Source organism: Nerophis lumbriciformis, linkage group LG34 (assembly GCF_033978685.3).
Source record: "Nerophis lumbriciformis linkage group LG34, RoL_Nlum_v2.1, whole genome shotgun sequence".
Classification (NCBI taxonomy): domain Eukaryota; kingdom Metazoa; phylum Chordata; class Actinopteri; order Syngnathiformes; family Syngnathidae; genus Nerophis; species Nerophis lumbriciformis.
In genome coordinates, this window is record NC_084581.2 from 4449657 (window position 1) to 4521745 (window position 72089).

The following is a 72089-nucleotide window of genomic DNA, read 5'->3' on the forward strand; positions in this document are numbered from 1 at the left end:
TGGGTACAGGCTGGCCTAGGGGCGTGGTGATTGGCTCATGTGTTACCTAGGAGGTGTTTCCGTCTATAGCGGCATGTTGTTACAGTTTCGCTGCGCTTGTTGAGGGATGACAGGTCTGGACGGTAAATAATAAACAGTTTCTCTTTCAAGCATAGGTTGCATCTTTTATTACCACTATTGTAAGGTGTGCTGGATGCAAGAATTTGCCATGTTATTGAATATTCAACATTATTGTCTTTGAGGTCCCAAATGTGTTTGCTGAGTTCTGTGGTATTTCGCAGGTTTTTGTTCCTGAAAGAAGCCTTGTGATTGTTCCATCTGGTTTTGAATTCTCCCTCGGTTAATCCTACATATGTGTCGGATGTGTTAATGTCCTTGCGTATTACCTTAGATTGGTAGACAACTGATGTTTGTAAGCACCCCCCGTTGAGAGGGCAATCAGGTTTCTTTCGACAGTTACATCCTCTGTTGGTTTTGGAGTCGCTCTGTCTGGGGGTCGACGGCTCATTTGCAATTGTTTTGTTGTGGTTTGAGATGATTTGTCGTATATTGTTCATGCAGCTGTAGCTCAATTTAATGTTGTTCTTGTTGAATACTTTTCTTAGGATGTTGTCTTTGGGAAAGTGTTTGTCAATCAGATTGAGGAATTTGTGTCCAATGTTCGTTGAGACGTTTTTGCTGTATGGGGGGTTGTACCAGATGATGTCGTTTCGTTTTCTGTTCTTTTTTGGCTGGTTTCCTGGCGTGGGTTCATAGGTGAGGGTGAAATTATATCGCTTTCATCAAGGGCTTTTTGGTACGGGGGGGTTGCTTGGTCAAATTCAGCTTTGCTAGATGACAGCATCGATAGCCTTTTATTGATTCCGGTAGGTATTCTTTTCGTGGTGGTGGGTGGGTGGTTGCTGTCATGGTGCACGTATTGGAGTGTTGTGTTGGGTTTCGTGAATGGTTGGTAGCTGTTATTTCTCAGGTTGAAAGTGACGTCAAGGAAGTTGACGGTTTGCTTGTTGGCTTCAATCGTGATCCGTAGGCCGTTCTCTTTGAAAATTTGGCATATGCGCTTCTTGGTATATATATATATATCTCCAGCACCCCAGCAACCCAGAGGACAAGCGGTAGAAAATAGATGGATGGATATAGGTATGTATATATAGTTATTACAAACAATTAATTGGAGGCAGCCACCACAGTTGACATACTTCACAAAAAATAAAATGTGTCTGGAATTGTTGCTAATGCTAATGATGATTTTGCAAAATGAGGGTAAAAGTTTTTTTGGGTTGTTTTGTGTATTTTTTTTACGTCTATTGCTGTCTAGACAGCCTGCTGATCACTATACAACATGAATGTATACAGCTGCAGTTTACAGTGAATAAAATACAGCCAAAATTATATTTTCACTAAATAAAAGCATATTTGAAAAAGTGTCACGCGGGTCAAATTCGGCCGTGAATGCCTTTCAAAACTTACTCACTGACATATTTGCAGCAGATTTTTAAAACAGCAGAGCACTTTTGTCCTGTAGACAATCATTGACCAAAGTTTTTACTAGGATTGTATGTCCCAAACACGGAGATTACAGTAAAATATGTTCAAACATTTCAAGCACCACATTCAGACCTATACCTTTGGTGACTTTAACCATACAAATATATTAAAATAAATTGGTCACCAGCAGAGGGCGTTTAAAATGGCGCAAAATTATATACCAAGTTATTTATTTATTAAGGCGCTGCAGGTAATGATTCGTATTGAAGATGATTACTTGGTAAGAAATTGAGGCTGGTAAATCAAAGTTAAAATTGGACTTCAAATTAGACGTCACATTACACGTTATGAACAACCACTTACGAGTTTGGTTTATAAACTGACGCAGTATTACATACATTATATGTCATATATAACATATTTATTACCAATTGTTTAGTAATTTTACAACAAGTAAATTCTTGACAGTGCTTGACCCTGTCTGTTTTTGAACGCACCCCGCTCGCTGACTCCACTGGCTCCTCCCACAGAGTCGTCCCAGATTTGTTTGGCAACAACATCGTCAGAGTGTTTGTCTTGGCACAAACACAAACTCTCTGCTTTAAAGCTCAGGGCAAACTGGACACACATTCTCTTTCTTTCGCAAACACACCGAAAAAGACAGCATGTTGACAGGATGCCAGACCATCCTCTGCCTGGCCTTGGCCGCCGTAACGGGCTCGTCGCTGGGGCTTGGTGAGGACATGGACCGGCCTCTCTTCGGTCCTCCCGGCTCTCCTATCCGACTGATGGAGTCCGACCCCGGCTTGAAAAAGGCTCTGCGGTTTGCCGAGGAGCGCTACAATTTGGGATCCAACGCCATGCACCTCCGTAAAGTCAGCAAGCTCATCGCTGCCACCAAACAGGTGTAGTTAATAAATTCTTAATTAAGCAGCTATTACCATCAGTCGCTGGAGGATTTAAAACTGCGTCAAGTTAGCATGTGTTAGCATAACAGCAACCAGAAGTAATGAATTCAATAAAGTTAAAGTGCCAATGATTGTCACACACGCACTAGGTATGGCGAAATTAATCCTGTATTGACCTGAATTCAAACCTGAACGCACACAGTCTCAATTTTCAATACAATACAAGAAAAATAACGATATACTGTTAGGCTTATGCGGCTATGGGGCAGCGCCGACATCCGGGCAACTGAGCTACATACGGGTTCTTCGAGCCATAGCAACCTGACTGGCGTTGAAAACAAACCGTCGCCATTGCTGTTTAACCTGTAGACCTGCGCTGATTAAACCCGTCATTCTGCCTCGAAAATGCCCCAACACTGTGTTGTTTTTGGTTGTGCAAACCACAACTGGAAACAGGGAAAACAAAGGTCTTATTTTGTTCTGCCAAAGCGTGCTAAAAGCCCACAGAGAAGAGACAAATGGCTCGCAGCTTTACACCGGGAAAACGAGGACGGTTCTCACTGGATTCCCCCAAAATCCCGGGTCGTGTGTTCGGATCACTTCGTTTCTGGTAAATATAAGGAACAAAAATCCACCTTCTTAACCACAATTTGGCTATACCGTCCATGCTAATGTTGAACCCGTTGAATTTTTACTGAATAACGTTCGACAGCTGAAGTTGTTGTTGTTGCACAACAATAACATATGGTATAAAGGCTATTTCCAGTAATTCAGCAAATAATAAATCATAATACTGAACACTAAATTGGCCCTAGTGTGTGAATGTTGTCTGTCTATCTGTGTTGGCCCTGCGATGAGGTGGCGACTTGTCCAGGGTGTACCCCGCCTTCCGCCCGATTGTAGCTGAGATAGGCTCCAGCGCCCCCCGCGACCCCAAAAGGGAATAAGCGGTAGAAAATGGATGGATGGATGGAATACTGAACTGAATTTGAATGAGCTCTCTACAGATATAATAAATATACAGATACTGGTAGCCACCGTGTCATCCTTATTATCATTTATCAACATACCTTGGGTGATTTAACAATTTTTATGTGATTTATTTGTTATATAACAACCGAAGCTAACAACCGACCTGGTGCGCTTGTGAGGTAGACATAAAGATTTCCAAATTCCATGTCCGGCCATTGTGTAGGATTATCAGTCCACGCATCTGCTGGAAGGCGGTAAGGGCAGTCGTTTAATCCAACTACAGAACATTTTAACTCGTATCTTAACCTAGCCTCACTGGAAATACTATTTACATAATCATACGCCATTTAGAACAGTTTAAAATGCCGTGAAACCTCGTTAAATGCCTTTTCTGTCAATGCTGTGTTCGCTGTTTGCTGGTTTGTTTTCAACGAATTCAATATGGCGACCGCGTTGCTAGGGGATTGGAGGGCGGAAGTGACGTAGGTCCGCCCTCGCCCATACGCCCTCGCGTGTTTGTGGTTTTACCTTTAAGCGCATATAACTTGTTGATAGTCATAGTGTGGACAATGTCCAACGATCGCAAATGTTGATATCTATACAATACAAAGTACACAGTACTCCCTTAGTTTAAGTGGTTCCAGGCATAGCCGTGGCAAATTTAATTATGAGAAGAGGCAATAGAATATATTTATAGCTAGAGCTTATAAACATTCTAAAAGACGTTTTTTAATTTATTACAACAGCCCCCTAAACACGAAATAACATTGATCCACAAAGTCAGCTTGACACTGAGCCAATCAGTGGCCACAATACTGAATAGCGCGCTCTGAATGGTTTGTTATCATCGAGTGGCCAATACTACTGTAATAGTGATAGTTCATTTAGCCATGTTTCTGCTTGAAAATGCTTAATTTAGGCCAAAAAATACATAGATTGTGATTTAAAAAACACAATTTAGTAAAACCACAAACTTGAAGTGGCGAGGGATGATCTTACTGCCAAAACCAATACTCTTTAGTTAAAGGAGCTATATGTAATAATGTGGCCAGAAATGGTACTGCAATTATGGTCAAAATTCTGTAGTCCCCTCCCTCTCTCCCTGACTGAGGTTGCCAGATACGCAGCCGAATCCAGCTCGATCGACTGGGCTACTCCAAGGTACTTTAAACTTCCACTGCCTCTTACTAGGAGTTGAGGTGCTGGTACCATAATAGCTGAATAGACAAGCGTTTTGTCAATAACACATCTCTAACCAACGCATTTAACACAGAAATAAGGCTATTTTCAGGAAGAAGTACATCATGCCTGCGTACAATATCACAACAAATGACAATCATATGGTATTGTCAGTACTATCAGAAAACAAAGACTAAAACAAACTACAACCAACGCTAGCAATGGTTATATTATATTATATATTAGTGAAAATAAGTAGAGCATGCTTAGCAGCCTAATGTACGCCCAAAACTAAATAGACACTTTACCAAGGTATGCCTTTAGGCTACACAAATGAGGAATTATTTTATAATGTGATTTGGCTGTCTTTATACGTTTCACATTGCCATGATGACAGCCGTTCTAATGTTGGAACCTATTTCCTCAGCGTATTAGCATATTGAGAACGAAATAGGCACTGACAATACCCACATACACATAGGGCAAAATATATTTTCGACAAATAAAACCTGTCAGTTCGAATACACATCGACATACAGGCTAACAGGCATATGTTTCCCCCGCTAGTCTAAAGGTCGATGTGTCATTGACCGGGCTAGCATGCTAAGCATTACACTAGGAGCCGAGCCCCATCACACTAAGCATTCATTGCACAAACATACTAGCTTTGTTAGACAAGATCATAGACTGTATTGGAAATATAGTTTACTTACGAAATGTCCATTTCCATTTATTACAAGTAATAAGAAAACCTAAGTGTCCGACTTACCTATCAAGGAAGAAATGAGCAAGTATGGCGTCAGATGAAAAAATCTTCTCCGCCTTCAATCGTCTTCATCTTTCGAAGACATCCCCGGTACAAATCCTCATTTTGTTCCTGGCTTTGTCATAAATAAGTTGAGAATCTTAACATCGCCGTTTTGATTTGCTAAGTCTGACATGTTTAGTAACTTTACCAGTGGCAGTAGCTCGATAAAGGTGGCGGTGCGTAACTGGCAAACTGGATGTAACACACTCACAGACTTTCTATTTAGTCAGACAGTAGCCGGCGGGACATCGAAATGAAAACAATAACAAGATTTCGGGGCTGTAAATCTAATTTTGAAATGAGTATATCCTGGCTGAACTACTGTTATCAGTTATAGAGGTATTCGAAAAGAACATGATTTATTAATGCCTTTTAACATATCAGGGCCATTTAATGATGACCTGACATTAAATTATTACTTATGGCTCCTTTAAATATTTTCAAGATCATTGAATGATCTAATTTGTTGATTATGATGAATACAGTCAGAATAAAACACAGAACAAACATTTTAGGTAAACAAAAAAAACAAAAGTTTTGTTCAGAAAAATAATTTATAAACAATTTAACAATATATGAATACAATATTACAGAACAATGCCCGAATGCAGCAGAGATAGGCTCCAGCACCCCCGCGACCCCGAACGGGACAAGCGTTAGAAAATGGATGGATGGATGCAACAATTTGAACATATCGTACAATTATTATCTTCATTATAGTGCATTCAATTGATTTATCAAAATAAAGCAAATAGAGCAAAGTATGAACATGAACAACTCCTGTATCGGCCTTTAGCATTTAGCTTGCTGTGATTAGGGATGTTCTAAACCAAAATTGATTTTGTATACCAGTCTGATATCAACAAAAAAAATATCAGATCAGCTTCCAATACAAGTATTCCTGCAGCAAGTTTACTTGTGCAGAGCTGGACAGCCAGTTAACATCTAGATGTCTTCCAAAAAGGACACAAGGTTGGTCTTTTCTTGAATTTACTTGTCATTTACACAAGCTAAACATGGTAGGCAAAAACAATTACCACTCCACTTTAATCTAATCATCGACAGCATAACTCCATTCCAGATAGGTATAAAAAAAACACTAATCTATTTATAAATAGATTAGTGTTTTTTATATCTACCATTGATCTCTGTGTGACTAATTTCACTTCATCAAACCTCTTCTAAAATTCCACACAACAAAATAATTAAGGTACGTATGATTCATACTGACATTGTATCATTATTGGTTTAGGCCAATACGAAAGACTCCAATATCAGTATGTTTCGGAAGTGAAAAGGTTGTATCGGGAGACCACTCGCTGTGATCACTTGACAGTGTCACGTGGTGCTGCACAAAGCGTACTATTCAACATGAACAAGAACAATATAAACACACTAAAAACTTGTCGGGCTTTCATACATATTAGCGTGTATGAGTACTATGCATGCATGAATAAGATTAAATACGGTATGTGTGGTTGTGTTTTCCAGCTGGTTAAGGGTATCCGGTACAGCATAACAGTGGAGCTGAGTAACACACAGTGTAAGAAATCAGCTATGCTCCGGACTTGTGACTTCTATCCTGAACTCCATAAACTGAAGGTAAGCTGTGTGTTTTGTGTCAAGTATAAAGAAATAGTGCAACTTGAAATAACGAGTGCTTGTCCTATATTGAAAGGTCAACTGTTTTTCTTTTTATCGTTCCCCTTTTCATCGCTACAATCACCTGTAAATGTTTGCGTCAGTGCAGCCAAATCAGAAATAATCACTTTGAGTGGATAGTATCATCCTCAAAATGAATAATCAATGCTGTATGCTTCTGCTAGACGGAGGTTTGTGTCTTTGAAATTTGGGACATACCCTGGCAGGGAACTTCAACTCTGGTCAAACAGAAGTGCCAACCAAAAGGTAAAAACACAATTTTATACAATAAAGGCTGTTTATATTGCAATTCCCATTAATTTATGAACAATGTGCAAAAAGCTAGCTGTAGTTTTATGCTTTGAATGATCTTTCTCTTTGGCTTTGTAATAAAGTCAACAGTAGTAATACTGTTATTAGTATTACGTAGTAGAAAAAGAAAAAACATTTCCATAAAACTTTGTAAGGGGCAGTTCAGTTTTGGTGAGCATCTTAAAAAATCTTTTTTTTTTACCATTGGAGTCACTGCAACCGAAGTCACTATAGAATGTTTTACTTATTGCACTAATTGTTATCCCTGGAGAGGAAATTCACTTCACAATGTTGCATATTGTGCAACACATTGATGTTAGCGGAACAGAAACTAGCCGAGTCATACCAAAGACTATTACAAATGGGACCTATTGCCTTTCAGCATCAAGGGTTGGAATTGGGGGTTAAATCACCAAAATGATTCACGAGCGCGGCCACCGCTGCTGCTCACTGTTCCCCTCGCCTCCCAGAGGGTGAACACTGGGATGGGTCAAATGCAGAGGATAATTTCACCATACCTAGTTTGTGTGTGACTATCATTAGGACTTTAACTTTTAACACTGTACAGTACACTGACATTTGTTTATTTGCTCCTATTATCTTATCAGCTGAACCAGAAGAAACAGCCGAAGCCACTTCCCCTCAGCGGCCCCTGGAGGAGGTAAAATAAAAACAAAAGAGTCATGCTTGAATGAGTCACGAGTAAAAAAGAAAAATACATTATTGATTTTACTTTATCAAGCATCTCTTTGTTAAGTAAACAGTCCCTATAAGGTATGCATTGTTGGGTCTGCTATTTATTTGTCAGGAGTCTGTAGAGCTGCTGGGCCTTTTCAAAGACTTTATGGTAAAATACAATAAAGTCTACAGTACACAGGAGGGTGAGTATCTTTACGCTGTACATTCCACATTGTATTCTTACACTATTGCAATGTGGTGGAGCTTAAAAAGAAACAAATGTATAAACTGCTGCATTCGCCAAATCTATTATATAATGGTGGGTGTTATGTAACCAAGCAGATCTAGGAATGTAACGTGATAAAAGTACAGTTCCGCCCTTACAGTCCTTACTTAAAGTTAGGCATTTTGAAATGTATATTTTGAGGTTGAATGAGAATGACTATTTTAAAACCAAACACATAAAGGAAAGTAAATTAGTATACACATGAAGTGCAAATACATGCTAGAAGCGTTTTAAATGTACAGCCTGGTATGAACTGAAATAAGCAATGATGCTTGATGCTAAAATACAATAAACAATCCCATTGACAAGCTCATGAAAATTAGTATAGCAATCGCGATCATTTAAAAATTGTTACAAAATGTGATTTTAACAGACCAGATAAATAAAACAGCATTTTTGTACCTACTTAAGATAGGCATATATTCCCCAAACTCTGAAAATGAAGATAGGATTGCTAATTTTGTACTGCTAAGCTAGTCTTCTGCTTTGCACTGTGTGCTGACTAGCTACTGAAGCTTGTTGGGTCAAACCTCTAACTCTCAAACAATAACATAACCAAACTGCAAGGAGAGGGCATCATGTCAATTAAAGAATATTTTATCTAATCTGCACAGTAATTTACAATAATGAATCAATATATACTGTGTGTCCCACAAATTAAATTTTAACCGATACAGTACCAATTTCCTGTATCTGGGAATTGATGCCATCGGTATACATTTTTCATACTTTTATCGTGTTCTTGTTGGCATATAAGATTATACACTATTTATTCATCTATTCTTTATTATTATTATTATTATTATTATTATTATTATTATTTAGACACTTTTTTGGCTCAGTGACGTGAAGTGAAGTGAATTATATTTTTATAGCCCTTTTCTATAGTGATTCATAGCTTTACATAGTGAAACCCATTATCTAAGTTACATTTAAACCAGTGTGGGTGTAACTGGAAGCAGGTGGATAAATTATCTTGCTCAAGGACACAACGGCAGTGACAAGGATGACTGAAGTGGGAATCGAACCTGGAACCCTCAAGTTGCTGGCACGGCCGCTTTCTCAACCGAGCCATGCCGCCCCAGCATAACTTCATACCTGTTCATCCGATTCACACCGGTCCAACTTCAAACTAATTAAAATTAACAAATTTGCAGGTACCAAAAAACTCCAGGAATTCCCAGAATTTCTGGTTTTTCATAGCTCTATTTTCACCTCTTGCTGGAAAGTTTTCACAGTCCATATTTTTAAACCAATCCCAACCATTCCACCATCAAAACATTTCATATAATCAGGACAACAAAAACAGCGATTTAATTTTTCCTAAAAATTCTCGGTTTTCCCGAAATTCCAGGATTTCCGAAATACCCATTCCCAATTCAAACTGTTTGTACGTCAACGTTTTTCAACAGATTCCAAAAATTCCAACACGGAGCCATTCATATAATCTAGGACAATTGTGCTAGAATCAATATTTTCAAAAATTCCCAGTTTTCCCGAAATGATCATGCTAATGTTAGCATGCTAACATTTTACATTAGCATTCCAGCTAATTTCTTCCTTTTTAACCTTATATTCATAGATTCTGTTATTTGGTGCCATCTTCAAGGTTTGCTCGCACTTTACCTATTAGCATGGTAATGTTAGCGTGCTAGCATTTTATTTAATTGTATACATTTTAAGATAATAATCATGGATTTTGTTATTTGGTGCTATCTTAGGAGTATGCTAGCTGTTCCCCTGTTATCATGCCAATGTTGGCATGCTAACATTTTTTTTGCAGGCATTTAAGTTAACTTTGTCCTTTTTAATCAAATAAACATGTATATTGTTACTTGTCGCTATCTTAGAAGTATGCTAATTCGTCTGCTGTTAGCATGCTAACTTTGTATACCAACATTTCAGCTATTTTTGTATATTTAGAAGTAATAATCATGAAATAGCGTGGCGAAGTTGGTAGAGTGGCCGTGCCAGCAATCGGAGGGTTGCTGGTTACTGGGGTTCAATCCCCACCTTCTACCATCCTAGTCACGTCCGTTGTGTCCTTGGGCAAGACACTTAACCCTTGCTCCTGATGGGTGCTGGTTAGCGCCTTGCATGGCAGCTCCCGCCATCAGTGTGTGAATGTGTGTGTGAATGGGTGAATGTGGAAATACTGTCAAAGCGCTTTGAGTACCTTGAAGGTAGAAAAGCGCTATACAAGTATAACCCATTTATCATTATCATTTAAATATGTTACTTTGCATCCTCTTTAAAGTATGCTATCTCATCTAGCTATACCAACAGTTAGCATTTCAAGATGATTCATACTACATTTCAGTACAACTTCTGCTCTTCACCTTTCAAACCATTTTTAACTTTTAAATATTTTAACCTTCAAACCATTTCTGCAGTCCACTAGCATATCAGTTCAGCTAAAGCTTGTCAACATTCAAACCATTTCAACATTCCAACCATTCCTTCAATTAATCAATTCCACCATTTAAACCATTTCAATATTTCAAACCATTTCTACATTTCTACGTTCACTCCATCATCAGCATTTCAGTTCAGCTTCAACATTGCAGCATTCACACGGAATTTGTCTAGCTTCATCTAGTTTAATAATCAAATTCTAATTGATAAAATGTATCTGTTAATTAATAAAATCTTAACACTGATCTGACCACAGTGATCGGTTTTGTAATCCCACATTCCAAAAACATGTTGTTCATAGGAGAGCGTCAATACTTGTTAGCATATATGTGTCATGTGGCTGGCGACCAGAGGGTGTACCCCACTTCAAAAGTATGTAGAAAACTTATAATGATTAGTATTAATTTGTGTCCGTAGAAGCTGACCGCCGTCTGCAGATCTTCCATGAGAACCTGAAGATTGCAGAGAAGCTCCAGTCTTTGGATCAAGGCTCTGCAGAGTATGGTATCACTAAATTCAGCGACCTCACTGGTGTGTATGCAGATGTTGGCGTGTTCTGCCACGTTCTTGGAGCATCTCTTGGTTTAACGGGTTTCTTTCTCTTTGCCTTCAGAGGATGAGTTTCGCTCGACATACCTGAACCCGCTGCTCAGTCAGTGGACGCTTCAGCGACCAATGAAACTGGCTGCTTCGCCACAAGGCCCCGCCCCTGCCAGTTGGGATTGGAGGGATCATGGAGCGGTCAGCCCGGTAAAAAACCAGGTAACGGAACGGAGGAGGAGGTTTCCCTAAAAGTATGTGAATAATAAGCTATATTTACTTTCAGTTGACCTCCTTGTGTGTGTGTGTGTGTGTGTGTCTTTTAGGGTATGTGTGGATCTTGTTGGGCATTTTCTGTTACGGGTAACATCGAAGGCCAGTGGTTTCTGAAAAATGGAGCATTGCTGTCATTGTCGGAACAAGGTAATGTTCTGTTACCCCCTAAAAAAAAACTACATAGTTAAATACATGATTTGAAAAGTTAATAATTTGTGCCTCACAGAACTGGTTGACTGTGACGGGCTGGACCAGGCGTGCAGAGGCGGGTTGCCGTCAAATGCCTATGAAGCGATTGAGAACCTTGGTATGTAGACAGGGGTTTGTGCAACCATTTTAAAAAGTACAGTGAATAGTTTCATTGTTAGTTGTGTCGAAATCCACTTATGTTGTGCCACGACAAGGGTTGTACGGTATACACCGGTATACCGTTCTAATAAAGTACCGTGATACTAATTAATTGAAATCGGTGGCGATTAGTATTACCACCTTTGCTTCAAACTTAGGTAAACATTTAAATAATAAGCATTTAGATCTGCACAAGGAAAGAGTGACAGGTAACAATGTAGTTGTTACACCTGTCCTGCTGTTCGGCTCCCAGGCAGACCGTAGTCGAGGAGCACAGGGCAGACGTTCCCTTCAGGGTCAATGTCTTGTCGGGGGTAACACACAAAATAATTCCCGTGGTTCCTTACTGATACCTCTGTATAAACACTGAGCTCTGTGCTTGAACGTTATGTAACATGTGGGCATTTTTTAACGTTGTTTCTCCTGCGCGTTTGCTTCAGGCGGTCTGGAGTCAGAGAGCGACTACTCCTACAGCGGCCATAAGCAGACATGCGACTTCGCCAGCAAGAAGGTTGCTGCCTACATCAACAGCTCCATGGAGCTGTCCAAAGATGAAAGTGGTAAGGCCATGACTACAACGTGGAGCCAAAATAACTCAAGCAAACACAAGCAATACACATCAATGTGGAAACCACACTTAAAACAAGCAAACAACAAAAGGGCATTTTAGGGATGGGAATCGAAAACCGGTTCTGTTCCCAGTGTATTAGTTCCTTGGAATAGCTTGCCATTTTTTCAAACAAACCCGCGGGCGTGCACGACGTCATTACGTAACGTGCGTAGTGACGTCAGACAGCAACATGGCTCCCACACTGGCAGAAACTTTCTAAAGTCTTTTTACAAGAGATTGCAACAGCGCTTCTTGTGATAATTGCAAGGCTGCTATTTCATCAAGAGGAGACATACAAGCTATATGCTGAAATATTTGAACATAAAGCATGCAATAATTATAAATGAATGTTGCATCAGTCATCTGGCGTGAATACAACAGGTACTAACAAAACACCGACTTTAAAGTTACAGATATTTGTAAAATTAAAATGAATGTCTTCTCTGAAGCCAACTCACCACCAGGTTTTATCCGAGTGTCCAAAACATGAGACCGTAAATCCGATGACACAAGCACAAAATCAATTATCAAACTGAACACATGATTTATTTTGTTAAATTCTACAGAAGAATATTTATTTCTTATTTTCAAGGAAGGTATTTTTTTCTATGTATGTATGTATGTGCCTCTTAAGACTTCAATGTAGGCTTGTAAGGTCACGTTACCTGCAAACTAAACAAAATTGATACTAATCCACCTTTTTGCTCTCTTTTTTTCAAAATAAGAATTGATAAAAGAACCGATAAAAAACTAATCGTTTAGCAGAATCGAAAGTTGAATCGGAACCGGAAGAATCTCATCAATGCCCATCTCTAGTACATTTACAGTGTAGCGGGTCATACAGATTGACTTTGATTAGATTAGATTTGATTAGATATAACTTAATTAATTCCTTGGGCGTGTGCCCTCAGGAAATTGAATATCCCAGTAGCAGCAACACTGAATACCCTACACATGACAGTAACAGCAATAGCAGCACAACATGTAAACATAGAATAAAATTAAAAAGTCAAAATAAAATGCTTTTATAAATTCAAAATCTGATAATACACATATTGAACTATTTGAAATGTGCAATGCTCATCTCGGGCAACTTTTCTAGATTTGTGTACAAGGTTTATAAGATGAAGATGACTCATTTGAGTAACAGGTCTGAAAGTAACAGGAGTGAGTTTTTAATCATAAAATTATCAAATACTGTACATTAAATATAACCATATCACATTAATGCTTTTAGCATGTTGAGACTGAGTACATTACAAAGATTCTACAAAAATATTATATTCTAAAACTATTAACAAAAACTAATTTAGTAAACACGACTGTGCTGATATTTTTAGTTGAAATATGGAAGGATGGGAATGATGCAATTTCCTGTTTTTAAAAATATTTAAAATTTTTCAGAGGTGTTTATGTGTTCAAGTAACAGGGCTGAGTGAAAACCTAGACACACAACTAAAGTGTAAATTTTAACAATTTTCTTAGTTAAATAAACTCAAAATATAAATTTGATAAGGACTAATACAAATTGGGGACGGTGTGGCGCAGTTGGGAGAGTGGCTGTGCCAGCAACCTGAGGGTTCCTGGTTCAATCCCCACCTTCAACCAACCTCGTCACGTCCGTTGTGTCCTTGAGCAAGAAACTTCACCCTTGCTCCTGATGGGTCGTGGTTAGGGCCTTGCATGGCAGCTCCCGCCATCAGTGTGTGAATGTGTGTGTGAATCTGTGAATGTGGAAATAGTGTCTAAGCGCTTTGAGTACCTTCAAGGTAGAAAAGCGCTATACAAGTATAACCCATTTACCATTTACGAATATGTAAATAAAAAAACACATTGTTCAGAGAGGTTTGTGATAGCGTAACGAGACTGAGTGAAAACCCAAGAACATGACTTAAAAAGGTGCCGTCATATTATGAGTTTTTTCTACTTTTAAAACACTTTATTTTAGTCTCCATAACATGTCAAGGTGGTCCTTTGGTCAAAAGTTTCCATCCATCCATCCATCTTCTTCCGCTTATCCGAGGTCGGGTCGCGGGGGCAGCAGCCTAAGCAGGGAAGCCCAGACTTCCCTCTCCCCAGCCACTTCGTCCAGCTCTTCCCGTGGGACCCCAAGGCGTTCCCAGGCCAGCCGGGAGACATAGTCTTCCCAACGTGTCCTGGGTCTTCCCCGCGGCCTCCTACCGGTCGGACGTGCCCTAAACACCTCCCTAGGGAGGCGTTCGGGTGGCATCCTGACCAGATGCCCGAACCACCTCATCTGGCTCCTCTCGATGTGGAGGAGCAGCGGCTTTACTTTGAGCTCCTCCCGGATGGCAGAGCTTCTCACCCTATCTCTAAGGGAGAGCCCCGCCACCCGGCGGAGGAAACTCATTTCGGCCGCTTGTACCCGTGATCTTGTCCTTTCGGTCATAACCCAAAGCTCATGACCATAGGTGAGGATGGGAACATAGATCGACCGGTAAATTGAGAGCTTTGCCTTCCGGCTCAGCTCCTTCTTCACCACAACGGATCGATACAGCGTCCGCATTACTGAAGACGCCGCACCGATCCGCCTGTCGATCTCACGATCCACTCTTCCCCCACTCGTGAACAAGACTCCGAGGTACTTGAACTCCTCCACTTGGGGCAAGATCTCCTCCCCAACCCGGAGATGGCACTCCACCCTTTTCCGGGCGAGAACCATGGACTCGGACTTGGAGGTGCTGATTCTCATCCCAGTCGCTTCACACTCAGCTGCGAACCGATCCAGTGAGAGCTGAAGATCCTGGCCAGATGAAGCCATCAGGACCACATCATCTGCAAAAAGCAGAGACCTAATCCTGCAGCCACCAAACCAGATCCCCTCAACGCCTTGACTGCGCCTAGAAATTCTGTCCATAAAAGTTATGAACAGAATCGGTGACAAAGGGCAGCCTTGGCGGAGTCCAACCCTCACTGGAAACGTGTCCGACTTACTACCGGCCATGCGGACCAAGCTCTGGCACTGATCATACAGGGAGCGGACTGCCACAATCAGACAGTCCGATACCCCGTACTCTCTGAGCACTCCCCACAGGACTTCCCGAGGGACACGGTCGAATGCCTTCTCCAAGTCTACAAAACACATGTAGACTGGTTGGGCAAACTCCCATGCACCCTCAAGGACCCTGCCGAGAGTATAGAGCTGGTCCACAGTTCCACGACCAGGACGAAAACCACACTGTTCCTCCTGAATCCGAGGTTCGACTATCCGGCGTAGCCTCCTCTCCAGTACACCTGAATAGACCTTACCGGGAAGGCTGAGGAGTGTGATCCCACGATAGTTAGAACACACCCTCCGGTTCCCCTTCTTAAAGAGAGGAACCACCACCCCGGTCTGCCAATCCAGTGGTACCGCCCCCGATGTCCACGCGATGCTGCAGAGTCTTGTCAACCAAGACAGCCCCACAGCATCCAGAGCCTTAAGGAACTCCGGGCGGATCTCATCTACCCCCGGGGCCTTGCCACCGAGGAGCTTTTTAACTACCTAAGCAACCTCAGCCCCAGAAATAGGAGAGCCCACCACAGACTCCCCAGGCACTGCTTCCTCATAGGAAGACGTGTTGGTGGGATTGAGGAGGTCTTCGAAGTATTCCCTCCACCGATCCACAACATCCGCAGTCGAGGTCAGCAGAACACCATCCTCGCCATACACGGTGTTGATAGTGCACTGCTTCCCCTTCCTGAGGCGGCGGATGGTGGTCCAGAATTGCTTCGAAGCCGTCCGGAAGTCGTTTTCCATGGCCTCACCGAACTCCTCCCATGTCCGAGTTTTTGCCTCTGCGACCGCTGAAGCCGCACACCGCTTGGCCTGTCGGTACTTGTCCGCTGCCTCAGGAGTCCTATGAGCCAAAAGAACCCGATAGGACTCCTTCTTCAGCTTGACGGCATCCCTCACCGCCGGTGTCCACCAACGGGTTCTAGGATTACCGCCACGACAAGCACCAACTACCTTGCGGCCACAGCTCCAATCAGCCGCCTCGACAATAGAGGCGCGGAACATGGTCCATTCGGACTCAATGTCCAGCACCTCCCTCGTGATATGTTCAAAGTTCTTCCGGAGGTGGGAATTGAAACTCTCTCTGACAGGAGACTCTGCCAGACGTTCCCAGCAAACCCTCACAATGCGTTTGGGCCTGCCAGGTCTGTCCGGCATCCTCCCCCACCATCGCAGCCAACTCACCACCAGGTGGTGATCGGTAGAAAGCTCCGCCCCTCTCTTCACCCGAGTGTCCAAAACATGAGGCCGCAAATCCGATGACACAACTACAAAGTCGATCATGGAACTGCGGCCTAGGGTGTCCTGGTGCCAAGTGCACATATGGACACCCTTATGTTTGAACATGGTGTTCGTTATGGACAATCTGTGACGGGCACAAAAGTCCAATAACAAAACACCACTCGGGTTCAGATCCGGGCAGCCATTCTTCCCAATCACGCCTCTCCAGGTTTCACTGTCGCTGCCAACATGAGCATTGAAGTCCCCCAGTAGAACGAGGGAATCACCCGGGGGAGCACTCTCAAGTACTCCCTCGAGTGAATCCAAAAAGGGTGGGTACTCTGAGCTGCGGTTTGGCGCGTAAGCGCAAACCACAGTCAGGACCCGTTCCCCCACCCGAAGGCGGAGGGAAGCTACCCTCTCGTCCACCGGGTTGAACTCCAACGTACAGGCTCTGAGCCGGGGGGAAACAAGAATTGCCACCCCAGCCCAGCCCGTCGCCTCTCACTGCCGGCAATGCCAGAGTGGAAGAGAGTCCAGCCCCTCTCGAGAGAACTGGTTCCAGAGCCCTTGCTGTGCGTCGAAGTGAGTCCGACTATATCTAGCCGGAACTTCTCCACCTCGCGCACTAGCTCAGGCTCCTTCCCCCCCAGCGAGGTGACGTTCCACGTCCCAAGAGCTAGCTTCTGTAGCCGAGGATCGGACCGCCAAGTGCCCTGCCCTCGGCTTCCGCCCAGCTCACATTGCACCCGACCTCTATGACCCCTGCTATGGGTGGTGAGCCCATTGGAGGGGGGACCCACGTTGCCTCTTCGGGCTGTGCCCGGCCGGGCCCCATGGGGACAGGCCCGGCCACCAGGCGCTCGCCATCGTGCCCCACCTCGGGGCCTGGCTCCAGAGGGGGGGCCCCGGTGACCCGCGTCCGGGCAGGGGAAATATGGGTTCCTTGTTTGTTTTCTTCATAAAGGTCTTCGAGTTTGCATAGATTATATTTTACAGACCCTCTATTCTATTCTATTAATGCGGCTTTCTGACCGTCTCTTCAGGATGCATCGTTTTGTGGGCAGTCCTATTTACGTGATTCCACTTCAACTGCGTCTTCTCCCCGCTAGCCATGTTATAGTTTTAAGCGCCTCCATAGCGAGTCAACTGACAGATGTAGGTTCGAACTATACGCTACTTTGTATTAGAAATGGCAACAGCGGAGGATGCATGTGCATGCACGAGTCAGTCTGCCCCACAACTAAAAGATAGAGAAAAAGGCACAGCTTTTTAATAACTACAGCGCCGGACTACAATGGTGGACTTGCGCAAAGCACTTTGGCTAAATTTAACCTATATATAAACGTAACTTGTAACAAATACGTAACGAGCTACTCAAACTTCAAATGGCTTGTTTGACAGAAGCATGAAGACAGGCAAGATTGTTTTATAAATATCTCTGCTGTGCTTCCATGGGTTGAATTAAAATTTTTGGGGCTTACGCAGATCCCAAATATACAAAAACAGGTACCAACGGGGTAAGAAGTAGGTTTTGCATATTAGGTCCCCTTTAAGTGTAAATTTTAGAAAATATTTGTTTTAAAGAAAATATACTTAAAAGTACAGTTGGGATAAGCAGTACAACTATATATATATATAAAAAAATTTTTAAAAAAATTCTGAAGGATTCAAATTATTATTTCATGGTAAAGTCGAATTTTAGGAAAAGGGTACAGGCTACAAATCAATTTTTCCATCGTTCAAGTTTGTTAATTTTTTCAAATGTATACATTAGATATGCAATTATATCACTGTACACTTTGCTTACTAAAAAAATATTTTACAGTTTATTTTATTCTGCATGTATACAATTTATTTCCAGTGGACACAAATGGCAATGACGGGTGGAATGGCTTAAAACACTTATGAAAATACAAGTGAATTGATTGATTGATTGAGACTTTTATTAGTAGGTTGCACAGTGAAGTACATATTCCGTACAATTGACCACTAAATGGTAACACCCGAATAAGTTTTTCAACTTGTTTAAGTCGGGGTCCACTTAAATTGATTCATGATACAGATATATACTATCACCATAATACAGTCATCACACAAGATAATCATCAGGGTATATACATTGAAAAAAAATCAAAACATGAACACTGTCCAGTTTAAACATGTCAAGATTTGTACATAGACTAAACAGGAATGATTTGTGTTTAATTACCACCCAGTTACTATAGTTTTTCTCTTAAGTGTCCTGTCATTGACTGCCGACCAGTACAGTCAGCATGTCCAAACCTCACACCCTTATGAATACGCAAATCATATTGAAATTAGCCATGTGCCCAAGATCTGCATACTCTGCAAAAAATCAAATGTTGGCAAAGCCCAAACGACCACCTCTGTGTGTCACCAAAGTTTTGCCAAGTACCGGTATTGTAGAAATGTGCATGAAGTTGGCATGAGGCAACACACATTTCCACATCAAGTTCACTCTCTTGACACATCTCATCTTTGCCGTAAAAAACGGCATACACCAGATTTTTGTAAATACGCAAGCTTGTTACATGAAGCCCCAGGTGCATTATAAAGTGTAAATGAGAGAAGGTGAATAGGTAGCGCCAAATTTATTTGTGTCGGGTCGCAAATTCATTGTTTCCATTTTTCCCCTTTCTCTCAGAAATGGCAGCTTGGCTGGCAGAGAACGGCCCCATTTCTGTGGCTTTGAACGCCTTTGCCATGCAGGTAAAGTCATACTATCTCCTGATTGAAACAAATAAGAAACAACACCTGTTAAAGCGTGATATTTAACATGATATTTTTTTATTTTTCTTGACTTGTGTAGTTTTACAGGAAGGGCGTATCCCACCCTTTTAAGATCTTTTGTAACCCCTGGATGATTGACCACGCTGTGCTGCTGGTGGGATATGGAGACCGTAAGTGATTATATACAAATTATGAAGGCAGAAATGTAGAGCTGCTTGAATGTGCAAGGGTACCGATTTAGGAATGTGATCAAATAATGGAGGTGTCTGTGCATTTAGGTAAAGGAATTCCATTCTGGGCTATCAAAAACAGCTGGGGGGAGGATTATGGAGAGCAGGTAAGACAAACCTATACAAGAGTATCATTCCCTGAGCCTTAATGCAGTGTTTTTCAACCCCTGTGCCGCGGCACACTAGTGTACCCTGAGATATTGTCTGGTGTGCTGTGGGAGATTATGTAATTTCACTTAGTGGGTTAAAAATATTTTTTGCAAACCAGTAATTATAATCCGCAAATGTGCCGTTGTTGAGTGTCTGTGCTGTCTAGAGCTCGGCGGAGTAACCGTGTAATACTCTTCCATATCAGTAGGTGGCAGCAGGTAGCTAATTGCTTTGTAGATGTCGGGAACATGGTTTGTCGTGATCACAATATGCAGATGACAGCGGGAGGCAGTGTGTAGGTAAAAAGGTGTCTTTTGAGGTAGAAAAGCGCTATACAAGTACAACCCATTTATCATTTATTTATTTAATGCTTAAACCAAAAATAAACAAAAGGCAAGTGCTGCTAAGAAAAGGCATTGAAGCTTAGGAATGGCTATGCAAAGCGAAGCTAAAACTGAACTGGCTGCAAAGTAAACAAAAACAGAATGCTGGACGACAGCAAAGACTTACAGCGTGTGGAGCAGCAGACGGCGTCCACAAAGTACATCCGTACATGACATGACAATTAACAACAAAATAGGAGCGCAAGACAAAAACTAAACCACTACACACAGAAAAACAGAAAAAAACTCAAAATAAGTCACGGCGTGACGTGACAGGTCATGACAGTACACTTACTTTGAGACAAGAGCTATAGTGATGCATGGTTGGTTATGGTTTGAATTCATATGCAACAATTGTGAGAACAACTTTTTATTGTCAATATCGGCTGCTGAGTTTTATTTTTTAATGTTTTCTGCTCGTGGTGTGCCTCGAGATTTTTTCAATGAAAAAAATGTGCCTTGGCTCAGAAAAGGTTGAAAAACACTGCCTTAATGGATAGGAAAACAAAGTAATTATGTGGTATGTAGTTATTTAATTGTTATTTTCAAATTATTCATTATTTTCTCACACAGGGTTACTACTACCTATACAGGGGTTCCAATGCATGTGGAATCAACAGGATGGGTTCATCTGCTGTTGTCAACTAAATAACACAGCACACACACACACGCACGCACACACACACACACACACACGCACACACGTATATATGATCAAACCATCATGGCTCACAGACTGCATGACAAGCTCATTTACACAAAGACATGCGCCTGACTTCCTCATGTTATTTTAAAACCAGACTTGTGTTCCTCTGTGTTGCAAAATCTATGTTACAAAACAACCCAGCGCTATTGTTACTGTTACAAATATTGTGGATTTGTTGATTTTTAAAGCATTCTTCACATAACTATTAGGTGTACTTTTTCATTTGTCAATTTTAGAGGTGAAAAAACTGTTTTTAAGAATACTGTATTTTGTGCTGCATTCGTACTCACTGTAGGCTGCTGTGCTGTGAACTGTCTTATTTGTTTTGTTACCACTGACTGGAGAAATGTGATTAGATTTAATCTTCATGGTAAACTCTGGTGTAAAAATGTTTGAAGTAGGTAAGAAATAAATTGAAAAATTAAAATATATGAAATGATATTTTTCTTTGTACATTTGTTGACAATTATTCACAACATGGCACCTGTGTAAAGTTGCTCCCGCCTTGTCAAGATCTCCCCAAACGTTTCCCAATTGTTTGTGCTGTTAAAATTTCAACCTCAAATTTGCCACCTCATCGCAGGGCCAACACAGATAGACAGACCACATTCACACTCACATTCATAACTAAAGTAGTCAAACAAAAAATTGCAGCAAAAACGATTGGGAAAAGATAGAGGAGATTTTGACAAGATGGAGGGGTCAACTTCACACAGGTCAACGTGACTGGTCATTTAAAATGCCGTTCTAGAGTAAACTTGTGTTGTCTGGGAAAACAACTACTGTACTTAAACATATCTAAGCCATATTTGCTTATTGCCTTTTCCACTTTATAAATAAGAGAAGCAGACTATTAGCGTCATTCACACAATTTTTACCAGATAAGTCGCAATACGTTGTTGAAAAATGTTCCAGCCACACGCTGCTTGATCAAAACCCATCCATCCATCCATCCATCCATTTCTACCGCTTATTCCCTTTGGAGTCGCGGGGGGCGCTGGAGCCTATCTCAGCTACAATCGGGCGGAAGGCGGCAAAATCCAACTTGAAAATAAACCGACTCCATTTCCCATGATACACTTGCACTATTCCGGTCAGAAAAGGTAAGTCATCAAAGTAAAAGTCGTGTGTTTTTTATAACTAAGTAACCAAACAAGTGGCAATATATCTATCAAATGTGGTTGAATACTGATTAATCTTACGTAAACTCTTCATTTCAAATCACATCGCTAACTCGACTGTCGTGTGCAAAATTAAAACACGCAGTCTTATTGTGAAAAGTACTTTATGGCGCTCAAACCCGGAAGTGAACGAGTATCATTTCGATTGTTGCCACACAACATGAGCGCTTGAATGTGGTTGAGTTAATCTGTAAATATAAGTTCATATATTCGTTTTAAAGCTACATCTGGGCCTTGGCGAGATTCAGGGACATGCGCTGACTAAAAGACACTAATCTTTTCAAGGTACTTTCACAGTTTAATCCCAAACTTTTGTAGCGCATGGGGTCTGCTAACATCTGCTAAAATACACCACTGCACGTTGTTATGTGTTACTTGAAAGAAAACATTTGATTGTTTTGGGACTAAGTTTGGGCAAAGTGGCTTTCTATATCTTGGACATATTAGTATTAGAGTTGTCATATGCAAAAAAAAACCCTGTAATTAACAAGTACAATTTATACTACTGACGGCGTGGCGCAGTGGAAGAATGGCCGTGCGCGACCCGAGGGTCCCTGGTTCAATCCCCACCTAGTACCAACCTCGTCATGTCCGTTGTGTCCTGAGCAAGACACTTCACCCTTGCTCCTGATGGGTGCTGGTTAGCGCCTTGCATGGCAGCTCCCTCTATCAGTGTGTGAATGTGTGTGTGAATGGGTAAATGTGGAAGTAGTGTCAAAGCGCTTTGAGTACCTTGAAGGTAGAAAAGCGCTATACAAGTACAACCCATTTATCATTTATTTATTACTGAGTGGGGTGTTTGAAAGTGTGGGCCGGGTGCCACTTTTTGCCCGCAGCTTGTTTTTTGTTGGCCCTTGATATAATGTAAACCAACATTGCTGTATTATTAATAATATATTTTTTAATAATACTGGATGCATGGTAGGATATCTTAGCATTTAGCATATATCGACCTACATTGGATTGGTTTCAACATCTTAAATGCACAAAGTGAAACCATGCCTCCTTAATTTTTTCTGTGGGGAAGAAGAGTAGACACCCCTAAACTACACTGCATTTATTTCCTCAGCTGGCGGATGATTCATAATGTCACAGGCCACAAAACGCAAGCATGTTGTCAAGGAGGTTCTTGGAGACTTTGTCACGCCAGCGGAGAATCAACAGATTGTGAGGGTTAGTACGACATCCTTTGAATTAATTAATTATATTTTTTAAAGTGCTTTACATTGGAAACCCCATACATCTAAGATTGGTGGTGGTGAGCTAAATGTATACCAGTGTGGCTGGCACTGGAAGCAAGGTGGATGAAGTGTTTTGCCCTAAAACAATGGCAGCAACTAGGATGGCATATGCTGGAATCGACCCAACCCTCAAGTTTCTGGACCAGTGGTTCTTAACCTGGGTTCGATGGAACCCTAGGGGTTCGGTGAGTCAGGCTCAGGGGTTCGGCGGAGGTCAAGACACACCCGACTCATCGTATAAATAAAAACTTCTCCCTATCTGTGTATTGCGGATACGGCAACAGCTGAAGTCACACTGATTTGCAGGTGTGTAATTTGTTGTGAGTTTTTGCACTGTGTTGATTTTGTTCTTTGAACAAGGTGATGTTCATGCACGGTTCATTTTGTGCACCAGTAAAAAAACATGGTAACACTTTAGTATGGGGAACATATTCACCATCAATTAGTTGCTTATTAACATGCAAATTAGTAACATATTGGCTCTTAATTAGTCATTATTAAGTACTTATTAATGCCTTATTCGGCATGGCCTTATTATAACCCTAACCCTCTAACCCTGGCTCTAACCCTAACCCTAACCTAATAATTCTAAATTAAGTCTTTGTTACTTATAATATGTTCCCCTAGTGTCTAGAAAACTTTGTTACTTAGAATATGTTCCCCATACTAAAGTGTTACCAAAAACATATAAATTTGTCTTGAATTTGAAAAAAAAACATAATTTTATTTTTCACTAAAGAAGGGTTCGGTGAATGCGCATATGAAACTGGTGGGGTTCGGTACCTCCAGCAAGGTTAAGAACCACTGTTCTGGACACTGCTCTACCTGCTGAGCCACTCCGTTCTGTCATATACTTACCCTTTTAAATGTATGTGTAATCATGCAACACTTGATAAAATACTTCCTGTCTCTTAATCTCTGGTAGGTGACTGGTAGCCGTGGTAACAACCTCCATGAAACAGTCACACATCAGGGCCAGATGTTTCTTGTGAGCATGCCCACCAAATTCCGCAAGAACATTTGGATCAAGAGAGGTGAGAGTAACTGCAACTTCACAAGTAAAACAGCCTATGATTGAGTGTCAATCAAATTAGTCACTGTTCATCTACGACACTTACACACTGTCATTCTGTCTGTTTATACAGTATAGAGCAAAGCGGTGGTTATCACTATTAACTGGTGGGAGGAGTGTCCACATTAGTTATTCCGATACAAACAGTCCAGGCCAAAAATTGTGGGAGTGACTCAAAAGGGTCTTATACTAAGCCCTATTTTCTTGCATGTCAGTACTAAGGGGGGGGGCAACGATTCGTCGAAATTGTCAACAAATATCGACCATAAAATTAATTTGTCGACGGTAGTCGGTGACGTCATGACTGGTGTTTTTCTGGACAGAAGCGAGTCAGCGCGACAACATTGCAGGTGAAAATAGGTAAAGTGTGGGAACATCTCACCTAAATACTTTGCTCTTTTTGCAAAGCGGACCTTGTTTTTTAAGGCAGTACAACTGTCATACGGGAACATTTACAGCGGAGGCATGGTGTCTGAAGAATGCGACCTCAACTTGGTAAGATAGTTAGCTTGTTACCTTCCCAGCTAGCTAACAAGTGTGAGACAAAGTTATGTGAAAAATATATTATACTATCACTTTAGCAAAAGTCCAAAGTCCGCCAGTTAAACTTTATTTTTAATCAATTCAAGTACTATTATTTTGATTTGTCAGGACTTCAGGAATAACGCAGCATCGGTATAATACCAAACATAAATTACACACACACACACGAACATTAGGCACCAGATATCATAAAATAATGAATATACAAATCAATTAGATAGCTAAAATGTTCAGAATTAACAAGTCTATTAGATTGCAAAAAATGCCAATAATCAATATACCTGTGTGCAGCTTTTTAAACACATATTTGACACAATTATTGTTTCTTTTTGAGGAAGTTAGATAGCTTTGGTGTTTGTTGTTTGTTTTTATTGCTGCTGTTTTTACTGTCCTTTGTTTTAATAAAAAATATACTTTATTTTTGTCAGCAGTGCCCTCTGCCTGTCTTTGTGTTTAAATGGACAAAAGTTTAATAGATATTTTGGTTTTTGTAACAGCCTAATGAGCAGCACAGTTACGGTATAAATACATATCTCAGAATGACTTGCGGCATCATGGCTCATATGGTAGAGTGGTTGGCCCCCCACCTCAATGGTTGTCGGTTTGACCCTTAGTCCTGCTGTGACCATGTGGAAGTATCCTTAGGCAAGACAGAGTTGCTCCTGATGCTGCGTCATCAGTAGGTAAATGTGGTAATAGTGTCAAAGCACTTTTCTTTGAAGGTAGAAAAGCGCTATACAAGTATAATCCATTTACCATTAGTAATCTTTTTTTAGTCAGCACTAGGGATGGGTACTGAATTTGTTACTCCTCCAAAATGCACAAGCTATTTTTTAATACTTAATTGCAATGATTTCACAAAATTACACAACATCTTGTCCTTTACCATTGCCCCCTTTTTTTTTTTTAGAAATAAACAATAATTATAGTGAATGTCATATATATATATATATATATATATATGTATTATATAATGTATATATGTATATAATATGTATATATATATATATACATATATATATTATGTATATATGTATATGTATGTACGTATATATGTATATGTATGTACATATATATGTATATATGTATGTATATATATATATATGTATACATATATGTGTATATATATATATGTATGTATATATATATATATATATATATATGTATATATATACAGTATAAAATGTTGTGTATATACAGTATAAAATGTATATATTTACGTACAAACTGTATATACAGTTATTGATGGTGAAACGGTTGAGGACCGAATGAGTGGGGAAAAAAGAGCATGTTTACTAGAAGTTTGGGATGTCACCATGGTTGCTACTTTTTATTTGACACAGCGCTAGTATGCTGAATCAATAATCACTGAACTCAATAAAAGATATAAGGCATATTGTATCCGTGGTCATGAGTCACGTAGTTGGTCAAAAAAACGAAATCTGCTGTTAAACGCAGAATATCAGGGAAATTGACATAAATATGAGTGAAATGTTGTCGTTGTGAGGAGAATGAACATTTGTGAAAACAGTGTGTGGTACAGCTCATTTAACATAGTCATCCGCCCTGTGCTGAAATAAACATTGTCTACACGGCCACTTGAGACAGCGACCAAACTACGAAACTATAGCGAGCAAGAACAATCCATACACCCACAACACATCTCATCTGCTTGTGTTGCTGTGAACAACATCATGGATGTAACATCAATGAAGAACAGCAGTCGCAACTTGAGAGGCATGTTCTCTCTTTTTTTTTAAAAAGCCTCGATTCGCCTCTTTACTCGTCAAGCTGGGAACAACAGGACAGCCCACTTCCTCCCTTCACAATCTTAGCGCTGTGCGCCACATCCATTCTGACTGCGTTAACAAAATAAAGTTTAAAAAAAAAAGTACGCTACACAAGCATAATGTATTTAAAGTACTTACTGATACATTTACAGATGTATAATGCATTGACCAAACATTCTGGTCAAAGTTGTCCAAGGACGTATTGCACCAATAAATGTGAAGATTTTAGCATTTAATTAACAAACATTTTATTTTTATATGACACAAAAAGAACACATTCTACTGTGGCAAAACAAAATTGTGGAGGGACAAGCGGTAGAAGATGGATATTGTTATTAATAATATTATTTTACTTGTTGTGGTTTATTCGTTACTAATTTATGTCCGTTTTTTAACTATATTTAATCTGAATTTTGGTGGTACAATAAATAACTTTTCAAATGAATGAATAATCGTGCAATTAATTGTGATTACAATATCAATCAAAGTAATCGTGATTATTGTTGCCATAATCATCCAGCACTAGCCAAGCTGCTTCCTGCTGGAAAATATTGTGCGTTTGACTTATAAGACAGCAGTCTCTGCTCGATTTGCTGCAGCACTTTCCCACCCTGCAGGTAGTGCCATCAAACAACGTTCTTTTCATGTTATGATAAATATTTTTTTATAATTTTATAATAAATCATATATTATTAAATATTTACATTAAATCTAAAAATATGTGGAGGATTTGTTGAACATTTAGAAATGTTGTCTCTTGTGTCCTATCAAGGAGACTATGTGATTGTGGATCCAATCGAGGAAGGCGAGAAGGTAAAGGCAGAAATCAGCTCCATTCTCTACAAAGATCACATTGAGTACCTGCAAAAGTGTCATCTGTGGTGAGATTCTACTCAAACTCCACACAGCAGAGCTTGTCCTCCGGAATGAAACTGACTGCTTTGTCTGACTGATCGCCATTAGGCCTGAGGGCTTCACCAAGGAAGACCAGACTAACCAGAAGCCTGATCAGAAAGACCACACTGAGAAGAAGGAGGAGGAGGAGGAAGACAGTGCTAGAGACTCTGAGGACGATGAAACTGATCTCTTTGTGAACACCAACCGCAATACCTACCAGTACAGCGAGAGCGAGGAGGACGAGGACATTGAGGATGAAGAGGAACAGACCGACTCTTAGTGGCATTGGTGAACACACTTGCAGCTTCCTTACGGACTTGTTGGACGCTCTAAAAGCTGGACTATTTCTGGATGTAAATGTCGGCGCAGAGACGCCCACATTAAACCATTTTTATTACCGCAGATGTTCAGAAACATTTCCACATTACATATGGGCTTATAAACATTATGGAGATGGAAGGAAATAAATAAGTATTTAAATGATTACTTAAATGTGTCATGAATTAATTAAAATCAGAATTAAATATGTCAATTAGTCTTTAATTTAATATATAATGATATAGATTTAATCAGTGGGGCAGTGGTTAGCGCTCATGCCTCACAGCAAGAAGGTCCTCGGTTACATGCCCAGGATCAGGGTCTTTGTGGGGTTTGCATGTTCTCCCTGTGACTGCATGGGTTATCTCCAGCTATGTTGTTTGGCATAGATTGATTGACAACACTAAATGGTCCCCAGTTTGTGAATGTGAGTGTGAATGTTGTCTGTCTATCTGTGTTGGCCCTGTGATGAGGTGGAGACTTGTCCAGGGTGTACCCCGCCCTCCGCCCGAGTGCAGCTGGGAGAGGCTCCATCACCCCTGGGACTCCGAGAAGGATAAGCGGTAGAAAATGGATGGATGGACGGATAATTATGAATTAAATCATTAAATAATTTTACATTAGATTAATTCAAGACAATTTAACACAAAATTAAATTATGTTTACATTGCAATAATAAAAAACTACCTAATCTTTGTTTTTCTTTGTCAAATACTTTTAAGTTCAAAACGGGTGTCCAAATTTTTACACCAAAAAGTCAAAAGGATGCATCGACTATTTGGATTTCATTTTCAAAACCAACATGTACATAAAAATTTAAAAAAAAAACAGCCTGCATGTTAGCTTTGTGCTATTAGCATCAACATGTCAGGTTTTTTTCGTTAAATTACACTGGTTTATTTTTTTTACTCTACTTTTTATGTTTTTGTTAGTAAAAACATTTTTGGGGCCGCACTTTGGACACCCCAGGTTCAAACCAATACAATTAATATAAAACATTTAAATCAAGGATTTTTTTTAATTGGCAATATATTTTTATACAATGATAATATATCTAACCATGGCCTCAAAATTCTCTTCCGAAATAAACTGTCAGAAATTAATTCTGTTACGAGTCACAACATCTATTAGGCTTGTATATCTTTGTGATAGACGATTCGATATGTATCTAGACACATGGGTTACTATACAATTCAAAAACGACATATTTTAAAGATCGACCAGTCGATATTTAGGACTCTATAGGTAGGGCTTGCTAATGATATGGATAAAAAGCGGTCTAGTTTGTGTTCCCGCCCCTCCTGTAGCGTGATCAATAAAATTACCAGTATCCTCCTGCCCCTCCCAGAGAGTGTCCAATGAAAATGTATGGTCTCCCAGTCATCGTCACTGTTTAACATATAACACACAAAGCAGGGAACAGCGACTTTTAGGGAGTGGCAAACATCAATGTCACTAATTGAAATATCTGAAGAAATTACTGATGCAATAGATCATAAACAATCTGCAGCTGCAGTATTTATGGAACTATTGACACTTTTGATACAATCAATCACAATATCCTAATACACAAATTACAACTATACAGCGTTTAAGAGAGTGGTTTTGAACTCATTGAAAATCCAATAGGAAGCAATTCCTGGGGATAGTAGATTACACATCAAACTGCTTGGATATACCTTGTGGTGTACCCCAGGGGTCAGTTCTGGACCAAAACTATTCAATTGGTATATAAACGACATCAACAAAAACCTTGAGTTAATATTTGCAGATGACACTATTGATTTCTGCTCAGGGAAAACACACATGAAGTATGGTAATAAAATCAGTGCAGGTAGAAATGAACAAACTAAAGAAGTGGTGGTTTGATAAAAACAGATTATCCTTGAATTTAGGTCAAACTAAAATGTTATTTGTGGAGGAAAATTGTCAATTACAAACAGAGGGTGTAGACATTGACAGAGTGCAAGAAAACACAATTTTAGGAGTTATAAGAGATAATAATAAGCTGGAAATCGCTCGTCAAGTACAATCATACAACATAATGTGGCAAGACATTTCAATATTAATAAAGGCAAAACAACTTCAGAGTCAAAAGTGACTTTATACACTGTACTGTCCTGTGTGTAGAAATATGGGGGAACAATTATAAAAGTACATTTAACTCGTTAACAGTACTGAAGAAAAGATCAGTCAGAATATAGCTGGATATAGAGAACACACAAATCATTTGTTCATTAACTCTGACATATTGAAACGAACTGATCTCATACATTTTCGAACTGCAAACATCATGGACAAAGCAAATAATAACAGTCTGCCTAGAAATGGTTACCAGTTCTTCTCAACAAAAGAGAAATATATGGAACTTAAATCATTTATGTACATGTACAACTTTGAAAGCATTGAGTTTATCTGTATGTGGGATTAGACTTTGGAATAGATTTGGTAAATAACTCAATGTACTAATATGACCCAGTTTAAAAAACAGTACAAGCATATGGTGTTCACAAAGTATACAAAATAACCTTTGGAGTAAAGTGTCTGATTTAACTATCATGTAATCAGTATGAGACTGGGGTAGAACAAGACTAGGCTCTGATTTATACTACTGTACTCCTTTTGAATGATTTGTTATTTCTTATCTCCTGCTACTATTCAGTCTCTCTCTCTACACAACTGCTTGAGGCAGACGGCCACCCCACAGAGCCTGGGTTCTAAGGTTTCTTCCCACTGAGAGTTTTTCCTTGCCTCCGTTGCCAAGTGCTTGCTCGTGTGGGGTTCAGTTGCTTTTCTTTCTTTCTTATTTCTTTCTTTCTCTTTTTATTTATCGATTTTTTTCCCTGCAGATTATGGAACATAGGTGGGACCAGACCAACTCTGCTTCTTCCCACTCCCTTTGGACCATTGACCACTTGCACAAATGGTGTGCTTTTGAATGTTCCAAAACAAACTACATTGAAAAAAATTGAGGGGGGGGAAGCCAAGAGGGTCCTAACTTTCTTATGTTCCGCCCTCTTACGGCTTTCACTTTTGACAAAACTACTCATTTATACAGTATAACACACAAGCGCCAGCATTAGCTTTGTGTGTTGTTAGCTAATGATAGCTATTGTTAGCTATCACTGAATGTACATTCGATTCATAACAACAACAAGACTGTAAAACTTAGTTATTTCTTTTGGACTATATGTGAATGTACTCCCTGAATGCCTGACAAATTCCTCACACAATTTTCATTCTAAAATTATGAAAATTATGGACCCTTTAAAACATGTACTGTGCGTTCTGGTAAACCATTAGTGGTTTTATAAGATAGCCGTTGGTGTTCGTGTTAACTTAAGAGTATAAATTCAGTGTCTAGCTTTATGAACACTTTAGGTTTATATGCATTTCTAGTGTTTTTAGGATAAGACAATAATATTATGATGGTAACAAGAGAGCAGAGTTGATAAATGACATTTTAAAAAAGTGAGCCAGCATGTTAGCTCACAAGTAATGCTAGCCTAGCATTACCATCACTGCAAAGCGTGACAGTTACGCAACTTAACCCTTTCTCACGCCACACTTGACATTTCTCACGCATATATTTCTCCACCCACTACTCTATATTTATTTTTTGAACACCAGAATAACCACAGATAAAAACTGGTTCACCCTAAGGACAAAATCCCAAGAAGCAAACTCAGCAATGCTTTTTTATGCAGGTCAGTAAAGTGAAGAGTTCAAATTTTTTTACACCAGTGCGTCTCTATTTCCTGTCACGTCTCCCTAGGAAGGAAAAAACATTGTGCATGTCCTCCACTCTCCACCGCAACTATAAATAGTATCATTTATCTATACAATTGTTATAAGTGCACCTCTGCATCACATTGTAACCTTCCCACTGTCATTGTTTTGCTCTTTTCAGTGCCTTTTTCCATTCCATAGGCTTTTACCACATCATCTGTAGTCTTGCAGTCAGGTCAGTATTTCTCCTCTAACGCCAGCAAGTAAATCAATGTCATTGGCAAAGCGTAGATTGCATATTTTTCTTCCGCCAAATCACGGTTCCTTCAAAGCCTTCTAAAGCATCCATCATAATTTGTTCCAAGAAAAGATTAAGTTGCCAACTGTGGTCCTGAATTGTTCACCTCGTGTTGTTTGTGAAGACGGCACTTACAGGATTGTTGTACAGTGACTCGTGACCTTATGTTGTGTCGTCCACAGCTTTTCGAAGCATGATACTGATAAAGCCTGTTCCCTGAGGTCCATCCCTAGTCCATTAACAAGTAAAACCCCCCCCTCCAGGAGGGCCTGCCTCACTATTTGAGAAGAACTGTCTTACACTAGCAAGTGCCACAACATAGGAGGGCAATTTTTTCAGGTACAGAGTCAACAGTAGAGATGTGACGTTCGCGAACAAGTCCAATCTTATGAACGGCCCTTTGAAGTGAACGGCGAAAAACGATATGTAGTTGCCAGTGACGTGCAGTCACTAGAGGCAGGTGAGGCGGGGCCTCACCTGCCATCATGGAAAGAAAAAAAAAGTAAAAATATATTTTTTTTAATTAAATTGTTATATTTATCCAGTGATTATACTATAAAGTTATTTTCCATTTAACTTAACCCGTTTTAGATTATTTTTATTTAAAATCGCTGAATTTTCACATTTGCCGTTCAAATACTGAGAAGAGATGGTGCGGTGATCAGCAGCCAGTCGAGGCACGTCACTCAGTGCCTCAACATGGATTGCGGACTCGGCTAACTGCTGGCCTGCTGTGCAGTGAGACCGTATTGCTATATGAATTATATTATACATTTCCATAGTTTAGTTAGCTGAGGTATATAATGTACAGTGTATTTTGTCAACAACTGTATGTGTGTAAAGTATTTCTTGTGCTGAGCGATCATAAAAGGGCTGCAAAAGACACACTGGCTGAGGCTCGCCTCCTGCACCCCCGCCGTAGAATGCACGGCAACCCCTGACGGGAGTGTTATATCAACTAAAGCCCACACTTAAACTTTCCACGTGCAAGATTGAATCTATTTAAAAAAGTTATTTCATAAGAAGCCAAAAAGTGCAAAAACAATAATGCTCATGTTGGAGGAGTTGTGAATGACTGCAGGGCCACAACATTAGGTACACCTGCAGACTGCAGGTGTACCTAATTCACAACTCCTCCAACACGAACATTATTGTTTTTGCACTTTTTGGCTTCTTATTAAATAACTTTTGTAACCTATTTTTATGGGCTTTCCTCTTTGTGATGTTAAGTTCCTGTTATGCGCTGTTATACAGTATATGCCTTGAGCTCTTATTTTGAAGGCACTAAGAGCGGAAGTGAGGACACGTTGGAGTGGAGCGGAAGTTTTTGAAAGAAGGTAAATAAAGTGGTCCTCGTGTAAACTGGAGCCTCCGTGTTTGTTATTTTGTAGTTTCATACAGTATAGGCGACATTTATAAACCCTCGGTTACACTTTTTTAAATAAATTCAATCTTGCACGTGGAAAGTTTAAGTGAGGGCTTTAGTTATAAATAAATGATAAATGGTTTATACTTGTATAGCGCTTTTCTACCTTCAAGGTACTCAAAGCGCTTTGACAGTATTTCCACATTTACCCATTCACACACACATTCACACACTGATGGCGGGAGCTGCCATACAAGGCACTAACCAGCAGCCATCAGGAGCAAGGTATGAATTAAGAAAATATCGTAATATCGATATAATTTATTTCACGTTAAAATGACCAAACATCGCTTATTTGTTGTGTTCCTTGTTCTCCGCCATAATGTTATGTAATTCTGTGCTACTTACTACTGTTAATACCCATCTTGATTAACTGGGTTAATAAAAGTGCCACTGACTGGTTACGGTACAGTTGTCATTCAGTTCAATTTCAGTGAATTTCCCTCAAAAATTAATATCTTTATATGTATACTTTCACCGGAAAATATATCGAGATATACATCGAATATCGAGTTTAATCCATATCCATGTCCATATCGCCCAGCCCTAATTTGTAGGCTATATGTTTCCTGTATTGTTAAAACGCTTAGCAATGTACAGTACTGTATTGTGCCACACATTTTCTTAGGTGAGAAACATTTAAAAACAATGATGCCACTTTCAAACCTTATGGAATGTTTACAGTGAAAACAAAACCCAGATGAAAATATAATTATTAATACGAAGATCCTGAGTAGTCTTGGGTTCAATCCCGGGCTCGGGATCTTTCTGTGTGGAGTTTGCATGTTCTCCCCGTGACTGCGTGGGTTCCCTCCGGGTACTCCGGCTTCCTCCCACCTCCAAAGACATGCACCTGGGGATAGGTTGATTGGCAACACTAAATTGGCCCTAGTGTGTGAATGTGAGTGTGAATGTTGTCTGTCTATCTGTGTTGGCCCTGCGATGAGGTGGCGACTTGTCCAGGGTGTACCCCGCCTTCCGCCCGATTGTAGCTGAGATAGGCTCCAGCACCCCCCGTGACCCCAAAAGGGAATAAGCGGTAGAAAATGGATGGATGGATGGATTTAGAATATTTCCCACAAATAGGACATACATTGGTGAAAAATTGAACTGTTCAGATCTAAATCTTATTTTAGAACTCCTAACAGTGATTTTTCCCTTAATAAGACCGAAAAACTTCTGAAAAATTCTAAAACAGAAACATAACAACGAGCCAGTCTTTCGAAGTCCTCAAGGAACGGCTCTTCAAGGTCTGTCTCCCTTCAAAGAGCCATAAATCCCATCTCAAGCCAGCAGTTTATTTGTATTCTAAAAAGAAGGCAGTGACGTGCAGTCAGGGGAGGCAGGTGAGGCGGGGCCTCACGCCATTATGGAAAGAAAAAAAATGTAAAAAGAAAAACAATTAATTAAATTGTTATATGTATCCAGAATAAGCGGTAGAAAATGGATGGATGGATGGATGTATCCAGTGATTATACTATAAAGTTATTTTCCATTTAACTTCACCAGTTTTAGATTATTTTTATTCAAAATCACAGAATTTTCACATTTGCCGTTCAAATACTGAGAAGAGACTTGCGGTGAGTCACCAGCCAGTTGAGCCTCACCATGGATTGCGCAACGACTCGGCTAACTGCTGGCCTGCTGTGCAGTGAGACCGTATTGCTATATGAATTATATTATACATTTCCATAGTTTAGTTAGCTGAGGTATATAATGTACAGTGTATTTTGTCAACAACTGTATGTGTGTAACGTATTTCTTGTGCTGAGCAATCATAAAACGGCTGCGAAGACGCACTAGGTGAGGCTCGCAGTAATCCCGCCTCCTGGTGGTAGAGGGCGGTAGTGATCCCAGAGATCATTCTTGCGACTACTCGGCTGCAGAATAAGTGACAACAAGTAGCAACAGTTAGCGATCGTTTATTTTTTCTTTCGCCTGGACTTTTAACATGGAGGATTACATATCTAAAATAAAACAGTTTTTGTTATGCCCGTTTGATTGTGGACTATTACTGACACCTTGTGGCGATGGGAAAATGCTGCGCGTCATCAGTTTGGGCACTTCCGGTTTACGATGTTAGTTCAGTTCATGAGACAATAAGAAGTAGACAAGTTGTGTTACCTCTTACAAGCCTTGGAAAAGATAAGTCTGTAAGTAAACTGTTTCACTTGTTTATGTGGCTCAATATGAAGGTGGAAAGTGGCTAAATTTGATAGTAAGTTGTGTATATAAAAACGAATTTTATGCGCTAATTTAATGGATGTTTGAGGACTTAAAATGGCTGCCGGTCGTGTATTTCCACCATAGAAATAGTTTCAACACTCAGCAGTGTTTGTTTGATGGTGGCGCTGTGTATTTGTGTGGAGCTGATGTTTACAAATTGTGTATTACATTTCAGTGTGGCTGGGGAGAGGGAAGTCTGGGCTTCCCTGCTTAGGCTTCTGCCCCCGCGACCCGACCTCAGATAAGCGGAAGAAGATGGATGGCATTTCAGTGTGTTGATTGAATCATACAGCTTATACATTGTCATTGTGTGTATTTCAGTTTTACAAAAAAAAATAAAAGTCCTGTGCAAGACAAAGCAAGATCAACAACAATAAAGAGCCTAAATGGATTCATCTGCTTTGGAACTTTATTAGAACGTCCTGGATTGGTTGTTAGCTGTCTGCCAAGCTGTATAACCTCAACAAATATAGTGAGGGCAGAACAGTTTTCTAAACTGGACTTTCAATCGAAGCAGGAGGTAATAATTAAAGGAAGATCTCCATCGAGACAGAGAGACTTTTAAAACTGAAGAGTGATAAGGAAGACTTCTATAAACAAGATATCGATGCTTTTGTTCAGAAGGAGCGGTGCATGGACTTCATTTATAAGTAAAGGTAAGACCATAATAACGTTTTTTTTTTATTCAATGTGCTTTTTTGTGTGCTACAGTTTGTATGTGTAAATTTAAAGTTAAGTTAAAGTACCAATGATTGTCACACACACTAAGTGTGGTGAAATGTGTACTCTGCATTTGACCCATCCCCTTGATCACCCCCTGGGAGGTGAGGGGAGTAGTGGGCAGCAGCGGCGCCGCGCCCAGGAATAATTTTTGGTGATTTTACCCCCAATTCCAACCCTTGATGCTGAGTGCCAAGCAGGGAAGAATGCTGGTATGAGCTTTTAAACATAACCCGTTAACTGCTACCAATCAAATGGTGAATAAGATACTCTTTAGGGTTCATATGTTTGTAAATCTGACTGTGATGAAGTCAGTGCCTCACCAGCCATGAACCTCACCGCATGTCACTGAAAGAAGGAACATTCTTTTGAGGACAACAATGTACAAATTCTGGATAAAGAGGACTGCTGGTTTGAAAGAGTCCATGTCAGGCTATGTCAAATAAAATAGGCCCTAGCTTAACAGAGGAGGTCCTGTCATCTCTCCCCCAAGGATTGGACGAGAGGACAAATAGTCATAATAGTATGTACATAGAATAGATTATAACTAGAATTGGTCATCCTGTCGTGCAAATAAAAAGAAAACAATGACATCAAACCAAACCAAAAAAATCCCAGTTCAGAACAGTTGGAACACGTGTGCAAGTTAAGTGTTCCTCGTGCAGGGATGGAGAGGAGGTGAAGAGGTGGGGGAGCACCATCAGAGTTCAGCAGTCCAACAGCAGTCAGTAAGAAGCTGTTCCTCAGCCTGTTAGTCTTACTCCGAATGTTCCGCAGCCTCCTACCTGAGGAGAGGGTTTAAAGAGCGGGTATGCAGGGTGGGTGGGATCCTTGGTGGTGCAGAGACCAAACAAGAATGACAAACACATTTCGGGAGAACATCCGCATCGTAACACAACATAAACACAACAGAACAAATACCCAGAATCCCATGCAGCCCTAACTCTTCCGGACTGCAATATACACCCCCACTACCACCAAACCCCCCCCCCCCCCTCTCCGTGCGTCGGTTGAGGTGGGCGGGGTTGGGGGGAAGAGTTAGGGCTGCATGGGATTCTGGGTATTTGTTTTGTTGTGTTTATGTTGTGTTACGGTGCGGATGTTCTCCCAAAATGTGTTTGTCATTCTTGTTTGGTGTGGATTGACAGTGTGGCGTATATTTCTAACAATGTTAAAGCTATTTATACAAGCACCGTCAGTGTAGCCTGTATCGCTGTTGGCCATGTATGCTTTGCATTCACGTGTGTGCGTGCTGAAGCCGCACATATTATGTGACTGGGCCAGCATTCGCTGGACTGGGTGAAAAGCGGATGTGACGATTTTTGGGAGGGGTACTGAAATTTGAGAGTCTCCCGGGAGAGTTGGCAAGTATGAGAATTAGGGAGGGTTTGCAAGTATGAGAATTAGCGGTGAATGTGGTGAATATAATCGGCGGGCCAGCTGTAGTGTTAATTTGATATTGCCTCAAGGGCCAAGTGAAATTACACGGCGGGCCAAATTTGGCCCACGGGCCAGAGTTTAACACGCATGATCTAAACAAATGAGACTTGCTTGCCTTGTTGCGTTAAGACGTCCGGTAGTGGTACATCTTCTTTCCACCGCGCGGGAGATGTCCCCTAAACTGCGCTTGCCTGTTTTTATGTACTGTAGACTCTTACTTTTTGCTTACTGAACCACAAAAAAAGAGACAAAACCGAACTGAATCATATTCTGTTGGGTTGATTCAACTTCATTTTGGTTGTTTCGGTTATGGTTGTCTCATTGTCAGAAACCCTGAGTGACACGTTCCAACACTGGTTCTTTGTCTTGGACATGTCGTCCCACAGTGCGATCAGCTGCGTTGGGCTGCGTTTGTGGACAAGTAAGATCTTATGGTACGCACATGGGTCCATCGCTTCCTTCTGAGAAAAGTCAAAGGTGAGGAAGGCAGGGTGGTGGATGGGTGCTGCGTTGAGCCGAGACATACACATCCCAACGAAAACATCATCAATTGGGAAGAGGTGAACCCTTCTGGACATGTCATGCAGACGTTTGACCAGCCGGCCTGAGTAAACCACTCCTCCGCCGCCTGCGTACGTGGGGTAAAGCCCCTTAAATAGGCAGTCTGGGACAAAGTACTTGGAATGGTTAAGTCGAATGGGGGAAGCTGCACCGATGACATGTCCCACCATGAACTCATTCATGGTCTGTTCTGCATGGGGCATCCCTAACTGCTCGTGAAGATAGGCGATCATGCTTGGTGTGTTGACAAAGACGTCGTCATCCCCCTTAAAAACAAAGCGAATCTGGCTGCAGCTGCGTAAGTACCAGCTCCAGAAGAGAACGTCCTTCAGGGTGAGGTTGAAAAAGGTGTCGCTAAAGTCCCACTGCACGATGTCTCCATAATGTTGACCTTCTATCTGCAACAACTTGGATACATCCACTCCCAAGTCTTCTGGATTCTCTTTGCCCATCAGGAAAACCCGGCGGACGTACCCTCCCACTTCCTGTCTTCCATTGCCGTTCTTCTTCTTTGTGGCCACCCAGCCCACTTGGCCCCAGGTTCGTCGGATGGCGTGACGTTGTTTAAAATTCAGCTCAGTCGTCTTAATAGCAAGGAGAAGCAACGGAGGTTCCTGCTCATCTGCCGCCCCAGCTCCGCAGGTGGAATTTGCAGGCTGGCGGATGACGGGGTAGGTTCTCCGTTTCATGTTGCTTACAAAGTCTTGCAACTGCTGTGGTAACTGCTCCAATTTCTTCCTCATACTCTCCAAGTCAGTCACCTCAGAGAAGCTCAGCCTCAAAAGGTAATCGTAGAAGTCATTGTTCTTAATACCTGTCTTTGTGTTTTGGGGATTCAGGATGGGGTTGAAATGGCGGTCGATAGCCACCTGCAGTTGGTTCCAAAAAGCATCTTCGTGGAGCTTCCAGAAAGTTTTAGGCAGAGAGGTGTAGCTTTTATTTGTAAAACTCCCACTAGCCACAAAATGGTCAGATTGTATAGAATGAATGGTCATCTTGTTCATGTCGATACACACCATGATGCTCGCATAAAGGAACAGCAGGATCAGGCAGATACATGGACTGCACACACAGAATAACACTTGATGCCAGCGACTGTAGCAGCGTGCCATTCAACTGCAAAAACACACACAACAGACCATACTGTAGATGACATTTTGATTAACAGAACATATGTTACATTTCCAATGGTGACTTGTAATAATGTACCAGTGTTTCTCACATGCACTTTAATCAATTTGTGTCCGTGGTGCTGTCAAATTGACGTTATCATACTATATAAAATGTTTTTAAAAAGCCAATGAAACAATAGAGGACAAAAGTTTGCATTTATGACGCTAGATTAATGCTAACATACAATGGACGACCCCATTTACAGGGTAACAAAAATTAGCATTGTGATTGATTTAAACTTGTACAAACATTTGATGAATAAGGTTTTCACGGAACAAAATTGACATAAAACAGCAAATGCATTTCTAACAACAGTCAGACGTACAGTATGTTCACCAACCAAAAACCATATTGACTGCTAACTTACTTTTACTTATTACTTGGCCAGTCTGCTGTACTGTTTGCTGACTAACTCCGTAAGCAAGTTGATCAAAGCTCAAACTCAATTTTTTTTAAATGACACAGTCAATGACCTTCCTGTATCGCAAAATCTAAAAAAAGAAATCCCAACATTTTGAATTTACTTTTGGCAGGCCACCACAAGTATATGTGTATATTGGAAACACTGGTGTACGCACAAATGACTGCATCATTGTGAGGTGGCAATCACTCCAATCATAGATAATAGAGAGATAATTCTCCGTCCGTGTGCGTGTCAACTTATTTGGATTGTCAAAAATATAAATATTAGACATAATGCCTATTCAGCGGATTTATCACTCATTTTATACATGCTAATTGACATAAGGGGCTGATTAAAACAAATTATTTAGATTTGTTTTGGTGTCTGTTGGTATGTATTTTCATGGCGTTCATTATCATAGGAGATATATTAATAATTAATAATTAAATAGGGCGCGCTGCGCCACTTTTGCACTTGTTATCAACTGCACATGCAGTCTTAGTAGACCACCAGTAATGCACCAACTAGCCGTATGTGCATTTGTTTTATTTTGCACACGCTGTTTAGCACATTTGGGCTGCTATTTATATTGTTTAAAAACTCAGGGAATACAATCTTGGGACACAGTACTGTATTTAAATAACAGCCAATAGTAGTTATTGCTCTTGTCTACAAAGTATTGTATGCAATAAAAGGAAAACATTATTTTGTCTCATATTTTTGTATTTTCGTCCTGTGTTTTATTTTGATTATAATCACAAAATTGACCATCCAAGTAAAAGTATCAGTATTTACTTGCTTATGGATCAATACCAAAATGTGTCCTATCACCCACTTCTATTGATGAAGATATTGAGGAATAAAGATATTTTGATAGACCGATAGTTTCTCTCACCTTTTTGGGTTGACAAATTTCTCCTCTTTGAATGACTTCAAATATGCTTAGGTATTTACCATCTCATTCCGAAGCGATGACTCCAATAGTAGTCCAATAAGTCAATATGGCTCCTTGCAGGTGAGAGACAAACTGCTGACAATGTTACTTCAGGGAAGTAAAATGACATGTTAAAGGGATCCACCCACCAAGAGGGGGAGAATCATCCCATGTTGGTCCCTATCACCTGAACAAAAATCTTGTAGAACGAGTCGAGGAGCTGATTGAGAATCCTATTTTATGTGTTGTATTATTTCAAAGACTTGACCAGGTTAGACCGGGATTGAGGTGGAGCGTAGAGCCTTAAATTCCATGAGTGTTTCCATGACACTTTTGACTTTTGGAGTGCTGATGACATTATCCGCTAATAAAATAAGTATATTGAATGGCAATCAAAACAAACATGTCACATTTTCACCTAATGGACTGTGGTACTGTAACCAGAGGTGTGGACTCGAGTCACATGACTTGGACTCGAGTCAGACTCGAGTCATGAATTTGATGACTTTAGACTCGACTTGACAAAATGTAAAAAGACTTGCAACTCGACTTAGACTTTAACATCAATGACTTGTGACTTCACTTGGACTTGAGCCTTTTGAATTGACATGACTTGACATGACTTGCTACTTTCCCCAAAACCCAAAGATGAAAAAGTTATTCGGGAGCGCTCCGTATTTTTCATTGTGTACTTGTCTATCAGCGTTGCGTGTGTCAGCTGGTGTGCTCTCAGTACAACAGCCAATCAAATTAGATCTACTTTGTTTTCATCACACAGCATTCATCCAATCAAATTGCAAGACAACCAACGAAGAAGACATGTCCAAACCACACGCCAGTGAACAAAAAATTATACCTAAAATAATTTTGTTTGGGTATAAAAATTACGAGGTGGTCAACACAAAACGGTTTGCAGTATGCAACACATGCGGTTCGAAAATTACTGATGGAGAGGCAACAACTTCCAACTTCGTCCGGCATTTGAAGTTGCACAAAGAAGGGTAAGTTTTGAATGTAAGATAACGTTTATTGGCTAAGTAACGTGACTTTTATTTGCTGTGTAGTTAAATCAGTGAGGCTGTAAACTCACTGCTAACGTTATAACGTTATTGCAAACACGGGAATCTGTTGCAGTTCACTACCTTATTCATACTTTTTGTTCAGTGATTTTTTTTAAGCAGGGTTACGTTAGTCAATATATCACACGTAACGTTAGACGGCGGTCAGCAGCACCAAGTATTTTAGCCACCTAAAAAAAGACAAAAATAGTAAAATAAAGGTCAGTTAAAATGTATACTATATTATGAATATGTGTACCGTTTTAGCTAGCTTTCTGACATACTGTTGGTTGTTTACCTCAGTGGTCCCCAACCACCGGCCCGCGGCTCGGTACTGGTCCGTGGATCGATTGGTATCGGGCCGCACAAGAAATAATTTTTTTTTCTTTTCTTTTTTTAATTAAATCAACATAAAAAACACAAGATACACTTACAAGTAGTGCACCAACCCAAAACAACTCTCTCCCCCCTTTTGTTCTGGGCATTGAACATGAAGACTCTTCCTTCACTGTTCCGAGTGGCCATGAGAGTCTTGGCAGTGCCTGCCTCCAGTGCTCCAGTGGAGCGAGTTTTCAGCCATGGTGGCATCATACTACGCCCCCATCGTGCACAAATGACTGACAGACTCTTGGCTAATTTGGTCTTTTGCAAATGCAATGCAGCATAGGGCCCTGACATATAAAAAGTACAACTTTTTTGTTATGTTCACGTATATGTCATGTTTTTTCAATGTTAACACTTTTGTACAAATAAGTACATTTGCACTTTATTTTTCAATGTGTTTGTTCTGTAAAGGAATGAGTTAATGTTTAAAATGACTGGTTAATAGTGCTATTATAAAGTGCAATGTCAGCACAATTTTCTTTCCTGCAATTTAAAATGCACTTGTTTTAATAAATAAAATATAAATAAATACAGCGTTTGAAAAGCATACACAATCTGTGTTAATATATTAGTCTGTGGTTAAAAGGACTTGAAAGGACTCGAAACTCAAAATGCAGGACTTAGGACTTGACTTGAGACTTTCCAGTCTTGACTTTGGACTTGACTCGGGGCTTGCCTGTCTTGACTCGGGACTTGACTCGGACTTGAGGGCAAAGACTTGAGACTTACTTGTGACTTGCAAAACAATGACTTGGTCCCACCTCTGACTGTAACTACACTTTGTTGTTAAAGGGGTCATATTATGATGTTTAATCTACCTTTAAAATATTTCCTTGCGGTCTACATAACATGTAACGGTGGTTATTTTCACTTTCTCTTGAAAACAAGCCGTTTTTGGGTGGTCTTATTTTAATGCCAAAGCTCTCCTCCATGCCGCGCTCTATCTAACTAGCTGCAAATGCGTCACCGCCCCGTCAACATACTTGCCAACCCTCCTGAATTTTCCGGGAGACTCCCGAATTTCAGTGCCTCTCCCGAAAATCTCTCGGGACAACCATTCTCCCGAATTATTCCCCATTTTCCAGCCGGATAACAGGCACGCCCCCTCCAGGTCCATGCAGACCTGAGTGAGGACAGCCTGTCGTCACATCCGCTTTTTTTCCATATAAACAGCGTGCCGGCCCAGTCACGTCATAACATCTACAGCTTTTGGAGAGTGCACAACTGCACACACAACAAGAAGGAGATGAAGCAGAAGAACGAAGAAGACAGTCATGGCGACGACGAGTTACAGAGAATAGAACGAGGATGGACAATTCAACCCTAAACTCACTCCTCTCCTGCAAATTAAATTTCACAAATGCTGCCCATACCTATGCTCCATCAAAGGCTGTGCTACTGGCTGCAAGGCATTGCACTTTCAAATACAACAATGAGTAGAGGAGTGTTATGTGTGTGTATATGTGTAAATAAATGAACACTGAAATTCAAGTATGTATTTTTTATATATATATATATATATATATATAATAAAATAAAAAATATACATAGCTATAATTCACTGAAAGTCAAGTATTTATTTTATTTATATATATATATATATATATATATATATATATATATATATATATATATATATATATATATCAGATATGATACAGGTCACATATGGGCAAAAAAATCAGAATTGATTTGCAGTGTGAACAAGGCCTAAGATATTATAACTTATATTGGATATGACCATGTCTGTCCAGAAGTGAAGCAGCTTTGCCCATGTGACGTCAATCTCAACACACTTTTGGCTAATGACTGACCCATCACAGAGCACTGTGTTCACTGTCCTGGCAGCAGATTGGTTTCTATGTTGGCTGATATTTTTATTTCAACCCCATACGATGGTGTCCTAATATTCTGTGCCTTTTCATGACTTCTGGCACGCAAACAAAGCCCCAGAGGAAGCTGCTTCCCAGTGGAGAAAAGGTAACCCTCCTTTTTGCTGTGCTTAAAAAAAAGTTGCTATTATAGGATCAAGGAATCCTCAATTTAAACATTAAGGAGGAGGAAAAGAATATAAAGACGACGGCAAGAGTCTCTTATAAAGCGTGTCATTTCGCAAAATCAAACGTACAAACATGGAATCAGAACGCATCAGTCTCTGAAAACTGAGATACTGCAGTACTGTATGTGGGTTCCTCGAGCTGTTGTCTCCATCCAACAGAGACTGTGAAAGATGGTTTCAACATACCTCACGTATGTCAAAAACCTGGTTTGGGCAGACAGACCACTTAAAGTGGCGGTGGTATGTAACAGTAGCAATTGGTAAAACTCTCCAAACACTTAGTACACACACAACAGTTTCTATTGCATGAAAATGGGTTCATGTTAACAGACAATGTTGTATGAGTGCATCTTTAAGTATTTCTGGGGTTTGGATCATGGTCATTTTTAGTGTTCTGTGTTTACCTCCATGTTTCTCCTTAATAAGTGTTTGTCTTGCCTATCCTTTTGTATTTAAAAAAGCTCACATGTGTGACTTTGCAATTATACTTTCATTTTGACATAGCGTATGGTTGGCGACCAGTGTGTATGTACCCCGCCTCTCGCCCGAAGTCAGCTAGGATAGGCTCCAGCATAGATGCAAACCTGGTGAGAATAAGCAGTATAGAAAATGTATTGATGGGTTTAGTGTCGTGCTTCTCAATTATTTTCTGTCACGCCCCCCAAATCAGTACGAAACATTTGAATCAGACAGAGGGACAAGCGGTAGAAAATGGATGGATGGATACAGTATATTTTAAATGAATTCAAATAAGTTCTAATGAAAAAACATTTTTAATCCAAATGCATGTATGTATATATAAAAACACATTTACTTATGTGTGAGTTAAAATGATTGATGAAATAATAAAAAGCACTTTAAATGTTTGATTAAAAGGGAAAGACACGAAAAATTCCAAAACTTACCTGCTCTGCACTCAAGCATTGGTATCACCACAAAAATGTTCTCATGTTTCATCATCTTCTCATGTCTCTTGTCCTACTATAAAAAAGTGAGTGGTTTACCTTACAATACTTTCAAAGGAACTTTTCATGAATTTTCATATACTTTTCTAATTAAAACCCTCTTTTTTGCCTGTTGGCAACATGTTTTGTGTAATTGGGATCCCCAGAAGTGCAGAAAATGTTAATTTAAACCATCGGGGCATTGAGGAGATATTTTTAAAACAATTTTGCCTTCTTCCAAACGACCCGTTGGAGATTTGCCATTAATTGTCACAAAGTGAATTTATTACGTCAGCAGATGTCGGCACACATGCCACTGGACAACAGTGGAACAAAGTTGGCTTTATAAAGTTCTACAAGCATATGTGTGACCTGGACGCCCAAGTATGTGAAACTTTGCTAAGTAATTTTAAAGGGAAAATTGCGCAGAAGATATTTCTTAGCAGCAGAATTTATCGGAAATATTTCACTATTCCCCAAGTTCTATTTATAACCCGACACATGTCCAAAAGCTTGGAGTGTACTTAAGGCAGCCAGGACCGAGACAGAGATGTCCGAGACATATAGAGGACAGTCATCTGCATGGAGAGAGACTTTCACCTGCACATTGTGTCTACATACAGTATGCCCGCAATTAGCTAGTTGGTACGAAGCGCTATTGACAGAGGCTCAATGGCAAGAGCAAAAAGCAAAAGGCTCATAGGAGGGCCCTGCCGTGTGGAACGATAAAGGCAAAAATATTCGGATTAAGTATTTGTCCTGACCGAGGCCTCAGGAGATGAATATAGGAGCTTAACCCAGCAGCCACAAGACATTGATACAACGTTGATGAGACATACATGTCCTTTAAAACTGACGTTGCAAAATAAAACAACGTTGCAAAATAGTTGTATTTGTAAATTGAGACAACGTTGACGTCCAACATTGGATCCAGTAAAATCAATCAATCAATCAATCAATCAATCAATCAATCAATCAATGTTTATTTATATAGCCCTAAATCACAAGTGTCTCAAAGGGCTGCACAAGCCACAACGACATCCTCGGTACAGAGCCCACATAAGGGCAAGGAAAAACTCACCCCAGTGGGACGTTGATGTGAATGACTATGAGAAACCTTGGAGAGGACCGCATATGTAGGTAACCCTTCCCCCCCCTCTAGGGGAGACCGAATGCAATCGATGTCGAGTGGGTCTGACATAATATTGTGAAAGTCCAGTCCATAGTGGATCCAACATATCAGCGAAAGTCCAGTCCATAGTGGATCCAACATAATAGTGAGAGTCCGGTCCATAGTGGGGCCAGCAGGAGACCATCCCGAGTGGAGACGGGTCCGCAGCGCATAGATGTTCCCAACCGATGCACAGGCGAGCGGTCCACCCCGGGTCCCGACTCTGGACAGCCAGCACTTCATCCATGGCCACCGGACCTGTGTAACTCCCCCTCCACAAGGGAGAGGGGGGAGCAGAGGAGAAAAGAAAAGAAACGGCAGATCAACTGGTCTAAAAAGGGGGTCTATTTAAAGGCTAGAGTATACAAATGAGTTTTAAGATGGGACTTAAATGCTTCTACTGAGGTAGCACCTCTAACTGTTACCGGGAGGGCATTCCATAGTGCTGGAGCCCGAATAGAAAACGCTCTATAGCCCGCAGACTTCTTTTGGGCTCTGGGAATCACTAATAAGCCGGAGTTCTTTGAACGCAGATATCTGGCCGGGACATATGGTACAATACAATCAGCAAGATAGGCTGGAGCTAGACCGTATAGTATTTTATACGTAAGTAGTAAAACCTTAAAGTCACATCTTAAGTGCACAGCTGATCAAACAAAACCGAAGTTACCGTTATGGACCCACTAGCTGCAGAAGCTATAGCTCTCCAATCAGCTAAACAGACTAAATAACTCCACGGTGACATTTTGGTGAATTTACTGAGGAATGTGTGGAACTTAAAAAATACAAAAAGAAAGCCATTGTAAGTTAATAATACTAACAGAGACACTTTAAGGCATTTTAGCTAATGCTAACGACACTAGCTTCATTGCATTACAATACCACCTACAAACATGCATGAAAACACTCTTACCAACATCACGCATGGGACGGTTTACTAAGTATGAACCGTTTCAGTTGTACTGTAAAACTTACAAACGTTGCTAGGACCATACTTGCCAACCCTCCCAAATTTTCCGGGAGACTCCCGAAATTCAGCGCCTCTCCCGAAAACCTCCGATTTTCAGCCGGAGCTGGAGGCCACGCCCCCTCCAGCTCCATGCGGACCTGAGTGAGGACAGCCTTTTTTCACGTTCGCTTTCCCACGATATAAACAGCGTGCCTGCCCAATCACGTTATTCCATACGAGGCGTCCGGCATACCGCCGATGAGCATGGTGCAGATGGAGAAGATCTTCTCGGCGTCCGTGTTGGCGCACACGTTGCCAAAGCCGACGCTGGTCAGGCTGCTGAGGGTGAAGTAGAGGCCGGCGATGTACGAGCTGCGCACCGATGGGCCGCCGACCGTGTTATTGACGTAGGGCATCTCCAGGCGTTTGCCCAGCTCATGGAGCCATCCTTGGGGAAGAGACGGGAGGACAACAGGGTGACAAGAACTAAATCATCCAGACTAGAGATAAATTGTATTATTATGTTTATTTTACCTAAAAATATTTTTATTTTTTAATTTTTTTAAACTAAATACATTTTTACTATATTTTGCTAAAAACATCAAAATTAATTGTATTTTTTTTCTGACTCCTTATTACATCCAGCCATAGAATTATACATTATAATAAACATATTTGAAATAATTAATTTTAAATGATCATAATAATTCATTTAAAATGACCATATTTAATTATTAAAATAATTGCTTGTTTATCAACAACTTTAGCATTTTATTCATTACATTTTGAAGCTCTCAGAAGCCAAGTTATGTTATATTCCTTAAGATTTATTTATGCAAGTTTGAAGTATCAATTATCTAAACACAGTTTTGTTTGCATATTTTCAGGATGTATATATATATATATATATATATATATATATATATATATATATATATATATACATATATATATATATATATATATATATATATATGAAGTACTTGACTTGGTGAATTCTAGCTGTAAATATACTCCACGCCCCCAACCACGCCCCCGCCCCACCCACCTCCCGAAATCGGAGGTCTCAAGGTTGGCAAGTATGGCTAGGACTGATTAATGGAGAATCCATGAGTAAAAATGCTATGGACAGTTGGAAGATTGAACAGCACTTTTACTTCCGGTTTAAAGGACTAAATGGAAGGACACTGAAGCACCGGCAGTGAGCGAACTCGTCTAAAAGATGGCGCTGCAGCACAAACAACAACACACCTTAGCGTGTTTGCTTGTTCTTTTTTTAAACTAATGCATTATGGCCGCCAGCAAAGAAAAATGCATGAATTAGCCGCACCGTTTTTCAAAACGTAGGAATTAAAAGTAGCGGCTCATAGTCCGGAATTTACGGTATATGTATAATAAAAGGCTTTTCTATTCTCTGTCATTTAAATAACTATGCTGCACAGCTGCTTCGACTTGTAAACGACAGAGGTTCAAGACTATAAGTTTTTTTTTTTTTTAAAGTAGCGTATAGTTCTAACTTATATTTGGTGAGTTCAACAAGTGCTTTGCGCCACAACACGCTGAATGACTGCTGGACATTAAGTAAAGTTAGTAAACCCCTCAGATAAATTGACCAACACATTATCGGAACTCTGCAAAGGACTGCCATCATCTAGAGCCACAGTAATCACCAAAATCCACCAATAGGTTTTCAACTCACAGTATGTTCAATCTATATAATCAAGACTGTTAAAAATAAAGTGAAAATGTGCATAATTCAGACACAGTTGCTAATGGTGATTCATTTAGGATTAATAATTTCGTACACTGTGATTATTCTGCTAAAAAAGGTTATTCATTGGACAGCCTTAAATATAATATTATTCTAACCTAAACCCTTTTATTCATTAACCACAATACAATCAACTGTTGTCTGTCGAGCTAAAAATAACTTTTAGATTATATTACATTACATAGTACTATATTATTATTATTACTTAATTAGAAGTTTAAATATATTTTATTAACTATCCAGCACTCCAATTTGAATGATTTGCTTTTTAAGAATAAGGTTAAAGAAACAGATAAATCATCTTAATAAGTTAGTCATTAGGTTGCAAGAATCAAAGTAATTGTAATAAATGTCAGGCCACTGCTGGGCCCAACATTAGTATTAGCCTATAGTTTAAAAAAAACAAACCTTGTTGAAGTCATTCTGTTTTATTGCTTTATGACAATACATAATCATGTGTACAGCAGAACTGTTTTTGTTTGCTAGCTGTGGTTGACAGTTGAAGTTTTGTGTAAAGATACTTGTAATTAGGGATGGGTACCTTTTACATTTGAACCGATACAGTACTAATTCCTGCACTTTTGTGTGTGTACATTTAGTGACAAAGTTTAATAAAATCAAAATATTTTAATGTAACATTTAATAATAAGCTGGTAATGAAATATGTGCTGTCCAGTTGTCACATCTCATTTTCTTACACTTTTGAGTATCATTTTGTTTGTCCTAGGTGTGTTGCAGTAGAGAGGAAGTAGTCTTTGCTGTTAAGTTGAACGTGGCATTTTAGTCTTTTGTTGAGTCCTATAAAGTGTTTATACTCTAAGTATTTCACTTATTACACATTGATTATAACGTGCATCTTAGTTTAGTTTCGATTACCAAATGTAAAGGAGTTGAAATCACCATTTAAAATGGCTAATGCTTATCAGTAACATGTATATGGCATATCCAATTAGCATCAAGCTAGCGCAATTTGAAAAACTTTTTTTTATCAAGTGTGCTTGTTTTGTTGGCATGGGAAATTGCAATATTACTTAGACAGTCTGTTATGAATATGCCTGTTTGCCTGCCAAGTGTTTGAGCCGGTGCTGAGTTTGCAACCGGTCGTCCATCATGTGCAACATTAGTATCAAAATATGGTACCATTTGATTTTTACATGAATCATTACCTGGTAGTAACAACTAACTTTAGTTGCGACCTATAAAAGTACCGAATTCGGTACCCATCCCTACTTGTAACAGAAAACAATCATTATGTATAGTTTTTATATTTATGACAATATATTTAATGTTTGCAGGTTGCAAGCTATAACAATGAGTACATGACTAACAGCAGTACCTCGGTGTTTGTACGCCTTACCTTTTGTATGATTCGCAGTGTTGGGACTAACGCGTTACAAAGTATTATTCAGTAACTCAGCTACCGTTACTACATGATGCGTTACTGTGCTATTTTGCGTTATTTTTTTTGTAGTATCGGCTAGAAACTGAGAAGATCTGAGTGTTTTATTGCAGCGCTGCGGAAGAGGCGACAAGGAAGAGGCGCGCCACGCGCTGTCTGTGTGTACGTGTGTGTGTGTGTGTGTGTGGGAGGGGGCGTGTCTGTGTCTACTAACAAGACGTCATGGCGAACCCCGAAGCCAGTGTTTCTTAAAATGGAGATATTTTCAGTACGTTTCTTTTATCGACCACAAAGAAAGGAACATTTTAGTTGAATGTAAGTTGTGTCTTGGATCGAAGATCCTTATCCTGGGGCGGCATGGCGTAGTGGGTAGAGCAACCGTGCCAGAAACCTGAGGGTTGCAGGTTCGCTCCCCGCCTCTTACCATCCAAAAATCGCTGCCGTTGTGTCCTTGGGCGGGACACTTCACCCTTTGCCCCCGGTGCCACTCACACCGGTGAATTGTATGATGAATGATAGGTGGCGCAAATTGCAGCCACGCTTCCGTCAGTCTACCCCAGGGCAGCTGTGGCTATGAAATTAGCTTACCATCACCAGGTGTGAATGATTGATGGGTTCTACATGTAAAGCGACTTTGGGTACTTAGAAAAGCGCTATATAAATCCCAGTTATTATTATTATCCTCGCAATTCAAATATGCTTAAACAGCTACAAAAGCAACATGCTTCGACGACGCTAGTAAAGAGACACACACTTCACCTCCACCTCAACAGCGGCTGGATTTTAATGAGGCACTGCACACTGAAGGTACACACACTCTGTCAATTCTCTTATATACTCTTTCATTCTAGACTTCTAGAGTGTTTGATTATCACATCACTCTAAATGCTTAGACTATAAAGTTCACAAACATAAAGAGGGATCCTAGTGAGCCAGGACAATATTTCCTTTTCTCTAAACTAAGTGGGGAAATGTGTAGAGTGTTCTGGGCTTCAGACATGATTTTATTTCAGAATTCCTTGAGATAAAAAAACGCCTGGTTAGGCTTTATGTATGTAGTGTGCCTTTCTTGGTTTACAGCTATGTTGTTATTATGCTGTTTGTTACTTATGTATGTTATGTTGCAGCTATTTGAAATAGTTTTGTCAATTTGTTCTGGTCTGAAACAAATTGGCCCTTTGAAACATATCTTTCAATCCAATCCAATCCACTTTATTTATATAGCACATTTAAACAACAAAATGTTTCCAAAGTGCTGCACAACAATATTAAACACAATTAAAAACAATATAAAATAAATGTGATTAAAAACAATTTCAAAGGGTAAAACCAATTAAAACAGTAAATAGAAAGCAAAAGCAAAATTTTAAAAACACAGAGGACAACAGAGGACCACACAACTCACGTAGTGTTAAAAGCCAGAGAATAAAAGTGGGTCTTAAGACGAGACTTAAAACACTCCACTGTGGGAGCAGTTCGAACATGGAGGGGCAGAGTGTTCCAGAGCTTAGGGCCGACCACAGAGAAGGCCCTGTCTCCCCTGGTTTTAAGTCTCGTCTTGGACACCACGAGCTGGAGCTGGCTCTCGGACCTCAGAGCGCGCGCAGGATTGTAAGTTTGGATGAGGTCCGAGATATACTGAGGTGCCAGTCCATGTAAAGCTTTAAAAACAAACAGCAAGGTTTTAAAATCAATTCTAAAATGAACAGGGAGCCAGTGCAAACTCTCAAGGATTGGGGTTATATGCTGGCGTCTCCTGGCCCCTGTTAAAAGTCGTGCTGCCGCATTCTGGACTAACTGCAACCGGGAGAGAGCTTTTTGGCTAATGCCAGCATAAAGTGCATTGCAGTAGTCCAGGCGACTTGAAATAAAAGCATGCACGACTTGTTCAAAAAGGTTAAAAGATAAAAACGGTTTTACCTTTGCTAAAAGACGAAGATGATAAAAACACGATTTTAAAACGCCATTGACTTGTTTGTCAAGTTTAAAATCGCTGTCTATAGTGACGCCAAGGCTGGTGACTTTGGGACGCACATAATTTTGCAATGGTCCCAAGTCAGTGAGGGCCGGACCAAACACTAAAATTTCCGTTTTTCCCTCATTCATTATTAAAAAATTCTGGGCTAACCAAGCCTTGACGTCGCATAGACAGTTGAGAAGGAGTGTCAGGGGGCCGTGGCCTTTTGAAATAGGCATATAAATTTGGCAGTCGTCTGCATAAAAGTGATAAAACACTCCATGCCTCTTAAAAATCTCTCCAAGAGGAAGAAGGTACAGTGCAAACAGGATGGGGCCTAGAATAGATCCCTGGGGGACACCACAGTAAAGCGGAGCAGAAGAAGAAGTGGCGTCCCCCAGCCTGACAGAGAAAGACCTTTCTGACAGGTAGGATCTAAACCACTCTAATCTTTGTCTTTGTGTGTTGTATGTAGACCACATTGCTTAGCAGAGTTCAGTGATTCAAATGCATGTCAAGTTGATCAACAGATTGTATTATTCTCCAGTGCAATAACAATATTGAAATGAAGGCTAAAAGGGCATTAAATGGGGCCTTTAAAAAATTAAAAAATATATATAAGTAATTAAATAGTTACTTTTCACAATAACGCATTACTTTTTGGTTTAAGTAACTGAGTTAGTAACTGAGTTACTTTTGAAATAAAGTAACTAGTAACTGTAACTAGTTACTGGTTTTCAGTAACTAACCCAACATTGATGATACGGCTTCCAACCAAAATTTTCCTCCAAATTTTGCTCTGGTTTTCGTACGCCATCTAGGCTATCATACAACCAAACATGGGATGTAACAAACTAGTTTGCCTGCGTATCATGAACTTAAAGAATCCACCCATAAGTGACATTGTTTCTGAGCTTTTTTAAGTAATTGCGACTTCAAAATAATCCACCTTGGGACCAAAGAAAGTTGTATGTGCCGGCACTTTAATAAAGAAGGTGAGAAACACTATTGAGTTCAAGAAAGAACTTGAAGCAAAGTACAAATTCTTTGCCAACAAGAGTTTTCAATAAAGATAAAAGTGAAATGTAAATATTGTTTATGAATACATTTCATTCATCATTTATTTGTATTTCACATTGTTTTCTGCATGTAAAACTGTAATTGTTCACAACTAAACCTGATTTGTGTTCATAATTTTGGCTGTCTGGAATGACTTGATTGGATTTACATTATTTCTAATGGGAAAGTTTGATTCGTCTTTTGGAACGGATAGCTAACAAAAACCGAGGTACCACTGTACTCTAATGTAGTTTTTGGGTTATTTTTTATAGTGCAGAGCTTTTCTGCCTAAAAACCAGCAGTTTTAGGATCTAATCCTTATGAACAACATTGGGGTCGTCCAGGGGGTTGATTTTGAAGTTGCCAGGTCGAAGTTTCATGATGCTGGTTTTCAGAGAGTACCACCATCCTCGCCAGGTGTACCAAACCACGCCATCGTCAGTCAGCCCACTGTAGTACCCACCATGGTAGTACTGGCCATTCAGATGGGCTGAGTGGCACCTGGGGAAAAGCAGTAGAACAGATGGATGTGATGACAAGTGAGCGACTTTCTGGCTAATAAATGTGCATATCTGACATACTTATTGAACCACCAGCCTCCTTTATCTTCTTGTGCACAGTTGCCTCGGTAGTTGTCATTGTCCTTGTCATATGTGCTGAATGGAACTCCCTGATGACTGGCCCACTTAGACACGTCAACCTGGTAGTTCCCAGACAGAGCGTCTCCCGCCGTGCCACTATACGCTCCAAAGGTGAGTCGGTAGAAATCCTTCAAAGGAGAGAAGCTGATCAAGTGAATCTGCATTGAATATGTGCAACACCAGCATTTATTTGGCATTATCTGGAGCCTATCCAACTGTTTTTAGGCAAAAGGCAAGGAAAATAACCTGGGTAGTGATGTTGTTACTCACACCTTTTCATCTGCCACTTTAAAGTTCCTATACTCAGCGTGACGTTGGGTACCGTCAAAGTCTTCCAAATGAATTCTCAGTGTGTAATTACCTGGAACCAAACACAATTTTTTCACCAAGTACCACATCAGAAAAAAACTTGTCTCTCCAAGTACCACCATAATGACCAACATTAGCATAGTAGGCCTAAGTATTTATTAAAAACAATGCAGACGTTTCATTTAACAAGTATATTTAATATTTTTGGCCACTTTACACACAGTTTGAACAGTAACACAGCGTTTGAATATTTATTTAAGTGATTCTTTGGTGTACCTCTAGATCGGGGGTCAGCAACCCGCGGCTCTCGAGCTGCATGCGGCTCTTTAGTGCTGCCCTAGTGGCTCCCTGAAGCATTTTGAAAAAAGGATTGAAAACGGAAAAAGATGGAGGGAATCATTTTTGTTGTTTTTTGTTTGAGGACAAACATGACACAAACCTTCCCAATTGTTAGAAAGCCCACTGTTTAATATGTTTGTGTGTATGCTTCACTGATGAGAGTATTTGGTGAACATCGTTTTGTCCTACTTATTTTGGCGGACCTTGAACTCACCATAGTTTATTTTACATGTAAAATCTTCCACTCCTTCTTTGTCTCATTTTCCCACCAAAAGTTTCATGCTGTGCGTGAATGCACAAAGGTGCGCTTTGTTGATGTTATTGACTGGTTGGAGTGCTAATCAGACATATTTGGTCAGTGCATGACTGCAAGCTAATCAATTCAGGCTAGCTGTGTGTAAATATTGCATCATTATTCCTCATTTGTAAGTATATTTAAGCTCATTTAATATCCTTTACTTTTATCCTCTTTGTATATATTTAGTTTTCATGTCTCATGACACATTATCTGTATTTAATATTGGCTGCATGTCAGATACTTGTTAGTGTGCCATGTTGTTCCAGACCACAGCAAACATTACCTAGCTTGCCAAAGATTGTAATAAATCTATTAAAAGAAGATAGCCTGCCGTTTCCTTTAACTTGGACACACACATCTATACTTTGGGTCATTAAAAGCCAGTAATTTCCAGGAGTTATCTCACCTTCTGAATAGCCTCTGATGTACTAATGGTTTCAAATGTTGTAAAAATGTGTAGGATAAATATTACATTTCAACATTTCTGTCAACGAAAATTTGCTTCAGCCTGCGACACAAAGTCCTTTTGATAGTAGGCTAGTATAGCTAATATATACACGTCATGTTTTGCCTTCATTATTAGACTTGTATACGGCTTTTCATTTTTTGTGGCTCCAGAGAGATTTTTTATTTTTTATTTTTGGTCCAATATGGCTCTTTCGACGTTTTGGGTTGCCGAACCCTGCCCTAGATGGAGCCCGTGCTACAGATTGAATTAGATTGCATTAGATCATTGAACGGGATCTCACCCACACCATTCATCCCTCTACCACCCTGACTCACGGAAATTGGGGTTGGCGCGAGTTGGCAAGCACACGAGACACAGGACTCGACACCAGAGTTTGAAGGAAATCGGGACATTTGGAGAATACTTTTTATACGCATACTATTTTTCCAGAAGGGGGCGACATCTGTGTCAGTGCATAAACACAGTCACGGATGGAGGGAGGACTAGAAGATTGGACCATGTGTTATGATTATTACAAACTAGCACCAGTAAGATAAGACACTTAAAGAGGACCTATTATGCAAAAACCTATTTTCGTACTTATTGGACGGGTTTTTGTGTATTTGGGATCTGCATTCGTCCTGAAAATGTTGACAACAATGAAGGCATTGCGGAGATATCTATCAAAACAAGCCATTCAAAATTTGCCCCCACCAAGTGGGACGTTTTTCCCATTTGTGATATCACCTTATGTGGTAGAAATTCACACAAAGTGCTTTACGCGAGTTCGCCATCCATTCTTCTTGTTGTGGGGCAGACTGGCTCGTACATGCACATGCATTCTCTGCTGTTGCAATTTCTAATACAAAGTAGCGTTTACTTCTAACTTATATCTGTCAGTAGACTCGCTATAGAAGCACTAAAAACTAGAACATGGCTGGTAAGGAGAAGACGCAGTTGAAGTGGAGGCACATAAGTAAGACCGCCCACAAAACGGCGCATCCTCAGGAGACGGTCATAAAGCGGCTTGAAGATGATATGTAAAATATAGTCTATGTACAATTTTGACCAAAGAACCACCATTGCATGTTATGTAGACCTCAAGGAAGTGATTTATCCATCCATCCATTTTCTACCGCTTATTCCCTTTTGGGGTCGCGGGGGGCGCTGGAGCCTATCTCAGCTACAATCGGGCGGAAGGCGGGGTACACCCTGGACAAGTCGCCACCTCATCGCAGGGCCAACACAGATAGACAGACAACATTCACACTCACATTCACACACTAGGGCCAATTTAGTGTTGCCAATCAACTTATCCCCAGGTGCATGTCTTTGGAAGTGGGAGGAAGCCGGAGTACCCGGAGAGAACCCACGCAGTCACGGGGAGGACATGCAAACTCCAGACAGAAAGATCCCGAGCCCGGGATTGAACCCAAGACTACTCAGGACCTTCGTATTGTGAGGCAGATGCACTCACCCCTCTCCACCGTGCTGCCTGGAAGTGATTTAAATGTAGAAAAAAAAAATCATAATATCCATCCATCTATTTTCTATCGCTTATCCCTTTTGGGGTCGCGGGGGGCGCTGGAGCCTATCTCAGCTACAATCGGGCGGAAGGCGGGGTACACCCTGGACAAGTCGCCACCTCATTGCAGGGCCAACACAGATAGTATGACCCCTTTAAGTCATGTGGACATGTGGTCAGGTATTGAGTGGTGACCTCAGCCACTATAAAACATTTTGAGTGGATCGGAGGATGTGGAAGGTAGTCAAGGTGGTCATGTCGCGTCCAATGCCCCAATCCATCATGAAAAAAATCAGGATGATCGGACAATGTGGAAGGTAGTGATACATTTCCACCAATAAAAGGAGATTTTACCACCTGGGGCCTCATGTATTAAACTTGCTTACGTATTAACTGGCGTACTAACTTTTTCACGGCAAAGTTGAGACGTATCAAAACTGAAGTTGATGTGGAAGTGTGCGGTGTCTCATGCCACGTACACGCATTTCTACAGGCTGGGGATATTTTGGCGACACACACGGAGGTGGTCGTTTGGGCTGTGCCAGCAGTTGCAGCCACAGGTGTTTGCGGAACAATGACACCAGAGGAATGACCCGCCCTTGTGTCATGTACGGCTGCGAGCGCAAAAGGCTCTCCTGCATCGTAAAAATAAGTTGAATAATCAAACAAAAATCAAAGTCGGTGGCTACTTTGTTAGGTGCAGCTGAAATACAATATAAACAATAAATAACGTGTTAAAAATAAACACATAACTACCAGTACAAACCAGTGACGTGCAGTCACTAGAGGCAGGTGAGACAGGGCCTCACCTGCCATCATGGAAAGAAAAAAAATTTAAAAATATTTTTTTTTTATTAAATTGTTATATGTATCCAGTGATTATACTATAAAGTTATTTTCCATTTAACTTCACCAGTTTTAGATTATTTTTATTTAAAATCGCTGAATTTTCACATTTGCCGTTCAAATACTGAGAAGAGACGGTGCGGTGATCAGCAGCCAGTTGAGGCACGTCACTCAGTTGTGCCTCACCATGGATTGCGGACTCGGCTAACTGCTGGCCTGCTGTGCAGTGAGACCGTATTGCTATATGAATTATATTATACATTGCCATAGTTTAGTTAGCTGAGGTATACAATGTACAGTGTATTTTGTCAACAACTGTATGTGTGTAACGTATTTCTTGTGCTGAGCGATCATAAAACGGCTGCAAAAGACGCACTGGCTGAGGCTCGCAGTAATCCGGCCTCCTGCACCCTCGCCGTAGAATGCACGGCAACCCCTGACGGGAGTGTTATATCAACTAAAGCCCACACTTAAACTTTCTACGTGCAAGATTGAATCTATTTAAAAAAGTTATTTCATAAGAAGCCAAAAAGTGCAAAAACAATAATGTTCGTGTTGGAGGAGTTGTGAATGACTGAAAAAAAAAATCATAATATCCATCCATCTATTTTCTATCGCTTATCCCTTTTGGGGTCGCGGGGGGCGCTGGAGCCTATCTCAGCTACAATCGGGCGGAAGGCGGGGTACACCCTGGACAAGTCGCCACCTCATTGCAGGGCCAACACAGATAGTATGACCCCTTTAAGTCATGTGGACATGTGGTCAGGTATTGAGTGGTGACCTCAGCCACTATAAAACATTTTGAGTGGATCGGAGGATGTGGAAGGTAGTCAAGGTGGTCATGTCGCGTCCAATGCCCCAATCCATCATGAAAAAAATCAGGATGATCGGACAATGTGGAAGGTAGTGATACATTTCCACCAATAAAAGGAGATTTTACCACCTGGGGCCTCATGTATTAAACTTGCTTACGTATTAACTGGCGTACTAACTTTTTCACGGCAAAGTTGAGACGTATCAAAACTGAAGTTGATGTGGAAGTGTGCGGTGTCTCATGCCACGTACACGCATTTCTACAGGCTGGGGATATTTTGGCGACACACACGGAGGTGGTCGTTTGGGCTGTGCCAGCAGTTGCAGCCACAGGTGTTTGCGGAACAATGACACCAGAGGAATGACCCGCCCTTGTGTCATGTACGGCTGCGAGCGCAAAAGGCTCTCCTGCATCGTAAAAATAAGTTGAATAATCAAACAAAAATCAAAGTCGGTGGCTACTTTGTTAGGTGCAGCTGAAATACAATATAAACAATAAATAACGTGTTAAAAATAAACACATAACTACCAGTACAAACCAGTGACGTGCAGTCACTAGAGGCAGGTGAGACAGGGCCTCACCTGCCATCATGGAAAGAAAAAAAATTTAAAAATATATTTTTTTTATTAAATTGTTATATGTATCCAGTGATTATACTATAAAGTTATTTTCCATTTAACTTCACCAGTTTTAGATTATTTTTATTTAAAATCGCTGAATTTTCACATTTGCCGTTCAAATACTGAGAAGAGACGGTGCGGTGATCAGCAGCCAGTTGAGGCACGTCACTCAGTTGTGCCTCACCATGGATTGCGGACTCGGCTAACTGCTGGCCTGCTGTGCAGTGAGACCGTATTGCTATATGAATTATATTATACATTGCCATAGTTTAGTTAGCTGAGGTATACAATGTACAGTGTATTTTGTCAACAACTGTATGTGTGTAACGTATTTCTTGTGCTGAGCGATCATAAAACGGCTGCAAAAGACGCACTGGCTGAGGCTCGCAGTAATCCGGCCTCCTGCACCCTCGCCGTAGAATGCACGGCAACCCCTGACGGGAGTGTTATATCAACTAAAGCCCACACTTAAACTTTCTACGTGCAAGATTGAATCTATTTAAAAAAGTTATTTCATAAGAAGCCAAAAAGTGCAAAAACAATAATGTTCGTGTTGGAGGAGTTGTGAATGACTGAAGGGCCACAACATTAGGTACACCTGCAGACTGCAGGTGTACCTAATTCACAACTCCTCCAACACGAACATTATTGTTTTTGCACTTTTTGGCTTCTTATTAAATAACTTTTGTAACCTATTTTTATATGCTTTCCTCTTTGTAATGTTAAGTTCCTGTTATACAGTATAAGCCTTGAGCTCTTATTTTGAAGGCGCTAGGAGCGGAAGTGATGACACGTTGGAGTAGAGCGGAGGTTTTTGAAAGAAGGTAAATAAAGTATTCCTCGTGTAAACTGGAGCCTCCGTGTTTGTTATTTTGTAGTTTCATACAGTATAGGCGACATTTATAAACCCTCGGTTACACTTTTTTAAATAGATTCAATCTTGCACGTGGAAAGTTTAAGTGAGGGCTTTAGTTGATATAACACTCCCGTCAGGGGGTGCATTCTACGGCGGGGGTGCCATCAATCCAGCACAACAGCGGTGCATGGACTTCATTTATAAGTAAAGGTAAGACCATAATAACGTTTTTTTTAATTAAATGTGCTTTTTTGTGTGCTACAGTTTGTATGTGTAAAGTTAAAGTTTAGTTAAAGTACCAATGATTGTCATACACACACTAGGTGTAATGAAATTTGTCCTCTGCATTTGACCCATCCCCTTGATCACCCCCTGGGAGATGAGGGGAGCAGTGGGCAGCAGTGGGCAGCAGCGGCGCAGCGCCCGGGAATCATTTTTGGTGATTTAACCCCCAATTCCAACCCTTGATGCTGAGTGCCAAGCAGGGAAGAATGCTGGTATGAGCTTTTAAACATAACCCGTTAACTGCTGCCAATCAAATGGTGAATAAGATACTCTTTAGGGTTCATATGTTTGTAAATCTGACTGTGATGAAGTCAGTGCCTCACCAGCCATCAACCTCACCGCACGTCACTGGTACAAACAGCAATGCCACAGTTTAGCTCACTAAAAATGTGGTATGATATTGGTTATCAAGAGAACCATTCCACCAAATCAGTGCCATTTTATATTCAACTGATGGCCAAATCCGGCCCAGGAATGACACCATACAATTACCGGTACACATACACATAACTGAGGGGTTCCTCAAGGCACGTCTTTAAGTCTTCCCCTTTTTGGTTGTTACAAATGGTTTATTGATTTAGTGTCGCTGTAGCTTGTTTACTTCAGATGCAGTCAGTCATTTGATCAACTTCTTTGGTTAAACTAGTAGTGTTCGTCAAGGTTCCTTCCATTTTAGGTCCTCTCTTTTTCATCATGAGGGCTATTTATTGGTGGGCTCCCAGTCTAGTTTAAAAAATCTTGTGAGACTCACATTTTTGCAGAAAGTCTTTAAAAATAGCAGACCACTTCTGTAACTCAGACAAAGTTATTATACGAAAATCTAAGACTGTTCTCCGAAATATACAAAACAAGACATGACGAAAGGAGAAGTCTGCCACTCTCCTCCACCAGTCTGTAGCTTTCAATATCCTTGCTATTGATGTATAGTATTGTTACTGTGGTTAATTATATAATGTATAATTGTCTTATAGGATTGGAAGTAGCATGTGTTTGTATTTGGCCACATAATCTTTTAAAAGTATTTTTCTACTAAGGTCAAAGTGCAAAGGTACATAACCGGCACTGAAGAGAGTGTCCACAGGAGATTGGGAATCCCATAAGAATGTAGTTGTCAGGAGGAAGATTAAAGACATTAGCAACACCTGGTAGAAGGTCCATAGATAGGGACAGAAGATAGGGTTTGGAGGTCACCCGATTTAAACTGATCATAGGAATAATGACAAGGAAAGATAGACAGGCCAGACTGTCCGGCATCAAGATTAGACCCACAAGGAGAGCAGGTCTACTAGAAATGGTATTTAAACACAAGTGTTCCAACAGGACAGCAGAATGAAGAGCTTCGGCACACTTCTTCTTGTTCGACGATTCCTCACGGCGTCTCCTTGGCTCATCACCCATCAGACGACCATCAAATATACAACATTACCTAAAATATTGTTTGTTTATATTTAATTGTTGTTGTTCAATCACTGTCTTGTGCTTGGTGTCAACATGCTGTTAGCATTAACGCTATGTGGTTGTATTTAATCTTTTTCTAATTCTATGCTAAAACTCACCCTCGTTACTCGAGTAGCATGTCATCTCCAGCTTAGAAAATTTTGTACCAAAAATGAAATAAGGTTGCTTGAGATGGGCCAATAAACATTTGGAGTAGTTCAAAATGTGTATCATCAGATTTAGAGTTGGAACAAGACAAGCATGTAAGTTACGTGTGTTAACATGTATTGAGAGCTAAAACAAGCAAATGGTATTGATTCAGTGGAATGGTCCAAAAAATACCAGAAGTTGCATATATAAACAAGGTAAAGAAAACTGTGTGTACATACAGTAGGACACGATCAAGACCTACCGTGTGCAGTGATGTCATGCAGGTTGTCATTACCAAGCCAAAACTCTCCAAGGTCTGCGGCCATGTTTCCAAAACCACTTTTATATTCCACCCATGATCTGATAGACAGACAGACAGTGTCATGATTGATGCTGGACTCTTACTGTTATGCTGGATCCACTATGGACTGTACTCTCACAATATTATGTTAGACCCACTCGACATCCATTGCATTCGGTCTCCCTAGAGGGGGGGGGGGGGGGGGGGGGTTACCCACATATGCGGTCCTCTCCAAGGTTTCTCATAGTCATTCACATCGACGTCCCACTGGGGTGAGTTTTTCCTTGCCCTTATGTGGGCTCTGTACCGAGGATGTCGTTGTGGCTTGTGCAGCCCTTTGAGACACTTGTGATTTAGGGCTATATAAATAAACATTGATTGATTGATTGATTGATGATGTAGCCGTGGTAACGGTACAGGCACTCTTCATCCGACTTTTTGATATGGAACTTTCTTTTAGCGTCACAAGTTTTGGGCGAGAAACAAGGTATACGAAACCTTTATCTACTAAAAATGAGAGATGTTCGATATTATCGGCCGATAAATGCGTTAAAATGTAATATCGGAAATTATCGGTATCGGTTATTTTTTTTATCGGTATCCAGGTTGTTGTTTTTTGTTTTTTTGTTTTTTTTTATTAAATCAACATAAAAAACACAAGATACACTTACAATTAGTGCACCAACCCCAAAAAAACTCCCTCCGCTATTTACACTCATTCACTCTCATTCGCACAAAAGGGTTGTTTCTTTCTGTTATTAATATTCTGGTTCCTGCATTATATATCAATATATATCAATACAGTCTGCAAGGGATACAGTCCGTAAGCACACATGATTGTGTGTGCTGCTGGTCCACTAATAGTACTAACCTTTAACAGTTAATTTTACTCATTTTCATTAATTACTAGTTTCTATGTAACTGTTTTTATATTGTTTTACTTTCTTTTTTATTCAAGAAAATGTTTTTAATTTATTTGTCTTATTTTATTAATTTTTTTAAAAGTACCTTATCTTCACCATACCTGGTTGTCCAAATTAGGCATAATAATGTGTTGATTCCACGACTGCATATATCGGTTGATATCGGTATCGGTTGATATCGGTATTGGTAATTAAAGAGTTGGACAATATCGGAATATCGGATATCGGCAAAAAGCCATTACCGGACATCCCTACTAAAAATAGAATAATGTACACCGTTTAAACTCTTGCTGCTGCATTGTTACACCTTCATAAGAAATGCTGTAAACCAGACATATCTGGAACCGTTATTGTTCACTTTTTTTATGACCCTCGGCATATCAAAATAGTACAATGAATTTGATATAAATGTTCAATTATTCAATAACATAACATTTTGGAAGTGACGATGTTAGCCAAAACATACTTTAACCAAAGCAAGTTTTCTCATTGAAAACAATGTACGTAAACCAAAATAATCTGTTCTACACACACACACATTTGTTCACACAAAACACTGTAAATATAGAGCAGTTACAGCTTGACATGCAGAAACAATGTCGAATAACTTTGAAAAGAACAAATTAACATTTTAACCTTTACTGGACAAACAGTGAAGAGTACAGAGTGGAAAGGTAACTACATTCAAAGACACATTTTCATTATCTTCAATAGTTTTTAGTTTCTGTTTTGTCAACACCTTCTCTCCGTTTGGAAAACATTATCTTCCTATAGTTGTTCTTTCTTTACCAGGATGGTACTTTCTGTTGACGCAGACTTCCTGTACTTCCGAGCGAGATCGGCCACTCGAACACCTTTTGCGATGATTACTTTCTGGAATTTGACAAAAGTTCTCGCCCTCTTTGTGAAATTACTGCCACTCAAAACTTTCTTGCGGTCCCTCCAAGATTTTACCAGCTTTATTTCGTGATTGTTGCGGCCTAAAATGGCTGAATTTGAGGCAGCTTTTTCAGAAAATTACATTTAAAGTTGCAATGTTTTGAGGCTTATGTTTGTCCAACAACATTAAATCAACTTGTGATTTTATGAATTTCTTATCAATGTTTTAAGTTTTCCTGGTTACCTTAACCTAAAACAAGAGATTTTAACCAAAACAACTTTACTGTATAGATGTTTTACTCGTTTGATACTACACAGACTTAAAAATAGACACTAAACGGCAGTAAAAGCAAATATTTAGAGCTCACTGTCAATATTACTGTACTGTTTTAATCTATCCATCCATTTTCTACCGCTTGTCCCTTCTGAGGTCGCGGGGGGTGCTGGAGCCTATCTCAGCTGCACTCGGGTGGAAGGCGGCGTACACCCTGGACAAGTCGCCACCTCATCGCAGGGCCAACACAGATAGACAGACAACATTCACACTCACATTCACACACTAGGGCCAATTTAGTGTTGCCAATCAACCTAAAGGCTTCTTTTTTGTCCGCTGTCTGCTCTGTCGTCCACAAGTTGCAGCCATTCTCCGTGTATGTTTTACACTTGAAAAGGGTTTGTCCATCCTAAATATTAATTTATGTTCCAACACGGTTAGGGACCCTCTTGAAAACGAGATGCTGCATCTCGTTTGGCTATCCCAAACAAACTGAATTGAACACATTTACACCCGCACGTTAAGAGCATTTGTGAAATGTTGAGAGCGATTCATCGCACTAATTTTCTTCATAAATGAGAGACAATCAGAGATGTGCACATGGTGGTTGTCAGGGCTGGCAAACTTGCCGGCTTCGTTCTCGTTTGTTAAATAAGTTAAATGAATGACTACTACTTGAAGTAAATAAGTAACAGCAATACCTTAGTTGCTTAAATCACATTATAGAAAAAAATGTGTAACTGCCAAAAATGAGATGACTTAAAGGGGTGCCTTGAGGAGCACCTCATTTATGTAAATCACAAGTTTGGTCCCCAGTGTTCTATGTTTTGCTACAAAAATGTTCTGATGTCATTCCCTGGCTGGATTTGGCCCCCGGGCCACCAGTTGAATAGTACTGTCATACACAATCTAACATCAGACTTTAACAGACGAACCTGGTAAAATTCTCTGCTCCGTTGATGCGTCTTTGCACCACCGTCCAACCGCCTCCATCACTCATATCACAGAACACCCTGACTGCAGCAGTGGAGCCATGAGGGTGGATGTTGTAGTACCCACTGGACTTGAGGCCAGAAGTGTAGATCTGAGAGCAGTCTGCCAACACACGTACGTCAAAAGTAGCTCTTATTAGATGGATTGCACACCTTTTGAACTTTGTCTAGTGGCCGGGACCTTGGTGCTGCGCTTGGAGATTCTGGTCCACTCCGGTATTTGGCTCGTTGCCGGCTTGGTTGAACAGTCGCAGTCTGCTCTGGAGGAGTTCTTGCTCACGAAGCCGACTTTCTAGAAGCTTCTCTTGCTCCCTCAGACGAGTCACTTCCTCGTTGCATTGGTCTAATGCCTGCAGAATGGGAATGAACAGCTGAAACGTTTCATCAGTACACTTGGAATCAAGCAGATGATCTAGATCAGGGGTCCCCAAACTACGGCCCGCCAGCGTCCAAAATCTGGCCCGTGGGTAGTCCCTAGTAAAAGAAATAAAAAATATATATACTTCTTTTTTGTTTTAAATTAATTAATTAATTAATTTTTTTAATCTGTCCTTTCTCGCTCATCCATCAATCCATCTTCTACCGCTTGTTACTGAGTCTCCTAGCCGCTCAGGCAAATCATATTGTCTAAAAATGCATTTTCCCATCGATAACGCTCACGCCGCAAAGTTGGGCGAGAGCGCGGAAAGTGCATGCTCTTTCACTCAATTAGTGCACGAGGAAAAAAAATTGTGAAATCGTCGGGGATACGTAAAATAGACTCCGAGTGTACAGTTTTTAAATATCAGTGGACATATGACTTGTTTTTGCTCACTGTAAGGAAAAAGCAGTTTGTTTAATTTGCAATGAGACAGATGCGGCCCCCGGGTCAAAAAGTTTGGGGACCCCTGATCCAGATGATCTATTTACATCAGAAAAGTTTCAGGGTCCTCATTTATAAAAGTGTGCGTGGAAGCAGACTCTTTTTCCTGAGGAAGCTTCGGTCCTGTAATGTGTGCAGCAAGCTGTTGGAGATCTTTTTTCAGTCTGTTGTGGCCAGTGCCCTGTACTTTGCAGTGGTTTGTTGGGGGAGCAGCACCAGCAAAAGGGATTTAAACCGGACTGACAAACTGATCCGGAAAGCCGGCCAAACTATTGGCATGCAGATGGAGGCGTTTGTGTCAGTGAGGGACAGGAGGACACTGGACAAACTGCTCGCCATCATGGACAATCCTGCCCACCCACTCCACCAGACAATTGAGGGACAGCGGAGCTCATACTCCAACAGGCTCCTTCAGCTTCCTTCCCACAGTGTTCGATTCAAGACCTCCTTCATTGCACACTCCATCCAGTTGTATAATCACTCGCCATACAGCAATAGATGATATCTGTCTATTACCTGACACCTGACATGTTAGCTACCTCTCTTTGTTTATAATGTATATTTTCTGCTGGATCTACTCTCTATTTTATGCTGCCCTTTTTTCTTTTCTTTTTTGCTGCAGCTGTTAGATATACTGTAATATTGTCCATGGTAATTGGGATTTGTTATATATTGTATATATTACATTAAAATATAATATAATAATATAATATATTGGAATATATTATATACTGTATAAATAATATGTAAATATTACATATATGATATATTTTATATTGCTACTATGGTACATTTTTAGTCTACTTAATACCTGCATTATCCTTTCCATCCTGCGATGAGGTGGCGACTTGTCCAGGGTGTACCCCACCCTCCGCCCGATTGTAGCTGAGATAGGCTCCAGCGCCCCCCGCGACCCCAAAGGGAATAAGCGGTAGAAAATGGATGGATGGATATCCTTTCCATCCTTACCCCTTCCATCCTTTCAAACTGAAGTGAAGTGAAGTGAAGTGAATTACATTTATATAGCGCTTTTTCTCAAGTGACTCAAAGCGCTTTACATTGTGACACCCAATATCTAAGTTACATTTAAACCAGTGTGGGTGGCACTGGGAGCAGGTGGGTAAAGTGTCTTGCCCAAGGACACAACGGCAGTGACTAGGATGGCGGAAGCGGGGATCGAACCTGCAACCCTCAAGTTGCTGGCACGGCCGCTCTACCAACCGAGCTATACCGCCCCAACTGAGCTACTGTGTGGATCAATACAGTTTGTCTAAGTCTAAGTCTAAGAACTGAACGTAAAACAGAGTAAGCACAAACCTTAAAATGATATGTACGCACACACACAAATCGAAATATATAAAAGCATGCTGGGCACATTTGTACGCACTCTTTTCATTCTAAATCACACCTGCAGTGAATTGTGTGCAGAAAAGTGCCTCATTAGTGTCCTCCCACTACTCCCGATCATCCATAAACCTTCATGCTAATTAGCTCATGAATATGCTGATGAGTTTAAGAATGACGTGTAGGATTGTCAATTAAAGGGGCTGTTTGCAACAATTACACAGATGTCTAGAGGGCGCTAACTTTCCAATGTATTTTACACAATATATCCTGTGCGTACGTGACACATGCACGCGCATTAGCTTTGGTTGTTGTTAGCTAATATTAGCGATTTGGATAGCTAGCATTAGCTGTCATTGAATGTATATTCTATCATAACAACACGACTGCAAATTGTTCGTAGCTTCTCTCGGACTGTGTATGTATGTGTGCACACGCTACATGCGCGTACGTGTTGACGAGACCGGGTGAGTGACAGCTGTAAACACCAATCATTTTATTCAGGCCGGTCAAACATGTGCTCAGAAACTTGGGCGAGCCTGGAGCGAGAACTGGACCAATAGGAGGCTTCAGCAAGTGTGAAGGAGGAACAGGTGGCTCCGGAACCTGGTTTTCGTGTGGTGCAGCAACAGGTGGCGCGACGGCCTTAATTTGGCATGGTGTCGGGACCGGTCCTGGAGGCCAAGCTTGAACTGGGGTGCAAAATTAGGTGGAGCTTGAGCTTTGAGAAGCTGTGAGGTAGATTCAGGCGCTTGGGTTACTTTGTGGTCGCTCGGCTGGAGCTGGCTAGCTGCCTTGGTCAGAGTCCAAGCTAACAGCTTCAGTTAAGGTGCAGCTCCTTGGCTTGGGCTGGCTGCATTCGCCAGAGAGAGATTCTGTGGCTGCTCGTGCCTCCGTGCGAGTGCCCTAGCACGCTATTTCTCAGTGGCACATGGTTCGGTTGCCGACTTAGCACCAGCTCAGACACATGGCAATTAAACAAGTACCGTATTTTTCAAAAACATCGCAGTTTTTTTCATAGTTTGGCCAGGCTCCAGTGCGACTTATATATGTCTTTTTCCTTTTTATTATGCATTTTCGGCAGGTGCGACTTATACTCCGGTGCGACTTATACTCCGAAAAATACGGTAACTCAAGCTACACTTGTACTCAGCCAAACAATTTTCCATGCCAACAAAGCATGTATGCCTGATAGAAAACGCACACTCGTGTTATACGGTATACCGGTACTAATAAAGTACTGTGGTACTAATACATTTGAAAAAGGTACTATACTGCCTTTGAAAAATACTTTGGGGACATTACCATGGGGACATTCCTGGTAATATGAACTGAGTTTTTTGATTGAAACTTTTATTAGTAGATTGCACAGTGAAGTACATATTCCGTACAATTGACCACTAAATGGTAACAACCGAATAAGTTTTTCAACTTCTTTAAGTCGGGGTCCACGTAAAGCAATTCATGGTACAAATATATACTATCAGCATAATACAGTCATCACACAAGTTAATCATCAGAGTATATACATTGAATATTTACATTATGTACAATAGTTACAATCTGGGGGGTGGGATAAGGAGGGGTTAGTTGATATCAACACTTCAGTCATCAACGATTGCGTCATCAGAGAAATGGACATTGAAACAGTGTAGGTCTGACTTGGTAGGATATGTACAGCGAGCAGAGAACATAGTGAGTTCAGAAAGCATAAGAACAAGTATATACATTTGATACATTTAATTATTTACAATCCGGGGAGGTGGGATGTGGAAGGGGGAGGGTGTTAGTCAAGGGTTGAGGTTGACTGGAGGTGTTGTTTTAGTGCGGTTTTGAAGGAGGATAGAGATGCCCTTTCTTTTACACCTGTTGGGAGTGCATTCCATATTGATGTGGCATAGAAAGAGAATGAGTTAAGACCTTTGTTAGATCGGAATCTGGGTTTAACGTGGTTCGTGGAGATCCCCCTGGTGTTGTGGTTATGGCACATGTGAGTCAACACACACACACACACACACACACACACAGAACATTTGCAAGAGGAAACAGTGTGGAGACAAAAGAGGGAGAATGGACGTATATTGGCTTTGAAAGGAATGATAAAAGTGAAGCTATAACCCCAGAAGTGCCGTTTTGCAAGCAGTACTTTAAAAAATAGCTACAGCATATTAGCTACTTCTAAATTACTAATTCTCGGGGAATAGATTAACATTCTTCATTCTGTGACAAAGTGACATTGTGACATGGATACAATATCTCTCATACACACAGCACATAAATGGTGACTTTTTGTTACAGTGGGGAAAACAAATGATGTTATGCTGTCAAGAGGAAGGCATAACTAACCACTAACAGCAAGCTGGGGGGAGGGGTTTGAGGTGGGCGGGGTTTGGTGGTAGCGGGGGGCGGGGGGGGGGGGGGGGGTGTATATTGTAGTGTCCCGAAAGAGTTAGTGCTGCAAGGGATTCTGGGTATTTGTTCTGTTGTGTTTATGTTGTGTTACGGTGCGGATGTTCTCCCAAAATGTGTTTGTCCTTCTTGTTTGGTGTGGGTTCACAGTGTAGCGCATATTTGTAACAGTGTTAAAGTTGTTTATACGGCCACCCTCAGTGTGACCTGTATGGCTGTTGATCAAGTATGCCTTGCATTCCCTTGTGTGTGAGTCAAAGCCGCATATATGAGATATGTGACTGTGCCGACACGCTGTTTGTATGGAGGAAAAGCGGGCGTGACGACAGATTGTAGAGTACGCTAAAGGCAGTGCCTTTAAGGCACGCCCCCAATATAGTTGTCCGGGTGGAAATCGGGAGAATGGTTGGGAGATTTTTGGGAGGGGCACTCAAATTCGGGAGCCTCCCGGGAAAATCGAGAGGGTTGGCAAGTATGGCTGGCACTCCTGAGTGTAAACAGATCTATACAAATATCAACTGTAACGATACCAAGTACAAGAGCCGTATATATAATCGATACTACAATGTTTACATCAATATTTTAATTATGACAATCTTTTTCCATTTTTCTATTGTTTATAAACTCATGAAATACACAGGAGGACTTTAAGTATTACCAATGTATGACCCTGTAACTACTTGGTATTGGATCGAATTGCAACTGCATGCAAAATTTGCTACATAATACTTGCAAATAGAAAAGAGAAAACAAGCTATAACAACTGGAGAGGGCCGTTATTATTATCAACTCTGTTTTGAATGATGAATTACAAATATATTTTATATTAAACAATTAACATTTAATCCTAAATCCTTAATTTATTCAACACATGAACATGCACAAAAGTACTGATAATTGGTACCGTTGCATGCAGATATGTAGTTCCAGGTACCAAGAATGGGTTCAGATGTGTAAGGTACCCATCTCTACTTCCAAGTTAAAAAAAACAACCTTGTAGTTTGGATTCAAAACCAGTCCTGGAACTTTTGTGACGTACCTGGTACATTGAGAATACTAAGACACACAGAAGGTAAAAGATGAAGTCCTGAACTTACACAGAAGGAATGAAAGCAAACTGCAATGACCGTCAGACGTGAGACCAGCAGTCCTAGTAAATCAGCCATCCTCTTCTTAGCGTCTGAACCAAAAATTCTGAACCACAGAAGCGGACCGAGCGCTTCACAGTGTTCAGTTCTTTAGGGTCTTGCCAACACCAGGCGGGAACAAAACAAAGCTGCGGCCAAGACGCTGACCTGCTTGTGTAGAGTCAAAAACATTTTAGGTATGCAGAAAATATTAAGAACAGATGCAAACCTTTCACACTCCCCAGAAAAGGTTTTGGTTTTTATGTGTTTGAATTCTCAAAGCGCTGATGTAAAAAATACTGCTCATGATACTGTCTGTCTCTTTTTATGGTTATTGTATTGTGTTTGTTCTATCAGTGAGTGCAGTAGCTCATTTGCAGTTCTACATTTTGTCAACCGTGCAGTAATAGTTTAATTGGTTCTGTGAGTTCAGTTTGTACCTCCAAAAACACGTATTGCGAAACAGCGTCGCCCTGACTAACTGATTTGAAATTAGTTTAATTGGAGCTCGGCCCCACTTACACAGCACCATTTGAACATGTAACATGCCTTCTATGAAGAAAAACAAACTTTTAGATAACAAATATTATATGAAAATAACACAATAAAATGTAGTACAAACATCTACAGCAGTTTTATGAAGTAATGTAATAATAATGTACTACATTTACCTAGGAGAGTGGACTTCTACAGTATCGCCTTCCAGCTGCTTCGCCGTCTAACATGCCATCAGCAGCTTCTCCATATTTTCTTGGGTAAATGTCTGCTGTTTGGATATTATTTTAT

The 72089-nt window shown here is 40.5% G+C and overlaps 3 protein-coding genes across 3 annotated transcripts; 1 reads left to right on the top strand and 2 right to left on the bottom strand.

The window, feature by feature from the left end:
* The first annotated feature begins 2004 nt into the window (after nt 1–2004).
* Nucleotides 2005–28124, top strand: ctsf (cathepsin F). The gene is made up of 17 exons (XM_061929148.1): nt 2005–2393; nt 6847–6957; nt 7182–7263; nt 7917–7969; nt 8117–8189; nt 11105–11218; nt 11301–11449; nt 11554–11650; nt 11730–11810; nt 12292–12411; nt 19367–19431; nt 19532–19622; nt 19731–19789; nt 23186–23275; nt 24269–24377; nt 27521–27629; nt 27712–28124. The coding sequence occupies exons 1-17, from the start codon at nt 2154–2156 to the stop codon at nt 27923–27925; spliced, it is 1857 nt and encodes a 618-aa protein (XP_061785132.1). The 5' UTR covers nt 2005–2153; the 3' UTR covers nt 27926–28124.
* A 9941-nt stretch (nt 28125–38065) lies between these two features.
* Nucleotides 38066–39475, bottom strand: LOC133576136 (N-acetyllactosaminide beta-1,3-N-acetylglucosaminyltransferase 2-like). Its single transcript, XM_061929149.1, has one exon. It carries the CDS (start codon nt 39473–39475, stop codon nt 38066–38068), a length of 1410 nt encoding a protein of 469 aa, XP_061785133.1.
* A 13556-nt stretch (nt 39476–53031) lies between these two features.
* Nucleotides 53032–71388, bottom strand: fgl1 (fibrinogen-like 1). Its single transcript, XM_061929645.1, has 7 exons — nt 71274–71388; nt 65743–65911; nt 65505–65664; nt 62455–62552; nt 54538–54626; nt 54206–54393; nt 53032–54125 (listed from the first exon to the last, which is right to left on the bottom strand). The coding sequence occupies exons 1-7, from the start codon at nt 71340–71342 to the stop codon at nt 53936–53938; spliced, it is 963 nt and encodes a 320-aa protein (XP_061785629.1). The 5' UTR covers nt 71343–71388; the 3' UTR covers nt 53032–53935.
* Nucleotides 71389–72089: the final 701 nt, after the last annotated feature.

Excerpts from the sequence above, each read along its gene's own strand:
- LOC133576136 (XM_061929149.1), bottom strand. The coding sequence starts at position 39,475 with ATGGCACGCTGCTACAGTCGCTGGCATCAAGTGTTATTCTGTGTGTGC.
- ctsf (XM_061929148.1), top strand. The coding sequence starts at position 2,154 with ATGTTGACAGGATGCCAGACCATCCTCTGCCTGGCCTTGGCCGCCGTA. Across the intron at positions 7,264-7,916 it reads ACAGAAGTGCCAACCAAAAG|CTGAACCAGAAGAAACAGCC; the intron begins GTAAAAACACAA and ends TTATCTTATCAG. Across the intron at positions 12,412-19,366 it reads GCTGTCCAAAGATGAAAGTG|AAATGGCAGCTTGGCTGGCA; the intron begins GTAAGGCCATGA and ends CCTTTCTCTCAG.
- fgl1 (XM_061929645.1), bottom strand. The coding sequence starts at position 71,342 with ATGGCTGATTTACTAGGACTGCTGGTCTCACGTCTGACGGTCATTGCA. Across the intron at positions 65,912-71,273 it reads TTTGCTTTCATTCCTTCTGT|GCATTAGACCAATGCAACGA; the intron begins GTAAGTTCAGGA and ends CCCATTCTGCAG. Across the intron at positions 62,553-65,504 it reads GGAGCAGAGAATTTTACCAG|ATCATGGGTGGAATATAAAA; the intron begins GTTCGTCTGTTA and ends TCTGTCTATCAG.